Raw genomic sequence first — 62136 nt, 5'->3', positions numbered from 1 at the left:
CGATAGGGCAGAATGAAAACCCTCGGTGAAACTAGTTGCCCGGCAAAAACTAGACGCTATTCAAAGGCCGTTTGTACGAAGGTGGATGGCGATGCGTTGAGAGCCGGCGGACGGCGGTTTTGTGCCGGGAGAAATAGGAGCAAAATAAGAAGAAAGTGCGAGGAAGCGCCTCCTGCAAAAGGGAAGACCAAATGGGTGGTGGGGAGGAGGGATTGGAGGGAGGGGGGAGAAAAAAAAGGAAGGGAAAGAATGAACCAAGACGAACGGAACGAGATGATTTCGTTAGCGGGATGCGCCGCTACTTAAGAGGATTTTTACGACGGGGTTGCCCCCGTTTAAAATTACCCTGTTCGCGCGTTTTAAAAATATTACTCGCGATATTACCGGGGGTATATAGGACTGTCGCTGTGATAATATCGCGCCCCGGTGCGTCCGAAACGATAAAGGGATTCCAAGGCCTTCTGCATCATTTTCGATCGTGTTTATAACCTCGCCGGTAAACGTGATAATTAACGTCGCGAATAATATTCATTGATAAATTTATCGTCGACGGGGATGAATAAAATTTTAACGAGAACCACCTTTTAATACGACGAATCGATTTATTTGCGTGCAAGATGGTCGACGATTCAACAATTTTAGATTGCCGTTTGATTATGTTGGTTACCGTCGGGGCAGAAGCTAGTCGGAATAACGGATAATTTCGATTTATTCGTAACTCACGAAAAATCAAGGTTTATTCGCAACTCACGTGTAGCGAATGTACTCGATTCATTCGTAATTCACGAATAACAAATAAAGGTCCGTTGAGGTTAGGTTATCTAGTCGGAATAACGGATAATTTCGATTTATTCGTAATCCACGAACAATCAAGGTTTATTCGTAACTCACGTGTAGCGAATGTACTCGATTCATTCGTAATTCGCGAATAACAAACAAAGGTCCGTTGAGGTTAGGTTATCTAGTCGGAATAACGGATAATTTCGATTTATTCGTAACTCACGAAAAATCAAGGTTCATTCGCAACTCACGTGTAGCGAATGTACTCGATTCATTCGTAATTCGCGAATAACAAATAAAGGTCCGTTGAGGTTAGGTTATCTAGTCGGAATAACGGATAATTTTGATTTATTCGTAACTCACGAAAAATCAAGGTTTATTCGCAACTCACGCGTAGCGAATGTACTCGATTCATTCGTAATTCGTGAATAACAAACAAAGGCCCGTTGAGGTTAGGTTATCTAGTCGGAATAACGGATAATTTCGATTTATTCGTTATTCACGAAAAATCAAGGTTTATTCGCAACTCACGCGTAGCGAATGTACTCGATTCATTCGTAATTCGCGAATAACAAATACAGGTCTGTTGAGGTTGGGTTATCTCGTACAAGTTCGTGTCGGGTTACGAACAAGAATTTGAAGCAATATTTCAGTATGTAGTTCCACGATACTTGCATCGATTGATAAATGATTAAAAAATTGCGCACCAATAGGGGAACGTTGAACGATTAGGCCTGAAAGTAATATTCTTCCTCGCGGAGTATGTAACATATGGCGTTGTAATTATCAATTCTTATATCCCGCGCAGATGGTTACCGCAAGCACATACGCGCAGTATTAACATTCTGTTTGAATTAGGGTATCGCGCAATGGCCTTTTGACACACATTAATCGTTGTAATATACATCGCCCAAAGATCTACCGTTACGTCCCACAGAAGCTCCGATCATTTATTACACCTGGAAGACCATCAGATCCGCTCTAGGAATAATTGATATCGACTCTAAATAGAGCACACAGAGTGCAGCAGCAGCATAGTATAGTTCTCTTACAGTGCATGAGTTCTTAAGTTGTTATTATATTCCTATTATCTTTAAGCATAGTTTCAAAATGATAGTTTTATTCAGAATTGTAGTGCAATAGAGCATAACAGTGGCATAGTATAGTTTTCTTTCAGTACAACAATTGTTAAATTATCATTATAGTTCTATTATCCTTACGCATACTATCAAAATGGGATTTTTATTCAAAATAATGGTGTAATACAGCACATAGTAGCATAGTATACTTTTCTTTTAGTAAATGAGCTTCTAAGTTATTATTACATTCCTATTGTCTTCAAGCATAGTATCAAACTAGTATTTTTATTCAAAATAGTAGTGTAATAGAGCACAGTAATACCATAGTATAGCTTTCTTCCAGTACATCAGTTGTTAAATTATTATTACATTCCCACTATCTCTAAGAATACTATCAAAGTGGTATTTTTATTTAAAACAGAGATGTAATAGGGCACAGTAATACCATAGTTCAATTTTCTTTCAGTTGTTATTATTCCTATTCTCCTTACACATACTACCAAAATGGCATTTTTATTCAAAATAGTAGTCTAATAGAACACAGTACCATAGTATACCTTTCTTTTACTAAATAAATTTCTAAGTTATCATTGCATTCCTATTATCTTCAAGCATAGTATCAAACTGATATTTTTAATCAAAATAGAAGTGCAATAGAGCACAGTAATACCACAGTACTGTTTTCCTTCAGTGAAATAGTTTTTAAATTATTACTGCATTCCTATTATGGTTAAGTATACCATCAGAATGGTATTTTTAATCAAAATAGAAGTGCAATAGAGCACAGTAATACCACAGTACAGTTTTCCTTCAGTGAAATAGAATTTAAATTATTACATTCCTATTATGCTTAAGTATACCATCAGAATGGTATTTTTAATCAAAACAGAAGTGCAATAGAGCACAGTAATACCACAGTACAGTTTTCCTTCAGTGCAATAGTTTTTAAATTATTACATTCCTATTATGCTTAAGTATACCATCAGAATGGTATTTTTAATCAAAACAGTAGTGCAATAGAGCACAGTAATACCACAGTACAGTTTTCCTTCAGTGAAATAGTTTTTAAATTATTACATTCCTATTATGCTTAAGTATATCATCAGAATGGTATTTTTATTCAAAATAGAGGTTTGATAGGGTTCAGTAGTACCATAGTGAACTGTTCTGTCAGTGCACTACCTTTTAGGTTATGGAAACGCATAGTATGAAAATTGTCGGGATTTTTATTCAAAACAGTGGCATTCGTACAAAAGCTACCTGCAATGTTAAACATTACTTATTCCATAAGGACACCCCGGTTCACGCTCGACAGTGGGAATCGCTAAACGCCATATTGGTATCAAAACGACACTGTTTGTTGTCTTCGCGTGGGGGGAACCCGCCTCCTTTAGACATTTTTCCCAAGCCGATGCTGGCGAACAGAAATTACTGTGGGACTCGAAGCTGCAAAACGAGCTCATCTTGCGTTCGCGCGTGGTTTTTTGCCCCCCGTTTCCAATTCCTCGTCCTTAAATTTCCGACGCGAGTCGTTCGGGCTCGAATCGTTTCGGACCGTTTCTTACGGTCGCGTCTCGCGGTAAACAATTTTATCAAACAGAACGCGACCACGTTGTTTCTCGATCGAACAAAAAGGTTCGATTAAAAGTGAATCGACTCGATCGTGAATCGTTTTTCTCGGGAACGCGCCGAGTGGTAAATTTGCTACCAACTTAGCAAATACAAAAAGGACTATGATGACCGGTCTCATCGAGCTCGTTTTCTTCTGCACGTGTTGCGCAGCGCTCTTCTTCGCTCGCCGGAAGTTCATCAGGGGCAAGAATGTTTAGAAAAGCGAAAGTTAAGAAATTTAGCGAGACGAAAGGAAGCGATAAATAACGACAATGACCGAGCGGCCAGCTATTTCTAGTCGCTGTTCGTCTCTAGAAATGCCCCCGTGGGCCTCCATCTTAAATATTACGTCGCGTAACTCGTACCAAACCACCGCTACGAGCGTGTTGGAATATCGAGAAAATCTCGCAATTCCTGGATTAGGTAGAGTACACAAAATTGTTTATTATGCAGGCTGAGTCACCAGCGTTGTTCGTTATGCAAGCTGAGTCACTTGCACTTCTCAGGTGCGTCATTGCACCTGCGTGAAAAGTACTTTCGAAGGTCAACCTTGTTCCAATTGCGTGTCTTATCCCGTCGAAAGGGAGAAATGCTTTGTTTATTTTTTAACTTATTCTATGTGACTTGTATTATCTAAAAGGGGGGAAAATTGGTTGGTTAGAATACTCGTGTATAAAATTCTGTTAATGAATGATCGACATAAGCGCACTCTATGAATCAATACAAACACTTCAGCTAAATTAGAGGTTAGACGATACCGGAAAGTATAAGCGTCGTGTTGTTAGTAACATATAGTTATTTCTCCACCAATTGTTCAAACACTCAATTTATGAATCTTTACATGTTCGATAAACTAATATTCTAAAGTTAGATACTGTGTATTGCTGTCAAAGTAAATATTTTCCACCATAATAGAAGCAAGAACTTTTTGGTTAGGTCGACGCAGTAACGACTGTATTCAAACACACGTATTATCTAGAAGTTGGACTACGAAATAAGAGTATGAAATATTTTCCATCATGGAAGAAGCAAAAATTCGTTGATCGAGCCAATACAATAATAAATATACTGAAAGAACACCCAGATTGCAGTTCACTGTTTCTTGTGGCCTCGAAGCATCGCGTAACAAAAAAGAAGATTGCTCCCGACACTGATGTTGCTTGGATTTCGTTCGAGTCATCAATGATTTTCTAGCTTTCTTTTCTCGGTCTGTTGTTTTTTGGTCGAGTTTATCCGCTTGGTGGCGCGCTCGAGGTTCGTTCCGTGGCTGGTGTTCAGCTCACCTGTAACGCTCGCGAATATGGGGAAGCACGCATGGTTGAGCCGCTTAAGTGTTCTCCTCGTCCTCGAGTCTAGTCTTTGGTTGTTTTCGACCCACCTACCGAGCTCCTAGAACTCTTTCCACCGTGCTTCTTCCTCAACGTATTTTCTCACGGGGACTTCGCGTAGTACACACGCACGTCAACCTGTGTGAACGACACCCTCTTTGTTGGAATTCACGGCCTGGTTTCCTTCAACGTAACAGGAAGAATACATGCCTGCAAATTTAGGCATTCGAATACCGAAGTTTTAGAAACTCTTCTTGAGAAGTACTTTCCAGTCAACTGTTCACGGTTGTAACGATCGCTTAAAGGGGCTAAGAACCTATCGACTCGAACTGTTGATAATTACTGCTTTCTAGAAAATTTTAGAAGCTGCAATATTGGTGTTTTTTCAAGGTGGGAAAATTTGAGTTTTCATTCAGTCTTGAATGAAGCAAACTTTTTAGAAATTAAATTCATTAGTTAAACTTTGCTTTAACTTTGAATTTTAATATTTGAACGAGTCTCCAAAATGAACGTCGTGGCTGACCCAAACGACTCGTGAATAAAATCGATAGCTTGCAACACACGTATCGCATGTCCCCGTTTTGTTAAATTTACGTTTTTACTATGCTACGAACAGCTCTCTGATTCTATACAGGGTGTTCGGCCAACCCTGGGAAAAATTTTAACGGAGAATTCTAGAGGCCAAAATAAGACGAAAATCAAGAATACCAATTTGTTGATGGAGGCTTCGTTAAAAAGTTATTAACAATTAAATTAAAAAATTTCAAATCGTTCTGGAAAAATTATTTTCGGTTTCAGGAGTCGATTACAATCATTTTTCGTCATTACATGTACCCCCGAAATCCTACGCATTTTCGAGAAAAAAATTCGAGTAGTTACTGAAACTTTTAGACGAAATTAAAAAATTTCAAATCATTCTAAAAAAATTATATTTAGTTACAGGGGTCAATTACAAGCATTTTTGGTGAAAAGACATACCCTCGAAATCCTACCCACTTTCGAGAAAAAAATTCAAGAAAGTGGACAAATTTTTCGTCAAAATTGAAAAGTTTCAAATCGTCCTAAAAAAATTATTTTCAGTTACGGGGATCATTTAGAATCATTTTTGGTGAATAGACATACCCCCGAAATCCTACGCATTTTCGAGAAAAAAATTCAAGAAGGTGGACAAATTTTTCGTCAAAATTAAAAAGTTTCAAATCGTTCTGGAAAAATTATTTTTAGTTCCAAGGGTCAATTACAATCATTTTTGGTGAAGAGACATACCCCCAAAATCCTACGCATTTTCGAGAAAAAAATTCAAGAAGGTGGACAAATTTTTCGTCAAAATTAAAAAGTTTCAAATCGTTCTGAAAAATTATTTTTAGTTCCAAGGGTCAATTACAATCATTTTTGGTGAAGAGACATACCCCCAAAATCCTACGCATTTTCGAGAAAAAAATTCAAGAAGATGGACAAATTTTTCGTCAAAATTAAAAAGTTTCAAATCGTTCTGGAAAAATTATTTCTAGTTCCAAGGGTCAATTACAATCATTTTTGGTGAAGAGACATACCCCCAAAATCCTACGCATTTTCGAGAAAAAAATTCAAGAAGATGGACAAATTTTTCGTCGAAATTAAAAAACTTCAAATCGTCCTAAAAAAATTATTTTCTGTTGCGGGGGTCAATTACAATCATTTTTGGTCATTACATGTACCCTCGAAATCCTACTCACTTTCGAGAAAAAAATTCAAGTAGTTACCGAAATTTTTAGACGAAATTAAAAAATTTCAAATCGTTCTGGAAAAATTATTTTCGGTTGCGGGGGTCAATTACAAGCATTTTTGGTCATTACATGTACCCTCGAAATCCTACTCACTTTCGAGAAAAAAATTCAAGTAGTTACCGAAATTTTTAGACGAAATTAAAAAATTTCAAATCGTTCTGGAAAAATTATTTTCGGTTGCGGGGGTCAATTACAAGCATTTTTGGTGAAAAGACATACCCTTGAAATCCTACCCACTTTCGAGAAAAAAATTCAAGTAGTTATTGAAACTTTTAGACGAAATTAAAAAATTTCAAATCATTCTAAAAAAATTATATTTAGTTACATGGGTCAATTACAAGCATTTTTGGTGAAAAGACATACCCTCGAAATCCTACTCACTTTCGAGAAAAAAATTCAAGTAGTTACTAAAACTTTTAGACGAAATTAAAAAATTTCAAATCATTCTGGAAAAATTATTTTCGGTTGCCGGGGTCAATTACAATAATTTTTGGTGAATAGACTTACCCCCAAAATCCTACCCAGTTTCTAGAAAAAAATTCAGCACAGTCGGGCCTTTAAACGTTAATAACTTTGTAACAAAGCCTCCATCAATAAATTAGTATTTTTGATTTTCGCCTTATTTTGGCCTCTAGAATCTCCCATTAAAATTTTCCCTAGGGGTAGCAGCACACCCTGTATATTCGAAATTTTTTATTCATAATATTCCACACTTTACGTCTAATCTTAGTCAACGAAGTATATTTTAATATTATTTTCGTTCAATCGTGATAATTCGTCGACATAAAAAAGATGGCGCGTACTGTGTACGAAAGGTGAACAACTCAATGGGCTCGCGAGAGGTTAGGTTTCAATCGAATATTTAAATACCGTGGAACTCTTGAACGTCAAACGTACGGTTAGCGTTACGAAATTTCGCAATTTCAATAATTTTATTTATCGAACGTGTTTTTGTTGCGCAAACAGCAAGCGTAGACGAGGATGTGTAAAATAAAACAAACGAAAGGATGAGCGTACGAGTGAAAGTTGAACCGTAAAATGATATAAAATTTTATTCAAATCTGCAAAGAGTTGTATTTACGATTTCCTTTACGAGGCTAGAAACGTACTTGGAATTAGAAATATTGTCAGCGAGGATGGGACTTGATATTCGCGGTATTTCAGTTTCAGCGAAATCGAGTCCAAAACACGAAAAAATTTAAATTACACGAAATGAAAATAAATAAAGTTCACGAGTATAATTAAGTTGTTCGTATACCTTTTTTTTTTCTCAATATTCTATTATACGAACCCCTCCCCGATTTATCCGCGTACGCCACTGAATGGATACCAGAACGAATTATAAAAACTGGTCCAAGCATGTTGCACAGCTAAATAACCCAGCATCGGTGGTCGATGCAAGATTAAGATCAAAGCAATGCTATATTAATATCATTTGTATACCGGATGGATATCCAACTAAATTAACTGCCGGCTATAACGACGAAAAGAAACAATCGATCTTGGAACAAATACCTTACAATCATCTTTTAACGTCCAGAAACCAGTCCTCCCGTATAAGGCCGAAAATACAAGGTGACCGGAATAAGAAATGGAAAATCTATAACCTACACGTCTACCGTTAATTAAACAGGAATTTTATAAAAAGAATTCTCTAAATAATCTCTCAAGACAGCATCAAGTTCCAATTTCCACGATCAGATACGCGACAGTCCATAATTACCATCAAACATTTTATTCGATTCAAAGAAACTTTATTCATAAAACATACCGATTCGTTCGCGATTTGTCGTATCGTGTCGACCTAACCAAAAAGTTCTTGCTTCTTTTGTAGTGAAATATATTTACTATTTGACAGCAATACGCACTATTTAACTTCAGAATATCAGTTTATCGAACATGTAAAGATTCACAAATTAAGTGTTTGAACAATAGGTGGAAAAATAACCGTATGTTACTAACAACACGACGCTTATACATTCCGAGATCGTCGTTCGGATCCAACTAACCTATAAAACTGAAGTTTTGACATCGACTCATAGAGTGCGTTTACGTCGATCATTCATTAACAAACTTATACAGTGTTCGGCCACCTCATAAAATCCCATAAAAATGGTCCAATTTTCAAACAGCCATAATTCCTACAATTGTGAATATATTTCAATGAAACTTTTTCCTGATGTAGAGCTCATGGGTACCTACAAGAAAGTATTAGACAACTTTTCTGCAGGGCGTCAAACAGAATTACTAAAAATGAAAAATGAATTTTTAAGAAAAATCGACAGGGGGTAGGTGCCTACATTTTTCGACGAAAAAAAAATTTTTAATTAATTCTGAAAAAATTATTTTCGGTTGCGGGAGTCGATTACAATCATTTTTGGTCAACAGACATACCCCCGAAATCCTATGCATTTTCGAGAAAAAAATTCAGTACGGTCGGAACTTTAAACGTTAATAACTTTTTAACGAAGCCTCCATCAAGAAATTGATATTCTTGATTTTCGTCTTATTTTGGCCTCTAGAATCTGCCATTAAAATTTTTCCCACGGTGATCGAACACCCTGTATACAAATTCCGGTATCTAAATTTTCTTAGGGTAGATTGCAGGGGATGATAACGGGTGTAAAAGTTTTTTTCCCTTCCCCAAGTCGACGAAGAGTTCTTTGTGGAGGTTCGATGGACGCGATTTGGGGAGGAGGGCGATAATAATAATTAAATCGTCGCGAAGAATGACGCGTAAGGCAATATTTCTTACGATAGAACGTCGAGTGAGTTTATCGGGAATCCGTAAGGAGCGATTCTGTCTCGAGCACGCCTCCGGTGGAAAGAATCTTCTTACGCGGTGGACGTCGCAGACGCGGAGGAACGCGGCATTGGAAGTCAACGAGGGCCTCAATAACGTCGCGTGACACTCGGCGTTAGGGTGAAGTCACACCACACGCACTGTCATGAAAGGTCAAGCGTTTTCGAGAAACATATTTTTACGTGACAATCGTCGCGACTAATCGGCGATTCACGGTGCGTGCTTGTACACTTGTTACAACGACGAGCGAACACGACGACGGTACCCTACGTGTAATGTGAATCGACCTTTATCTCGCTCCTAGAGAAGCGTCAAATGCCATTTCGATGCGACGTGTTCGTTCGTTCCCACGTGAGGCAACCGCCGACATAATGGTATGGATAAAGGTAAACGCCATAATCAAAAGAGGAGAAGAAAAGAAGGAGACGCCATTTTGGAAATTAATTAAAACACGCTTCGCCTACAGGATTTCACGTGTATTTAAATTTATATTTAAAATGGCGGTTACGGTCTTCCGTTCTTGTCGTTAGAAAGTTCGTAGCCATTTTGGAAACGAAAAAGGCGGTATTAAAAGATGTTTAAATTTATATTTATATTTTGGGAATTGATTAAATCTGTAGTTCCAACTGTGGGATTTCACGGAGATTTTTCGGATGTGTCGTTTCCAAAATGATGAATAATGAATAATAAATTTAAAACATTTTAGAAACGTTCGAAGCCATTTTGGAAACGAAAAAGGCGGTATTAAAAGATGTTTAAATTTATATTTATATTTTGGGAATTGATTAAAACTCGCGTAGTTTCAACTGTGGGATTTTACGGAGATTCTTTGGAATTTTCGTTTCCAAAATGGCGTCGAGTCAAATTCCACGACCTAGCCTCTCGAATAGCATATTCTTGTTTATTATTATTGAATAATAAATTTTAAAAACAGAAAATGATAAAACAATTTTTAAACAGAATATAAAATGTTAAAATAAAAATATTAAAAACAAAAATACCGAAATATTCGCAATTTGTTATACAAACTTATTTTTACGTTTAATATTTAGGACTCGTGTCTAGATTTATTTTCTTTTACGTCTACTATTGAGAATTGTTTTAGCTTCTCAGCGAAAAATTATGTCAATCATGTCTGATCTGCCCCTCGATGCGAAGTTCTTTAAGCAGAAACCGATTTCAAGATTCCCAACCTCGCGAAGGATACTTTTACCTCGTGTCTTCGTTCGAAGCGCGGCGCGGAATAAGAAAAATCCACGATCTCGAGAAATTCGCGACAGGTTCGCCCTCTTGGAACGTTCGGAGAACGAGAACGACATTTTTAAGCAGCTTGGAGGCGTCGAATCGATTGGAAAATAAAACAAAAATTGGGAAGAAAATTCGAGAATTTAAAAAAAAAAAATTACGAGCTAAAATAAAAAAAAGAATCGATGATCGATGTTCGTCGAGGAACGAAGAATTTAATCGCCGGATCTCGTTGTTTTTACTATCGCGTGTCGAGAACGCTGCGAACGATCGCTAAAAGTTGAAAGGTCGCGTTCAGGAAAGAAGTAATAAGTGTATAAACTGGCCAGAAGCGGTCTCAAAGATTCGTGATTGGATATGCTAATGTCTCGAGACGCGTACAATTTGCAAAGTTTGATAGCGCTATGCTAACTACCCTCAGCGTGGAACAGAAATATGGCGGGAAATTTAAATACATCCATCGTGTTCGTCAATTTCCTTAATTCTTAATTCGAGCAGTTTAAATGCTAATATAGATCAGGCATGTTTCTGGTTCTGCACGACAATGACACACGATTGAAGAAAATAAAGTAGGATTGCGTCGTGTTTGGTCGATCCAGCTAGAAAGCACAGAGGAACGCGAAAGTGCTTTCAGAATCGCCTATAACCAGTTTCTAGCCAGCATTCTGACGAGTTTCTGACAATTATAGCGTGTAAAAATTATCCACTCCGTTACTTACAGACTGTAATTTGTATTTTTTATGTTTATAAATAACTAGCATTGATTAAGTATTTTATGCTCTGCATAATTCATCGAACCACAACTTATCTTGTATAAGTACATGGGCTTCCTAATTATCAAGCATAGTAAGAGACCATACAAAACTGTCTCATAAACCAGTATAGATCCCCTAACTCGAAAGTGACAAAAGTTTTTTGAGTCAGCCAATACATTGTAATAGTGTCATAGTGGTAGTTGATGCCCCCATTATTACAAAATAGACCCTTACCAACATAGAGTTGCGATTAATCCCCTAACTCGAAAGTGACAGAAGTTCTCTGAGTCAGCCAATACATTGTAATAGTGTCATAGTGGTAGTTGACGCCCCCATTATTACAAAATAGACTCTTACCAACATAGAGTTGCGATTAATCCCCTAACTCGAAAGTGACAGAAGTTCTCTGAGTCAGCCAATACATTGTAATAGTGTCATAGTAATAGTTGATACGTCCCTATTACTTAAGAGTAGATTCTTACCAACATAGAGTTGCGATTAATCCCCTAACTCGAAAGTGACAGAAGTTCTCTGAGTCAGCCAATACATTGTAATAGTGTCATAGTGGTAGTTGACGCCCCCATTATTACAAAATAGACTCTTACCAACATAGAGTTGCGATTAATCCCCTAATTCGAAAGTGACAGAAGTTCTCTGAGTCAGCCAATACATTGTAATAGTGTCATAGTAGTAGTTGATACGTCTCTAGTACTTAAGAGTAGATTTTGACCAACATAGAGTTGCGGTTAATCCTCTAACTCGAAAGTGACAAAAGCTTTCCGAGTCAGTCAATACATTGTCGTAACGTTTAGAAAGATTAGACGTTTAGAAAGTCCTTGAATTAACCAGGTTGCAGCCCTGCGTCGTATTAATAATTCGTACCGTGCGTGGATGCGTCGAGTGGGCGTGTCTCTATTCCCAAAGGGTATAGAACTACCTTGCGTCTCAATTATGCATGCGTTGATGTCAAGTTATGAAACGCAAGCGTCAGTTAACCGGTGCAAGGACTGAGAGGATAATTCGACTGCAAGCGCTTCTCAAAGGTGTCGTGTGGAGGACTATGTCTTAAACAGTTCCCGTCTAAGGAACGAAGAAGATTGCTCCCCATAATCTCGTGGTTGCTGTTTAGTCTTCGAAACTCTGGAATCCATCACTAATTTCCGGGGTTTGTATTAGTTGCGATTAGTTAATTACGCTAATGCCCATTCGGGAGAGATCAGGAGGTTTAGGAAGCCCCTGGATCGATCAATTTGAGACTTGGAGGATTGCTCTGGCACTCCCTACAATACGACGCCGTAGATTGGGCTATCCAGATTCTCAAAGGGCATAATAATGCCTTTGCGAGCAACACGGCTATCTTATATCTCAATTATGTATTGAGACATGTGTATTCTCACGAAGTATATTCGTACAATAGAACTGGGTGGTTCTACAAACGCTATGTTTCTTTATATAATAGAAAGTAGAGGTGTATATACGTATAGGAATAGGTAGTCGGTGGAGCATTTGTGAGAAAGAAAAGTTGAGCGTGGCCCCCTGCCGGCGAAGCGAAGAAGTTAATTACTCCTCTATTGCTCCCACAAGCCCCATGGTTTCCAAGGTGTTTAGCCTTCGAGTCTCCCGAGTCTGGCAACGAGGTTAGATCATCTTACTGGCGTCGTATCGCAGGGTAGAGTTTCGTGCTAGTTGCAATTAATTAATTGTGTTACTGTCCATACACAGGGAGAGCAGAGGTTTAGAAAGGCCTTGCATCGATCAGTGTAGACGCACGTACGGTCTGCAACTCAGTACTAGCAACTCTACGCGCGGATGCGCTGATTGGGCGTATCCCGGTTCACAAAGGGGCATATTTCCTGGTACAAATAATACATTTTCGAGTGAAACACATCATTGAACCGGTTCAAACATTTCTGGCGCATTTCAGGAGGCAGAATATAATTTTTTCAACAGAAACTTTTTCATGAACTTCAGTGCAAAAATATTTTTTGTATTTTGAATTTTTTTATTAAGAATTACCCCTCCCTCCCCTCTCTGTTTGTGATGTCTGGTTAATAAAATCTCGTGTTAGAACGGTTTTCTATAGTTGATAATCCAAGATTAAATCGTTATTCAGAATATTTGAATTCAGATTTTTAATACTGTTGGAAATTATTTTCTTAACGATACCGTGCCATACTCGATCACATCGTTGGCATAGCAATGTTGATAACAGACGTAAATGCGATATGAGGAATTAGAAAAAGGCTATTAGTTTTGTAGTAGTGTTCTCAGTAATCGTCAGTAGTTGCAGATCCAGTTTCGCGAGATTTAAAGCTGCGGGAGGGAAAAGAAAATGGTGGCAGACCAGTTTCAGCGAGACGCTACTCCATGTCGTTCAATAATTGATGTTTTGCGAATAAATTATACTCCAATATCATAAATAATCGAACAGAATAAAAATCGGACCAATTATTTGTTTTTTATTATTAAGTAATGTCACCACCCGAGTAAGTGTAATTTAAACATTTTTTTCAACTGCAATATGAAAATTATTTGCTTGTAATTCATTTAGTTGAATGTCACCGTTTGCAATGGCCTACTATTCTACAAAATGACTGTATCTCATTTTTATTAAATTTGTAGTATATGTCGATAAATAAATTTAATCAATGAAGTTTTAACGATGAAAACGTTTAGTTGTTATAAGCCAAAGAGCACTTTATTCGAAGAAATTAATTTATCAGACGGCAGTGTCGATCTTGGAATTGCAAATTCTAAATTGTATCGCAATGAATCGATCATTTTCAACCGTTCGTGAGAAAGCTTCTGGCCTCGCGGACGTTGCACGTTGCATTCATTATTAATTGCATCAATCTTGCGTAATCGCTAATGATTTTATAAAAACGTCAATTAATCACTTTCACAAGATATGAATTTCATATTAATGGCTGGTTCGTATTTCGCGGGGGCAAAGTAGGAAATTAACAAGGACATTTCGCGCGTAAATCATGTTTAAAATGGATAGCCACGACATTAAACAACGCACTGAATGTCTCTTACATCTGTTTTACGACGATATGTAATTATGTATTATTATATATGATTTCTCGTGCAACTCGAGTACCTTACATATTTCTGTTGTTTTAGAAAATCCCCTAAATCATTATTACTGTCCATTAACGTCGATATATTTTTGCAGTTTGTAAACTAATCCTTCTAATATCGTTAAAAATTGTTAAAAAAAAGCTAAATTTCCTGGAGAATTCCCGGGACCTGGAAATTTATTTATTTATTACGCGTATTTGTTTTTCTGAGAAATAAAATTTCATGCTTTTACTTAACTTTTATTGTGGTTAGAGTACATAGTTGGCACTTTTACAAATTACAGAATCGTAAAATAATGAAATATTTCGAAAGTGTTTCGAGTAAAAATTTAAATCTATGCAAAGTGAAGGAAAGTTATTAAATTTACGAGAAGTGAATTTGAATCGATGGCCAAGGAGCATTTCGCGTGGCCTCTTATTCCAACAGTACCGGAAGCTGAAACACGCGCGCAGACGTATGAACACGATCGTAAAGAAAGCAGTAAAATTTTACTGTTTCTCGAAAAGCAAAATAGAAGGTGTCGATATTGTTGCACAAGATGAAGCAACTAACCGTGTTTATGGCAGAAAATTCTCGGAGCATTTACAATTGTATTATTATGTAATTGCACTACCCACCTAAAATATCTCCTTTCTTATTAATAAAAACACATTCTATAAGAATATACAATTCATTTGCTTGGGTTGTGAACATCCCCTATATGCAGATAGGTGATTCTGATAATGTATAGGCACTACCATCTAAAATATCCCCTCTTGTATTGACTCGATCAAAAAACAATTTATATGAAATAGATTTAATTTTTTGTACTTTATATTTTCAAAAATTACTGTTATCATCAAATAGGTTACTCTTTTGGATCCTCAAGATTCAACTTCTTATATTGTTTTTAAGTGGTGCTTCAGTTTGAAATCATCTCTTATACTCAGATAGATGGTTCTGATAATGTATAGACACTATCATCTAAAATATCCCTTTTTGTATTGACTGAATAAAAAAACATTGTACACGAAATATCGTCAAACGGGGGTCTTCTGGTTACACACAATTAAATGAAACATCCAAAAATGAAGACATCAATTTCTGCCATTAATCAATGTGTTTCAAACGAAATAAAAAAACTTCTAAAAATACTTATGGTCTCTATACCCTCGAGTACAAAAACTATACAAGGTGTTCGGCCACCCCTGGGAAAAATTTTAATGAGAGATTCTAGAGACCAAAACAAGACGAAAATCAAGAATAGCAATTTGTTAATGGAGGCTTCGTTAAAAAGTTATTAACGTTTAAAGTTTCGCCTGTAGAACGGCGCGTGATAGTGGTTCTCACAGTCTTACTTTAAACGTTAATAACTTTTTAACGAAGCCTCGATCAACAAATTGCTATTCTTGATTTTCGTCTTATTTTGGGCTCTAGAATCTCCCATTAAAATTTTTTCCAGGAATGGTCGAACACCCTGTATAGCATCTAGCCCTCCAGAAAAAGGTAGTTCCAGCCCTGTGTAATATTCCGAACCGCCCCCAGGGGCCGGATCCAAATCGAAAAGCGTGAATATTCGAAGGAATATTAGATTCCCTCCGGTTGGATCCCGCAGGAAAATCTTAGCGTCGCGACAATCGCCAACAACTATCGAAGATCGAGAGATCGTCCTGACAGTGGCTACGAGCAGCTTGATATTCGTCCGACGCGCGCCACGGAGCCCGTCTGCGTATGGACGCGGAATAAATTATCCCCGATGTCCGTCCCTCTTCTTTCCCTCTGTGTCGATTCCTTTCTCTCCTTCTCTCCCTCTCTCTCTCTCTCTCTCTCTCGTCCCTGTCCTCCTCCTCTTCTTCTTCTTTCTCTTACGATCTTTCTCCCACCGGTGTTTATAATGATTTCTCCTTCGTAGTGGTGGGACGATACCGGAAGTGAAGTCAGTACGGCGGAACCAGACGTTCACTCAATGGAAAGTTTGAGTTCTTTCAGTACGTTCAAGAAGGCTCGAGCGTAGATCGGGAGTTCCGCTCGCGTGGAAAATCCGCTTCTTTCGCTAGCCTGGCACCCGGGCATTCTTGCTCGCGACTCGCGCGTGCACGGAAGAAACTCGAAGAACCGGAGAAACGTCTCGTCGATCGACTTGTTTCTTCGGTACGTGTCGCGAGGAGTACCGCGCGAATCGGAAGACAACCCGAAAACCTAACCCTGTTCCTCGATCGTGGGCTGCGTTCGAATCTGCGCGATTCGCGCAACGTTTCTGCGCGTCGAGGCGTCTCCTGACCGATCGTCGGGAAATGGAATCGTAGAGGAGAAAAGGTCGAAAGCCCCGGGGGATTCGGGTCGGAATTAGAGTCGAAGGCGTTTCGAATGGACGCTGGAAAATGAACGCGGCGGAGCGTGACGCTTATCTCTGCGGGACGGTGTCGTGTTACGCCGGGGACCGGCGATATGGAAACGCGGAGGATTCGGCGTCGAGTGTTTGGAACTTCGCTCTGGATGATGATAATCGCCACGTGGAGACGTCTTCGTTCGTCGATCGAGGGAGAAAAATGTCGCGACGTTTCAGCGACGCGAACGACAAATAATAACGAAGCTCTTTGGTGTTTGGTGTTTGTGACGATCGGACGAGGATGAAGCGCGAAGAGAGGGGGAACGTTCAGTTTGTAATTATGGTGGAAAAAGGTGCGAAACGACGTACGTGTATTCAGCGAAGCAACGGAGACGAGACTTTCGCTTCGTTTGGCGATTAAAACGCGAGGGAAAAGCGGTTCGACGATGAGTCTGTGACGGGAAGTTTGGTCGGGACAGAACTCGCCGAAATAAGTGTTCTCCGGGGGCGTGGGGGGACGGGGTCAGGTTTGGTTTCGGTGTGTTTGGCGGAGAATCGTACAGAGATGGTCAGCCAACACGCGATGGCCACCACCGTTCGCAAAGTCAAGCAGGAGAATCGTCTGAGACGACAGAATCAGAGCCAAGGTACAGAACTAGATAAAACGCGAGTATGCAAACCCAGACCCAACGACGATCGTAAATTCTAGACCCGAGGGAGCTGTTATTCGTTGGTCGGCACGATTAGATAACTTTCTTATTAAATTAGAGCTAATTGCGGTGTTCATTAGCCGATTATAACGATTAACCAATTAACCGGGAAAGGATGAAATTTGTTGGCTTTTAATTCTCGAGAATGTATCGGGTTTATCTTATCGCGATGCTCGTTCGATGGTGTTTCACAGGTTATTCCTAGTGAATTTCTATTTACAGGAATGCCAACCCCGGGGCTTTTAGAATTTCGAAAGCTCTTTCATCGAGTTAATTTTAATATATTCTTCGCATTTTGATGCTTTGGAAATTTTGAATCTTGTTACAATTTGTTTATAACATCTGGTAAAATTAGAAGATGGAGAGAAAAGAAAAAATATCCCTGAAAGATCAACGTCGCTTTTATTTATAATGAATTGAAATCGTTTGACGAAATGGTGCGTCAAATTTATAAACCTTTATATTGTAAAATGAAGGTGCAGCATAATTTATGTTCATTTTTCACAATTACGATTACGCAATATTCCTATAACGGGCAACTGTTTGAGGAAATCGTTGGAAAGCGTCGACTACACGGAATTTGATTGCACATCGTACTTTTCTACCAAAGAATTTATTAAATATCGTACGATGAGTCAAGAGGAAATATCATTTGACCAAATTGCAACATGCAATAGTAACACCCTAGCAACTTTTCTACTGCAAAGAATTTATTCTTAAAAAATGTCAATAATAAATTTGACATTGAAATTCTAATCTTTTTAGACTTCATATAAAATGTATAAAAAACTCGAATTTTCGAGTTACGTTAGAATGAAAAATATAGAGTGCTTGATCTCGTAACGCGTTAACCATTTATTTAAAAACGATGTACATATCTATTATTGTTCAAAATAAAAACATAATCAGAAAATTAACACAATTTTTTTACTGTAATGTTCTCCTATTATTCCGAGTATTTATCGATGTCATATGTAATGATGATTGCCAAATTCAGGGGTGAAACAAAATTCCCTAGAGTTTAGTAACCAGAACACAGATTATCCCCAGATTGTACGTCCATCGCATTCTTGGACCGTGACGTTTGGCGTAACAAAATGCACAGGAAACATAAGGAAATTTCAATTTACAAATATTCATTAAGCGCGTTACGGTAACGTTAATTATTTTTCCTGGGGTAAAAGACACTAGAACTAATTCTCTACAGTGTGTAGGTGGAAATACACTGGAACTAAATGTGGCTTTACGCGCAGACGAGCATAGCCTTAATAACGACTAAGCGTATACGATTAATTCGCGTGGCAATTACTCTTTCATTAAGAAACTAATGCTGCCCGTTTCTTGCATCTTTGCGAATATTTTACACGAACGAATTAAAACGCGTTTCTTATTCAAATCACGACACGCCTGGGAAAAATTTTAATGGGAGATTCTAGAGGCCAAAATAAGACGAAAATCAAGAATACCAATTTCTTGATTGAAGCTTCGTTAAAAAGTTATTAACAATTAAATTCAAAAATTTCAAATCGTTCTGAAAAAATTATTTTCGGTTGGGGGGTTAATAACAATCATTTTTGGTCATTAGACATACCCCCGAAATCCTACGCATTTTCGAGAAAAAAATTCAAGAAGGTGGACAAATTTTTCGTCGAAATTGAAAAGTTTCAAATCGTTCTGGAAAAATTATTTTCGATTGCAGGGATCAATTGCAATCATTTTTGGTCATTAGACATACCCCCGAAATCTTACCCACTTTCGAGAAAAAAATTCGAGGTGTAAAATTTTTCGATGGAAAAAAAAAATTTCAAATCGTTTTGGAAAAATTATTTTCGGTTGCGAGGGTCAATTGCAATCATTTTTGGTGAATAGACATACCCCCGAAATCCTGCGCATTTTCGAGAAAAAAATTCAAAACGGGCGGAAATTTAAACGTTAATAACTTTTTAACGAAGCCTCCATTAAGAAATTGGTATTCTTGATTTTCGTCTTATTTTGGCCTCTAGAATCCCGCATTAAAATTTTTTAAGTTATCCGTGCATTTTTTGGGTCATTGATAACTCTTTAAATAAACATTTTACACAATTTTTTATTAACTTATGTCTTCCTGGTATATCAGAAATCATTTTGAGGGGAAACTTTTGGAATTTCATCCCTCAAAAATGGGTTACAAAAACTGGTAATATTCTTGGCTGTTCTTAATAGAAAGAGAGTATTACTTCTCGCCGTTGTCACGGGACCGTGACGCAAACAGCGCAAGAAAATGAAACCGCTATCAATAGTCTTTCTTCTATTAGTTAGAGCACTTTGTTACAATAGTATTTTAATGGAGAATGAATCGTAAAACTTGGACGTATCCTTCTCCCATTCTTGTACTGAATATGACCAATGATTTTGCTATACCTTACAATTAGCCTAACAAGGAAACAGGAAACCTTGCAGAGAGACGTCGAACAATACACGTGATTATCGATCAAAATCTCTGTATCTCTTTATTCATGGCTCAATTTTTTACGTGGTCAAATAGGGTAGGCTACTTTCAAGAAACAACCGTTGCAAACTCACACTATTCAGAGCCTAGAAAAACTTACAACAAACTTGCACAGTTCTAACATTTTGAAAATATAAGAGAAACTCAAAACATTAACAAACGACACATTGAATTTTTCGTATTTGAATTTCATAATTTTACAATATATCAATACATGAACTATTCCGTTTTTTATTTTTTTAAATAATTAAATGAATTTGTTATTCTGACTATACTGGAAAATTGTCTATAGCATAGTTAAATATATTCGAATATTTTACGTCGAGTTATTTCCAAATAAATCATCCCTAAATTGAGCAAAGTAAATTAACAAATGGAAAATAAATTTACGGTTACACGTAGAGTGAAAATTAATTGTAGTATTCGAAGAAAGGGGGTTCCTTAAAGGGTGAGAATTCAAGCTACAACCTTTGGGGGGGGGGGGGGGGGTTAGTTCTTAATGCGTGTCCAAAGTTATGCGTAAACGATTTGGGGACTAATTGCCACCGAAACACGTGTTCCAGATGAGGAGGGGCTCTATAAACCAGTACCGCCACCGAAACCGGTGCCGAACAATCAGAAGAACCAGAACGACCAGCAGGAGAGCAGGGTGCAGTCGGTAGCCGAGCTGTCGTCGCGGACGACTTCCGGCATAGAAAGAAACGCCACGCTGGACGACAGTCAGCTTCGAAGTTCCGGGCAGAACCTTGCACCGGACTACAGGATGCCACCGCTCTACGGGGACGAACAGAGCTCAAGTCAGACTCAACAGGCAGCCAACCTACAGACGCACAGCAGCAAGTTTCCGGTACGTTTTATTTTAAAATCTGTATTTTATCGGTAGAGGTCGAGAAATCAACGTTCTATTGGTTATTTTATTCTATTTTCTAAAAGAATTGTTCGACAACCAAAAACCATATTGTATTTCTTTCGGGACAAAACCGATAAATTTAGATTCTCAGTGTAAAGAGGAACCGAAAAGTCCTTTACCGTTTCGCGATCCGAGGCTTCGTTCCCGAGATACGAGCAGTTAAAGTTTCCCCGAGGCGGGTGCGCAAGCGCGGAAAAATGGGGCGCTGCGCGATCAGCTGATCGGGACCAAACTTTAACCGCTCGTATCTCCTGAACTAGAGCTCGGATCGCAAAACGGTAAAGGACTTTTCGGTTTCTTTTCGCGCGAGGAACCTCTCTGCTCCGATTGGAAATTTCCTCGTGTCGTACCGAGAGTCTCGACGGTTCCATTACTTAGAAACGATAGAATTTTTTATTTCACCTTCCAAGCTAGATTTTTTCGTTAAAAGTAGTATAACATTTGGGTAGGTTTCCTGGGACAAAATCGATAAATTTAGATTCTCAGTGTAAAGAGGAACCGAAAAGTCCTTTACCGTTTCGCGATCCGAGGCTTCGTTCCCGAGATACGAGCAGTTAAAGTTTCCCCGAGGCGGGTGCGCAAGCGCGGAAAAATGGGGCGCTGCGCGATCAGCTGATCGGGACCAAACTTTAACCGCTCGTATCTCCTGAACTAAAGCTCGGATCGCAAAACGGTAAAGGACTTTTCGGTTTCTTTTCGCGCGAGGAACCTCTCTGCTCCGATTGGAAATTTCCTCGTGTCGTACCGAGAGTCTCGACGGTTCCATTACTTAGAAACGATAGAATTTTTTATTTCACCTTCCAAGCTAGATTTTTTCGTTAAAAGTAGTATAACATTTGGGTAGGTTTCCTGGTAATCTTGTTCCAAGCACAGCCGCTAAAAAAGGTTAAGAACCACTGCATCGACGGAACGACGACGGTGGGGGGTATAACAGGATTATAGAAAGAATTACATAGGCGGTTCTACGCGATGCAACCGCGTCACGGGCAGTGGCAGTGTGTTAATTAACGATACGCCGTGTGCATTAATTCCATGCGCGCGGAAATCGTGTGCGCGTATCCGAGCACGGTAGCTTCGCCATATACGAACAGCCACACGCTTGGAAACTTTTGTTACAGACGCCACATAGGCGTGCCGTTGAATTTTATTGCCGCCCGATAACGTGACGGGTTCTCCAAGGTGTAACAGGCTGAATATGGCGATTCCAGTCGCGGACGTTTGATGCACCTTCGTACGCCGGACTGGACTCGCCTCGGCTCGACGAAACCGTCGGAAAAAAGTAAAAAGAAACATCACGGTTAGAAGTCAAGGCGTAACGCTTTATTCGGTATGGCCTGCCGCGACTTTCTAGGCTTCTTCTGGCTCCTTTGCCCCGCGTAATTCCTTTTAATTGCGCGTTTCTACCGGCCAAGTGCCTAATAGTAGATCTCGTTCGCGATTTCTATGGCGCAAAGCGAGCGTTCGTGTAATTCGTTCGCGTGCGCCGCGCACGACGCTTGGAAATCTCCTTCGACCGCTCGCGACTAATGGCGATTCCAGACCACCCTATTTACGAAATTCAATCGGTGAACAAATATTCAAATTCGAAGTAGAATGCACCCTATTATCGATGATTGTTAAAACTCACAAGGTTATTGTGAAAATTTGATTGGAATTTTTATCATCGGTTAGAGAGCACTTGTTATATGCAGATAGGTGGTTCTATCGATGTATAGGCACTACCATACAAAATATCCCCCTTTCTATTGACTGAATCAACAAATATTTTCTGTGAAATAAATTTAATTTTGTGAACTTGATATTTAAAAAAATTGCTGTTATCATCAAACAGGTTACTTTTTTGGATCCTCAAGATTCAACTTCTTATATCGTTTTTAAGTGGTCCTTCAGTTTGAAAACATCCCTTATACTCAGATAGGTGGTTCTGATAATGTATAGGATCTACCATCTAAAATATCCCCTTTTCTATTGACTTGATCAAAAAATATTTTCTGTGAATTGTACTCAATTTTCTGGACTTTTTGTTTTCAAAAATTGCTCTTATTATCAAAAGACTCAACCTCTTATATTCTTTTTAAGTAGCTCTTTAGTTTGAAAGCAATCCCTTAGATAGATGTTTCTATTGATGTATAGGCTCTACCATCTAAAATATCCCCCGTTCTATTGACTGAATCACAGAAATAGATTCCACGTGTCACGGGACACCCTGTACATAAAAGATACGTTGTCAGGGGTATCGACATTTCCCATTCGATAGGAATGCGAGTTCGTTCCACTAGCATCTCGTAGCAGTTGATTTTTCTTCGGATACAAGATCCTTTTTCTCCGAAGATAAGCAACGGCCTAGCCAATCGCAGAATCCTTTTACGGCGAGCATAATACGTGTGAGAGAACGTAGAACCGTTCGGGAACAAAATGGACATGAGAACACATGAAATGACTCGCTCGGAAAGAAATTGTTCATCCTTTGTGCGCAAGGTTAATGAAAATCAGGTCGACGCATCCATTAATTCGAAACTGCGGTTCGAGTTTAGAACAGCAATGGCGTCGGGTATACGACTTCATCTTTGCGGATTAGCTCGCGTTTTATGCCATCGCAAAACTGTTATTTACTTTCGAGGGACAAAGATGGCGTAACAAAATAATACGTTCTAGATGCACCACGATTATTTACTCGAAATTTCGAAACACTTTTAATTTTATATTTTGGTAACCTGATCATTTTTATCGTTCTTTCGTTAGTTATACCAATTTTCCATTCATCCACTGTGCAATTTTCACTTTCCCGATACTATAAACGTCAAACGACTGTGCAATCGAGCTTCGTACCGGGTGTCGCAGTTTTTAACGACCCAACAAGAAAAGTGTCGCGCAAATGGTCATTTTAAGCTTCCAGTTAGCGCTAGAAATACCAAAACGCTTCGAAAGGCTCGAAGTTGTTTCTTTCGCTATTTACGCCTTTTGCCCACAGTCCAAGATGGCCGTCCTCCGAGATTCGCAGAGTCGAATGGCGCGTGGGATTTAATCGTTTGGGAGACGACAGTTCGCGTGCTCGATCAGTCGATTGCATCCCGTTTAACCGATTAGTTTGGATAATCGAGCCAATATGGCCGCTACGCAAATGCCGCGTGTTCCACATCTAGTTGCGGAGAAGTTGGCGTTTGGTGAAATCTTCTGTAACAGTTCATTGTACGTTCGTTACGTTCTTGGGAAAATTCTCAGAGATTCTCCGACGAGACAAAGGAGGCATCATACCCGCGTACCGTTTGCCGGAAGTCTGGAAGGGGGTTGCGATAGCCGTTTAGATACATTACTTTTCCTAGTGGATCGGTCTCCGGGAGGCGAGAACAAATCGGAACGCTTGTCGGTGACGACATTCCGCTACTGTGCAACTCCGTTTCTGTTGTTCCGTCGACAATGACGCCGCGAATTAGGAATCTTTCGCGAGATCTTGGAAATTGCCGATGGGTTTCTCTGCCAGCTGCACGAGATAATAAAACGCTATCGTCGCTTCAACCGCTCGAACCGTTACGGTTTACTCAAGCTCTTATCAATTTTTTTTTTTTAATATATATTTCTACATATATTTGTAATATTCTGAGATTTTTTTTATGTTCAAAAGATTGTTATAAATGGGATGTAAAAGTGTTACATCATCACTGGCGTTACGTGGTAGAGATACAGTAGTGTCTCGATACATGACAACGAGTTTGTTCGCTTATTTGATCACGATCTATCGCCTACCGGTTAAAATCTTTGGACGGAGCTAAAAATTGGCAGAAATCAGCAGGGAAGTATAATTTTCCGGAAATTTAAGAAGTCGATGCTGCCTTTTTTTGCATTTTAATAATGTTATTTCTTAAATATATCGTAATGAAAGTTATCCGTGAATTTTTTGAGTCTTCCATGACTCTTTAAATAAACATTTTACACAATTTCCTACCAACTTACGCCATCCTAGTATATGTATAAAAAGGCATGAAATTTTTGTTGAAAAATCATTTTTCAAGAATAATTTTCGGTTTTATGGTCATGTAATCCTATAACACGATTAATTTTACTTTTTAGCGATCGAATATTAAAATTGAAATAAATGAAAATTTAGGGTTTAAATGAAATTGAAAATTTCTTGTTTACTTCGACCAAAAATTCACAGGGTGTTGTAAAAATATCATGGTTTTTCGAATACACCTGTCACGTACAAGAGTGAATTTTAATTTTAAGAGGAATCAAAAATTTATGGTTCCATCGACTCGGGAATCTCGGTTGGAGGATTTCGAGCGGAATATTCGAACAACGGGGATTTGCTTCTCGAGTTTGCGTCTTTTCTCATAAACAAAAGACGCGCGAGCAACACGCGCCAAAGTCTACGATATAATCTTAATTAAAACGTAGAACAGGTTGGGCGGGTTTTCTATTTCCATAAACTTATTAGCAGGCATTTAATCAGCAGATGTTTATTATCGCTGAAATTTCTTTACCGTTATATAAATTTTTCTTCCATAACGCTCTATAAAATTTCATTCCAATATACAGGGTGTCCGGACAACCCAGGGAAAAACTTTAATGGGGAATTCTGGAGGCTAAAATAAGACGAAAATCAAGAATACCAATTTGTCGATGGAGGCTTCGTTAAAAAGTTATTAATGTTTAAAGTTCCGCCCGTTTTGAATTTTTTTTTCGAAAATGCGCAGGATTTCGGGGGTATGTCTATTCACCAAAAATGATTGCAATTGACCCCCGCAACCGAAAATAATTTTTCCAAAACAATTTGAAATTTTTTTTTTTCGTCGTAAAATTTCACACCTTCTCGAATTTTTTTCTCGAAAATGCGTAGGATTTTGGGAGTATGTCTATCCACCAAAAATGATTGTAATTGACCCCCCCAATCGAAAATAATTTTTCCAGAACGATTTGAAATCTTTTTTTTTTCGTCGAAAAATTTAGGTACCCAATTAGATTTTCGGTAAGGAATTCTTTTCTCGAAAGTGCGTAGGATTTCGGGGGTATGTGTAATGACCAAAAATGATTGTAATTAACCCCCACAACCGAAAATAATTTTTTTAGAACGATTTGAAAAATTTTCTTTTCAACGAAAAACTTCAGCACCTACTCGATTTTTTTTCTCGAAAGTGAGTAGGATTTCGGGGGTATGTGTATTCACCAAAAATGATTGTAATTGACCCCCGCAACTGAAAACAATTTTTCCAGAACGATTTGAAATTTTTGAATTTAATTGTTAATAACTTTTTAAGGAAGCCTCCATCAATAAATTGGTACTCTTGATTTTCGTCTTATTTTTGCCTCTAGAATCTCCCATTAAAATGTTTCCCAGGGATGGTAAAAATCTGAAATTATATTTTCGTTTGAAAATTCGAATCCGTACTAGTTTATTTATTTAGAAAACTGAAAAACGAGATACGTTTCACGGTTACGTTACGTTCGAGCTCGTTTGCACGAGCAACGAACTTAACCGACGAGAGCACCGATATTTTTTCTCTTCTTCTCTCTTTTTCGTTGGAAAAAGAAAAATATGATAATGCAGAAAATCACGGCGAAGCGTAGACAGAATAATTCATAAACGTTGCACGGGCGTAGCGACGATTAGGCGTGCTCGTTTTCCGCCTCTGAGCCGGCGTTTTATCACGCTTGCTTTCTTCCGAAACGCGATGCGATCTCAAGGCGAGTTTAGTTCAGTGACACCTCTTTTTAGATGCATTATTATATGCACGCAAAGTGCACGGCGGAGTCGCTCGTTCCGCGAGCCCTGCTAGCGCACTTCCAGATCCTGTTCTCGATGTTGTTTGGAAAAAATCGAATGGAATATCGCGAGCAAAGCAAAACCGACGGGCGACGTTTACGGCGAGAAATCCACGTCTCGAAGCGTCGGCTTAACGCCTCGCCTCAACAATTCATCGCCCGATCTCTGTATTTATGTCGTCGTTATCCAGTTCGTGTCGTCTGTTACACGAGGATAATCGTTCACCTTTGTTCTATCGTACTATGTGACTCGATTCTACTACCAGGCGCTTCGGTGTTCCTTGAACAGGGAAGGTGGTCTTTACGTACCATTTATGGAAATTGGTTCTAGCTTCAAGTATACAGGGTGTACGGTCTTCCCTGGGAAATTTTTTAATGGGAGACTCTAGACCACAAAATAAGACGAAAATCAAGAATACCAATTTGTTGATTGAGGCTTCGTTAAAAAGTTATTAACGTTTCAAGTTACGCCTGTAGACATACATTCAATTTCAGGCCAATATTTCTAACCTCACATTATACTTTCGGAAAAGAATTTTTTTCTCGAAAGTACGTAGGATTTCGGGGGTATGTCTCTTCACCAAAAATGATTGTAATTGACCCTTGGAACTAAAAATAATTTTTCCAGAACGATTTGAAACTTTTCAATTTCGACGAAAAATTTGTCTACCTTCTTGAATTTTTTTCTCGAAAATGCGTAGGATTTCGGGGGTATGTCTATTCACCAAAAATGTTTCTAAATGATCCCCGCAACTGAAAATAATTTTTTTAGGACGATTTGAAACTTTTTAATTTCGACGAAAAATTTGTCCACCTTCTTGAATTTTTTTCTCGAAAATGCGTAGGATTTTGGGGGTATGTCTATTCACCAAAAATGATTGTAATTGACCCCTTCAACTAAAAATAATTTTTTTAGGACGATTTGAAACTTTTCAATTTCGACGAAAAATTTGTCCACCTTCTTGAATTTTTTTCTCGAAAATGCGTAGGAATTTGGGGGTATGTCTATTCACCAAAAATGATTGTAATTGACCCCTTCAACTAAAAATAATTTTTTTAGGACGATTTGAAACTTTTCAATTTCGACGAAAAATTTGTCCACCTTCTTGAATTTTTTTCTCGAAAATGCGTAGGAATTTGGGGGTATGTCTATTCACCAAAAATGATTGTAATTGACCCCTTCAACTAAAAATAATTTTTTTAGGACGATTTGAAACTTTTCAATTTCGACGAAAAATTTGTCCACCTTCTTGAATTTTTTTCTCGAAAATGCGTAGGATTTCGGGGGTATGTCTATTCACCAAAAATGATTCTAAATGATCCCCGCAACTGAAAATAATTTTTTTAGTACGACTTGAAGTTTTTCAATTTCGACAAAAAATTTGTCCACCTTCGTGAATTTTTTTCTCGAAAATGCGTAGGAATTTGGGGGTATGTCTATTCACCAAAAATGATTCTAAATGATCCCCGCAACTGAAAATAATTTTTTTAGGACGACTTGAAGTTTTTCAATTTCGACAAAAAATTTGTCCACCTTCGTGAATTTTTTTCTCGAAAATGCGTAGGAATTTGGGGGTATGTCTATTCACCAAAAATGATTGTAATTGACCCCTTCAACTAAAAATAATTTTTTTAGGACGATTTGAAACTTTTCAATTTCGACGAAAAATTTGTCCACCTTCTTGAATTTTTTACTTGAAAATGCGTAGGATTTTGGGGGTTTGTCTATTCACCAAAAATGATTCTAAATGATCCCCGCTACTGACAATAATTTTTTTAGGACGATTTGAAACTTTTCAATTTCGACGAAAAATTTGTCCACCTTCTTGAATTTTTTTCTCGAAAATGCGTAGGAATTTGGGGGTATGTCTATTCACCAAAAATGATTGCAATTGACCCCTTCAACTAAAAATAATTTTTCCAGAACGATTTGAAACTTTTCAATTTCGACGAAAAATTTGTCCACCTTCTTGAATTTTTTACTCGAAAATGCGTAGGATTTTGGGGGTATGTCTATTGACCAAAAATGATTGCAATTGACCCCTCCAACCGAATATAATTTTTTCAGAATGATTTGAAGTTTTTCACTTTCGACAAAAAATTTGTCCACCTTCTTGAATTTTTTTCTTGAAAATGCGTAGGATTTTGGGGGTATGTCTCTTCACCAAAAATGATTGCAATTGACCCCTCCAACCGAATATAATTTTTTCAGAATGATTTGAAGTTTTTCAATTTCGACAAAAAATTTGTCCACCTTCTTGAATTTTTTTCTCGAAAATTCGTAGGATTTTGGGGGTATGTCTCTTCACCAAAAATGATTGTAATTGACCCTTGGAACTAAAAATAATTTTTCCAGAACGATTTGAAACTTTTCAATTTCGACGAAAAATTTATCCACATACTCGAATTTTTTTCTCGAAAATGCGTAGGATTTCGGGGGTATGTCTCTTCACCAAAAATGATTGTAATTGACCCTTGGAACTAAAAATAATTTTTCCAGAACGATTTGAAACTTTTCAATTTCGACGAAAAATTTATCCACATACTCGAATTTTTTTCTCGAAAATGCGTAGGATTTCGGGGGTATGTCTATTCACCAAAAATGATTGCAATTGACCCCTCCAACCGAATATAATTTTTTCAGAATGATTTGAAACTTTTCAATTTCGACGAAAAATTTGTCCACCTTCTTGAATTTTTTTCTCGAAAATGCGTAGGATTTTGGGGGTATGTCTCTTCACCAAAAATAATTGAAATTGACCCTTGGAACTAAAAATAATTTTTCCAGAACGATTTGAAACTTTTCAATTTCGACGAAAAATTTGTCCACCTTCTTGGATTTTTTTCTCGATGTGTACCCCCTGTGTATTTGACGAATACTAGAAAAATAAGTGTTCACCTTCGTTCTACTAATTGTAAGTGTCTCGAAAACGAAATAGTGATAATTGTTTTGTTTTGCAGATAGAACGGGAGGTAGTTTTGTCGTCGGGGGACAAGAATTCGAAGATCCCTATTCTTCATGAGTACAAACAAAGAACTGCCGGAAGAGTCGCTATTGCGCCGGATGCACCCATCAAGCAACAGGCCTGGGTTCAAGAGGTGAGTTAATTGTTTCACCAATTTACATAATCTATTGTGATTACCAGAAATAATAAGCCTCCCTCTCTCTAATTGACTGTTAGAAACCAGTTCATCATCTGTTTCGTTTTTTAAAATGTTAATTAGTGGCCACGTGAGTTTGCAGTCGCGCATTATGAATCTAAATAAAATTATAGGATGAAAACGGTATTCGAATTTAACTAAATCGATCGAAACTTGAGGAAATAATGCAAGAAATGTTATAAAAAAAAAAATTACTTTCAACAATTCTGTATAATGGTACAAAAAAATATTTTTACATATACTTTCGCGTTTTTAATATTGTTTACATATCTTCATAGTATATAAATAGAGAGAAATATTAATCTTGATAGTAATTTTTTGGAAAGCTATGACAAGGTTGTCCATTAAAATTAGGGTTATTCTGATCAATCCAAGTTGTTTTACAGAACGGCGACATTAATGTATAGGCACTACCATCTAAAATATCCCCCATTCTATTGACTGAACAAAAAAACATTCTACACGAAATGCATTCAATTTTTTGTACTTTGCATTTAAAAAAATCGCTCTTATCGTCGAACGGGGATATTCAGGTTATAGGCACTGTCATCTAAAATATCGTAGATGGGTCACGAAAGACCCACGCGCATTCTCGAATCGTACGAAGACGCGTTTCGACGTGTCTCGACGGTTTGACCATGCGAAAAACCAGTTAAGGGGTTAATGGGAAGCTATTCATCGTTACACGGTATTACGAAATCCTTCATTCACTTGTGGTTCACGCGAGTGCAAGCTTATGGCTCGTACGACGCCCACGCAAATTGCTCGAGGTGCGAGTAGGTGTCGGTAATGCACGTGCCGCAGGACACTGTCCCACAATCGTAGGTTACAGACGGATACGAGGCACCAAAGGGCGTACGAGGAACGTCGAAAATTATAGTTGATCTCTGTTCGCTGTATTTTCTTTGTCCGTCGAATTCTCATGCCAGCCATGTTTAAATTATTTCGTTTATTATGGTTCTTAATCTCCGCGAAAATGTTTCACGAATTTAAGTATTTATTTACGAGCCTAAGAAAAATGAAACAAAAAACGACGGTTAATTAACGTAGATATAATAGTCTTTTAACCATTGTTCTTCGATGATTAATGGGTTTGTAGAAACTCGTTAGACACCGAGAGGGCGCATCGTTAATTTTAATCTCCTCGTTTACCATAAATTTCTAAAGAGAACGAAGGAAAGACGGGGTACGCAACTGCGATGCAAAAATAAAGTACAGTGCATGCGATTAGGCGTGTATAGTTTCGGCTGACCTAACCTATTTACGAAATCACCTTGCGTGACTTTAAACAATTGTAAATCTTCTTTCGAACCGTAAAATTACTTCCTGAGAAATAATTAAACTTAAAAGTATCGAAGAATATTTGTAACCTCAAAGTATGAAGTTCACCGCCAATTTGTATACGACGCGAGACGCTATTACAGCGCTCAAAGCCACGCACTCGCTAACGGCGTGCACGTTAAAATTATTAAATCAGCAATTTGCATAACGAAAGAAACGTTTCGAAACCTCTTTTCATTCGAAGCCAGGGAAAATGAAATTATTCGCTGAAATTTTTCATTATAGAACAGGGCTATTGTTACGTGGACAATGTGGGCGTTGCGTAAATCTGCTGGCTGTTTCCCTTTCACTTGTTTAGCGCGCGCATAAATCGTTTCTTCAGTCGTCTCCGTAAAGAGAGAATTCTGCGTAAACAGATCGACAGTCGTCGACAGTTGCAAGCAAGTTTCCAATCTTTCAATAATAAATATATACAAATAGTAAGAATATTTGAGCAGGTTCAAGTCGTATTTAAACGAATTTTAACTAATAGAGCTTCCAAACGATGAACAAATATAACCAACGAGCTTTGTTTCATCGAAGTGGAGCCTGGGGACTGTCGATCAGTCGCCATCTTGATTTTATGTAAACTTCTACTCGAACAAACTCACACAGTTATGATTTCAATAAGATACAACTACACATTTACAATTTTAACGAAACAGATTATTCCTACGCAAAACTGTTACTTCTACAAAAGTTATTAATACTTACAAGGGGCCATCTTGAGGTGTAAATCTCCAATTTTGATGAAACTTTGCAATTATGTAGTTCTCAAAAATCTATTAGACACGTATTTTTTTGTAGCTGCTAATATTCACTTTAAGGGGTTGAAATCAGCCCTCAAAGTTGGGGGTTCAAAACATACTTTGTTGAATATCTCGGAAACTATTAGAGATAGGGGTGTGCTTCAAATGGATGAAATTTATGTTTTTAAACGGCGAATTTTATGGTGTAAAGAGATTTGCAAAACTTTTATTTGTTTAAACAATATATTAAAAAATAGAACATTTTTTTATTTTTCTCGTTGGATATTAATGATTTTCTTTTCTCCATTTGTACAGAGAAACTACACATCCATGTACAAAATACGGATAAATTGGAATTTTGATTTTGTCACAATAAAGAAAAATCTTTTACTTGTAATTTTTTACGTATTTCGTGTTGTACGAAGTACCAGATCGCATACAGGGTGTTCGGCCACCCCTGGGAAAAATCTTAATGGGAGATTCTAGAGGCCAAAATAAGACGAAAATCAAGAATACCAATTTGTTGATGGGGGCTTCGTTAAGAAGTTATTAACTTTTAAAGTTCCGCCAATACTGAATTTTTTTCTCGAAAATGGTTAAGATTTCGAGGGTATGTCTATTGACCAAAAATTATTATAATTGGTCCCTGCAATCAAAAATAATTTTTTTAGAACGATTTAAAATTTTTTAATTTTGTTGAAAAATTTCACACCTTGAATTTTTTTCTCCAAATTGGGTAGGATTTCCAGGGTATATTTATTCATCAAAAATGATTATAATCGACCCTTGCAAATGGAGAAAATAAAGTCATTAATATCCAACGAGAAAAATAAAAAAATGTGCTATTTTGTAATATATCTTTAAACAAATAAAAGTTTTGCAAATCTCTTTAGACCATCAAATTCGCCATTTAAAAACATAAATTTCATCCATTTGAAGCACACCCCTATCTCTAATAGTTTCCGAGATATTCAACAAAGTATGTTTTGAACCCCCAACTTTGAGGGCTGATTTCAACCCCTTAAAGTGAATATTGGCAGCTACAAAAAAATACGTGTCTAATAGATTTATGAGAACTACATAATTGCGAAGTTTCTTCTAAATGGGAGATTTACACCTCGGGATGGTCCCTTGTTGATAACAAAATTTAATTTATTCTTTCGTTCGTTAAAATTGGATGAATAAAATGCTGTAAACGATTCATTAACCTTTCGATTGTAGTTTCCGTCGGGGTGTCCAAGTCAGTGGGATCCTTATGTTAAGTCCTTCTGTTAAATTTAGCGCGATGTAATCCCCGGAGGGTACTCGTACGGGGCACCAGAAGTCAGAAAATCCTTTCTCGTATGCGCAAAGCGTATCGCGGAGCCCTACGGGCACAACTTCTCTTGCTGTTTCCCTCTCGGTCTTACTCTCCGTCCGTCCCTCTCCCTCCCTTCCTCTTCTCGTTTGACAATGTCGGTTGTTATTCCAACCGCATCCCTTCCAAAGAATCAGAGGATTCAGTCTGACAACTTTGAAATTCCCACTGCGGTCTAAGCGAACACGCTGCCATTAGCCCGTCCGTCCTCCTCGTCCACGAAATCGTTTTCGTTTTCGGCGGTTCCCAGCAAATTACGAGACATTTCACCTTTCGTCATTTTCGAAATTGTTTCGCTCCGGGGGAACACTTCTCGACGTCGATAAACTGGTATCAGAATTATCCCACGGTTGGGAAGTCCCCAAAATCCGAAACGGTATTGAAATTGCAAACTTTTAGAAGCAAAAGTTATTTATTCTTTGGTATTCTTATCGAACGAGATCGATCATCGTTCTCCGACACTAACAACCACGTCACTCGCACATAACCTAAAATAATTAATCTTCAACTTGACTGGATTAATTTTTCGTCATTTTCGAAATTGTTTCGCTCCGGGGGAACACTTCTCGACGTCGATAAACTGGTATCAGAACTATCCCACGGTTGGGAAGCCCCAAAATCAGAAACGGTATTGAAATTGCAAACTTTTAGAAGCAAAAGTTATTTATTCTTTGGTATTTTTATCGAACGAGATCGATCATCGTTCTCCGACACTAACAACCACGTCACTCGCGCATAACCTAAAATAATCAATCTTCAACTTGATTGGATTAATTTTTCGTCATTTTCGAAATTGTTTCGCTCCGGGGGAACACTTCTCCACGTCGATATACTGGTATCAGAATTATCCCACGGTTGGGAAGCCCCCGAAATCCGAAACGGTATTGAAATTGCAAACATTTAGAAGCAAAAGTTATTTATTCTTTGGTATTCTTATCGAACGAGATCGATCTTCGTTCTCCGACACGAACAACCACGTCACTCGCACATAACCTAAAATAATCAATTTTCAACTTGACTGGATTAATTTTTCGTCATTTTCGAAATTGTTTCGCTCCGGGAGAACACTTCTCCACGTCGATAAACTGGTATCAGAACTATCCCACGGTTGGGAAGCCCCCAAAATCCGAAACGGTATTGAAATTGCAAACTTTTAGAAGCAAAAGTTATTTATTCTTTGGTATTCTTATCGAACGAGATCGATCATCGTTCTCCGACACTAACAACCACGTCACTCGCACATAACCTAAAATAATCAATCTTCAATTTGACTGGATTAATTTTTCGTCATTTTCGAAATTGTTTTGCTCCGGGGGAACACTTCTCCACGTCGATAAACTGGTATCAGAATTATCCCACGGTTGGGAAGCTCCAAAATCCGAAACGGTATTGAAATTGCAAACTTTTAGAAGCAAAAGTTATTTATTCTTTGGTATTCTTATCGAACGAGATCGATCATCGTTCTCCGACACTAACAACCACGTCACTCGCACATAACCTAAAATAATCAATCTTCAATTTGACTGGATTAATTTTTCGTCATTTTCGAAATTGTTTCGCTCCGGGGGAACACTTCTCCACGTCGATAAACTGGTATCAGAACTATCCCACGGTTGGGAAGCCCCAAAATCCGAATCGGTATTGAAATTGCAAACTTTTAGAAGCAAAAGTTATTTATTCTTTGGTATTTTTATCGAACGAGATCGATCATCGTTCTCCGACACTAACAACCACGTCACTCGCACATAACCTAAAATAATCAATCTTCAACTTGACTGGATTAATTTTTCGTCATTTTCGAAATTGTTTCGCTCTGGGGGAACACTTCTCGACGTCGATAAACTGGTATCAGAACTATCCCACGGTTGGGAAGCCCCCAAAATCCGAAACGGTATTGAAATTGCAAACTTTTGTAAGCAAAAGTTATTTATTCTTTGGTATTCTTATCGAACGAGATCGATCATCGTTCTCCGACACTAACAACCACGTCACTCGCACATAACCTAAAATAATCAATCTTCAACTTGACTGGATTAATTTTTCGTCATTTTCGAAATTGTTTCGCTCCGGGGGAACACTTCTCGACGTCGATAAACTGGTATCAGAACTATCCCACGGTTGGGAAGCCCCCAAAATCCGAAACGGTATTGAAATTGCAAACTTTTGTAAGCATAAGTTATTTATTCTTTGGTATTCTTATCGAACGAGATCGATCATCGTTCTCCGACACTAACAACCACGTCACTCGCGCATAACCTAAAATAATCAATCTTCAACTTGACTGGATTAATTTTTCGTCATTTTCGAAATTGTTTCGCTCCGGGGGAACACTTCTCCACGTCGATAAACTGGTATCAGAACTATCCCACGGTTGGGAAGCCCCAAAATCCGAAACGGTATTGAAATTGCAAACTTTTAGAAGCAAAAGTTATTTATTCTTTGGTATTCTTATCGAACGAGATCGATCATCGTTCTCCGACACTAACAACCACGTCACTCGCGCATAACCTAAAATGATCAATCTTCAACTTGACTGGATTAATTTTTCGTCATTTTCGAAATTGTTTCGCTCCGGGGGAACACTTCTCGTCGTCGATAAACTGGTATCAGAACTATCCCACGGTTGGGAAGCCCCAAAATCCGAAACGGTATTGAAATTGCAAACTTTTAGAAGCAAAAGTTACTTATTCTTTGGTATTTTTATCGAACGAGATCGATCATCGTTCTCCGACACTAACAACCACGTCACTCGCACATAACCTAAAATAATCAATCTTCAACTTGACTGGATTAATTTTTCGTCATTTTCGAAATTGTTTCGCTCCGGGGGAACACTTCTCCACGTCGATAAACTGGTATCAGAACTATCCCACGGTTGGGAAGCCCCCAAAATCCGAAACGGTATTGAAATTGCAAACTTTTGTAAGCAAAAGTTATTTATTCTTTGGTATTCTTATCGAACGAGATCGATCATCGTTCTCCGACACGAACAACCACGTCACTCGCGCATAACCTAAAATAATCAATCTTCAACTTGACTGGATTAATTTTTCGTCATTTTCGAAATTGTTTTGCTCCGGGGGAACACTTCTCCACGTCGATAAACTGGTATCAGAATTATCCCACGGTTGGGAAGCCCCAAAATCCGAAACGGTATTGAAATTGCAAACTTTTAGAAGCAAAAGTTATTTATTCTTTGGTATTCTTATCGAACGAGATCGATCATCGTTCTCCGACACTAACAACCACGTCACTCGCACATAACCTACAATAATCAATCTTCAACTTGACTGGATTAATTTTTCGTCATTTTCGAAATTGTTTCGCTCCGGGGGAACACTTCTCCACGTCGATAACCTGGTATCAGAACTATCCCACGGTTGGGAAGCCCCCAAAATCCGAAACGGTATTGAAATTGCAAACTTTTAGAAGCAAAAGTTATTTATTCTTTGGTATTCTTATCGAACGAGATCGATCATCGTTCTCCGACACTAACAACCACGTCACTCGCACATAACCTAAAATAATCAATCTTCAACTTGACTGGATTAATTTTTCGTCATTTTCGAAATTGTTTCGCTCCGGGGGAACACTTCTCCACGTCGATAAACTGGTATCAGAATTATCCCACGGTTGGGAAGCCCCCAAAATCCGAAACGGTATTGAAATTGCAAACTTTTAGAAGCAAAAGTTATTTATTCTTTGGTATTCTTATCGAACGAGATCGATCATCGTTCTCCGACACGAACAACCACGTCACTCGCGCATAACCTAAAATGATCAATCTTCAACTTGATTGGATTAATTTGAGAATCGAGTTTATGTTGTTTCGTTAAAAGTACAGAAATTATATCGAATCCCACGATTTCACCGCCATTGTGATATGCTCGAGATGCTAATTGCTCGCCCGGTGCTCGTTCACGGGAGCTACGAGTGCTCGGGACGATTCTGCCCGAGCGCAACTTTTCCGCGACACTAATTGCTCGGAAGTTCGAAACGCAACACTATTGGCCAATAAATACGCGTCCCCCCGCCGTCGAATAATTTAATTTGTTTGCTCGTTAGCGTCGAACGTCACTGCGAGCATTACTTAATTAGATATAACTTCGCGCCGGAGAGGATACTTTAATGGAATAAGATATCTGGCGTGCGTAACGAATCCGGCCGAAGTTGCGATGCAGCTGGAAAATAACGGGGAAGTTTACCGAAACTGGGCGTCGTTAAGTCTTGAAAATTTAATTTGCCCGGTGAACCGTTCTTTAATTCGCGCCTGTCTCTTCGGAAAATTATAGAAATTCCCTCAACGACGCGATAAATTAAAACGATCTTGGTACGAGGTTGTCGAACGATAGAAACAATGAACTCTGAAAGAGAAAATTTTATTTGAGAAACGCCACCGTACCGGTTTCTTAATTGTGAATATCTCGAATGGATTAGTAAATTTAAAATGGCGAATTGAGGCAAATAAATAGCTCGTTATTTCGGACAATATAAGTAAATTGTAGCTGTGTGTAATTAATATAGGTTTGATAAAGGTTGAAGATGTACTGAGGTGGATATTGGTGAAATAACAAATTGATTAACGTGTAAAGATGTATATTTTCCGATACATTCGATGGTGAAAAATAAACGTTAATAATTCCCTCAATGACACACTCTCTATGCTCTAACGCGCTTATTTCTGATTTATACCCTGATGATAACCTCACTTTTTGCACGTGTTCACTAATACCCACTTTAATCTTTATAACCACGTAGTTCTACCAATTTATGATGGATATTGGAAATAATTAATAATATATTTTCCGATACATTCGATGGTGAAAAATAAACGTTAATAATTCTCTCAATGATACACTCTCTATGCTCTAACGCGCTTATTTCTGATTTATACCATGATGATAACCTCACTTTTTGCACGTGTTCACAAATACCCACTTTAATCTTCTCTACAGGGTGTTCTGCTACTCCTGGGAACAATTTTAATGGAAGATTCTAGGGGCCAAAATAAGACGAAAATCAAGAATACTAATTTGTTGATGGAGGCTTCGTTAAAAAGTTATTAACGTTTAAAGGTTCGACTGTACTGAATTTTTTTTCTAGAAACTGATTAGGATTTCGGGGGTAAGTCTATTCACCAAAAGTGATTGTAATTGACCCCCACAGCTAACAATATTTTTTCCAAAACGATTTGAAATTTTTTAATTTCGTCTAAAAATTTCAGTACCTACTCGAATTTTTTTCTCGAAAATGCGTAGAATTTCGGGGGTATATGTAATGACCAAAAATGATTGTAATCGACTCCTACAACCGAAAATAATTTTTTTAGAATGATTTGAAGAATTTTTTTTTTTGCCAAAAAATTTCAGCGCCTACCTGAATTTTTTTCTCGAAAATGGGTAGGATTTCGGGGGTATGTCTATTCACCAAAAATTATTGTAATTGACCCCCACAGCTAACATTATTTTTTTCAGAACGATTTGGAAATTTTTATTTTAATTGTTAATAACTTTTTAACGAAGCCTCAGTCAAGAAATTGATATTCTTGATTTTCGTCTTATTTTGGCCTTTAGGATCCCCCATTAACATTTTTCTCAGGGGTGGCCGAACACCCTATATAACCACGTTGTTTTACCAATTTGTAGTGGATATTGGAAATAATTAGTTACTACGTAAAGATGTATATTTTCCGATACATTCAATGGTGAAAAATACACGTTAATAATTCTCTTAATGACACACTCTCTATGCTCTAACGCGCTTATTTCTGATTTATACCATGATGATAACCTCACTTCTTGCACGTGTTCACAAATACCCACTTTAATCTACTCTGTAACCACGTAGTTCTACCAATTTATGATGGATATTGGAAATAATTAATAATATATTTTCCGATACATTCGATGGTGAAAAATAAACGTTAATAATTCTCTCAATGATACACTCTCTATTCTCTAACGCGCGTATTTCTGATTTATACCATGATGATAACCTCACTTCTTGCTCGTGTTCACAAATACCCACTTTAATCTACTCTGTAACCACGTAGTTCTACCAATTTATGGTGGATATTGGAAATAATTAATGATATATTTTCCGATACATTCGATGGTAAAAAATAAACGTTAATAATTCTCTCAATGACACTCTCTCTATGCTCTAACACGCTTATTTCTGATTTATACCGTGATGATAACCTCACTCTTTGCACGTGTTCACTAATACCCAATTTAATCTACTCTGTAACCACGTAGTTCTACCAATTTGTGGTGGATATTGGAAATAATTAATGATATATTTTCCGATACATTCGGTGGTAAAAAATAAACGTTAATAATTCTCTCAATGACACTCTCTCTATGCTCTAACACGCTTATTTCTGATTTATACCGTGATGATAACCTCACTCTTTGCACGTGTTCACTAATACCCAATTTAATCTACTCTGTAACCACGTTGTTCTACCAATTTATGGTGGATATTAGAAATAATTAATAATACATTTTCCGACATATTCGGTGGAATTATAAAATAAACGTTAATAACTTTCACGCACTTAAATTCTATCCCGTCATATCGCCATACTGCCAACCTCACGTATCTCCATCGTTGCCAACCTCTTTTTTTCACAATATTCACACCATAGTATATACACTTTATAGATAATTAACTATACGCAAAAAAAAACCAACTATCACAGTTACGTAGCAAAATGTATCATTGCAAGTAGTCACGTGTGAAATAGTTAATCGACAGGGTACAATTTTGAATCTTTTCCAGGGAAGTCAGATGCAGGAAGCGAGACAGGAGGGTCAAGCGCGGAGTTACCATCCCCCGGAATCTTACGCGTGAATATCTCTTCTTTTTATTCCACGTAACGACCGCGAATCGATCTCCACCCGATAAAATTGCAATTTCTCCGAAGGTCGACGTCGTCTGCACCGTCGTCGAGGACCACGAAGATCGACGAAGAAAAGAGCAAGTCCCTCTCGAGGACTTATCACACGATTAAGGACATGATATCGAGCCGTTTCGGGCAGAGTCGCAAGGACGCTGAACCGGAACCGGAGGCCAGCTTGAACAACGTCACGGAGGAATTGCGGAAGTCCAGCAGGAGCATCGACGAGGAGGAGGCGAAGAAGAAGGAGGGAATTTATGGGAAACCACGGGCGCAGGAACCTTCCGTAAATATACAGCAGTATCCGAAGAATGCTTGCGGTAAAGATCCTTCGATCTGTCCTCCATTTTCTTTTTTTTCCAACTTTTCTCTTACTCGAATATTCCAACGCTTTATTTTCATTGGCTTGAAAGCTGCTTTCTCAGTGTTTTACAAAGCGTCTAACTCTAGTAATTTTATATTCGTACTCTCTTTTAATATCACGCTGTTTGTTACGCTGCAAATCATTTGTCTTTTGCTTCTGCTTTTCGCTGTTGATAATGAGAACTACACGAAAATATTTCAAAGCCAGATACTTCGTGATGTCACATACAGTTCGACTACTCCTGGGAAAAATTTTAGTGGGGGATTCTAGAGACCAAAATAAGACGAAAATCAAGAATAACAATTTGTCGACGGAGGCTTCGTTAAAAAGTTATTAACGTTTAAAGTTCCGCCTGTAGACATATATCCAATTTCAGGTCAATATTTCTAACCTCACATTATATTTTTCGGAAAAGAATTTTTTTCTCGAAAGTGAGTAGGATTTCGGGGTTATGTCAATTGACCAAAAATGATTGCAATTGATCCCTACAATCGAAAATAATTTTTCCAGAACGATTTGAAACTTTACGATTTCGACGAAAAATTTGACCACCTTCGTGAATTTTTTTCTCGAAAATGCGTAGGATTTCGGGGTTATGTCTATTCACCAAAAATGATTGCAATTGATCCCCGCAACTGAAAATAATTTTTTTAGTACGATTCGAAACTTTTCAATTTCGACGAAAAATTTGTCCACCTTCGTGAATTTTTTTCTCGAAAATGCGTAGGATTTCGGGGTTATGTCTATCGACCAAAAATGATTGCAATTGATCCCTGCAATCGAAAATAATTTTTCCAGAACGATTTGAAACTTTTCAATTTCGACGAAAAATTTGTCCACCTTCGTGAATTTTTTTCTCGAAAATGCGTAGGATTTCGGTGGTATGTCTATTCACCAAAAATGATTATAATCGACTCCCGCAGTCGAAAATAATTTTTCCAGAACGATTTGAAATTTTTTAATTTAATTGTTAATAACTTTTTAACGAAGCCTCAGTCGAGAAATTGATATTCTTGATTTTCGTCTTATTTTGGCCTCTGGAATCTCCCATTAAAATTTTTCCCTGAGGTGGCCGAACACCCTGTATTCGAGCACATCGATATACAGGGTGTCCCACGCGACCGGGTCAGAAAGTCAAGACAGTGAAAGATAGTAAAAAAAATGTATTTTTCGAAGTTTGAAAAATCAATCCCTTCCGGGAAATCAATTTTTACTGATGTCATTTGGCTTTTAAAATTTATTTATAAAAATGGCTTGCTACTTTTTAAAGAATATAAACTTGCAAAGAGTCAAGGTTGACTGATAATGACCAGATAATTATCTTATTATTATTGTGCAATTACTCGAACGAGAGTTGGAAGAAAAGTGTTAGATGCCAAGACGATAAATGAGAATTACGTGCTTTGGGTGTATCCTATCAACGTTTTTGCTTCCTATATAATTAACATTTCCCTTGGTTGATGTATTACAGTTTACCACTGTTCACTGTTATTTTCCTGCGGTCCGTAGACCGTGTCGAGCAACGAACTTTTAATTGAGCAATGCTTTTTCATCAAAAATCTCTTTCGTTTTCATATAAATAGATACCAATATTTATTTATCGTTCAGATTTGTTTACAATCAAAATACAAACTGCCTAAAATTCGGTTATCAACATTGAAACTACCAGAGTGGTAAAAATGACTCGTAATTTCTAATAAAAAATTGTAAAAAAATTCGACTAGATTTTTCAAAAATGGTTCTTGGAAAAAATTGCAGAATTCTCGGCAGTTTCAGTGTTTTTAACTAACCTCCATCAATTGCTTCGGTTATCCTATCGATTGAGCGGGAAATTCGAATTTAATAAACCGTGCAAACGTGCGGGAGTTGCAGTTGGTCCGCCATTGCTCCCTAATGGCGTAGGTTGGAGGGAAGTCGGTGGTATTTACACGAGAATTTGATGGTGTAGGTCAATATGGACACTCGTATAGTTACTTGAGCAATCAGCAGAATGTACCGCTTCCTGGACAACTTCAGCCAACGTCACAGGTCCAGCCTAATTTGCCAGGGCAAAGTGCTCAGCTACACGTGACGCATCACACTCCACCTGGAGGGGTTCAAACGGTCCATCAAACTCAAGTTCCCAGTTTCGGGCAATCAGCGACAGGTGGCCAACAGGTGCAAAATGTTACGAGGGAATACGTTGTTCAGGGACCATCTGGATTGCCGAGTCAGCAATTGCATCAAGGACTGCATCAGAATTCTCAGAGTCAGGTAATCATCGATTTCCTTCGATGCGTTCTGAACTACTTTTCGACTGGTAACGTTACTTTGATTTCGCCTAACTGCCGTACGGTTTCGATAAATCGAACTGCGGTCAGGATGTGGCTGCGAGAAAAATTCTTCCAATGGTGATAGTTTTCGTAGTCGATGATTTTTCAAATTTCATAATGGCGAACAGCTTTGGTCCAGTAGCGACCTCGAACGTCGATAGTCGATATTTATGGAAAATTCTGGGGTAAAAGAAACAAGTTGAATATTATTTCTTTAAAAATATTCACCTGTAAACCTGTGAAAATTGAATATTTTTTTAATAAAAATCTATGGAACATTTTTTTTTTGAAACTAGATATATTTCAATTTTTTTGAAAATTTTAACACTTGAAGTTACAAACGAAAAGAGATAATTGGAAAAAGTGGCAACACTTTGAAATTTAATTACAAGTTTTTTTAAACGATTTTTAATATTTTCGTGGACTCAAACAAACATGGAGGACGCAAGTGTGGACGTAGGATTTTGATCGTGAGTAAAGTCTGTGAAGTTTGATCAACACTTTGCAACTTTCTCTAGTCGTTCGACGATACAATATAATGCACTCCTTTTCAATCAAAATGCGTTTCTCGGTCTGACGCGTTAAAGCGTGCGACAGGGGCACGACATAGTTGAGCGCATCATTTTATCGTCTATTGGATGACGAAGCTACTAGTGGAAACATCCATTCCAGATACGATTAACCTACATAGTTTGCATCGCTATGAAATCTGTCAACAATTTACGAGTATAAAAATCGTCGAATAAAAAAAAAATTTACTATACTCATAATTAATTAAATTCGAAATTTGAAACTGGGAAAATTTTTAATGGGCAATTCTAGAGGCCAAAATAAGACGAAAATCAAGAATACCAAATTGTCGATGGAGGCTTCGTTAAAAAGTTATTAACGTTTAAAGTTTCGCCTGTGAGAACCACTATCACGCGCCGTTCCACAGGCGGAACTTTAAACGTTAATAACTTTTTAACGAAGCCTCCATCGACAAATTGGTATTCTTGATTTTCGTCTTATTTTGGTCTCTAGAATCTCCCATTAAAATTTTTCCAGGTGTAGCCGAACACCCTGTATGTCTCTCAGAAGTCATTTTAAGTCATAAGATCGAGAAGCCTGTCGTAAATGAAAAGGGTTATCGCGAGCTGAACATCGAAACGGATTCGTATCACCGAGCGTACTTACTCATACGTTTCAAACATGCGACGAACGTTTTCTTTCCGTGACACTGCAGTCCAGTTTGCTTGTACTTCATGAATATTTATTTCCGTCACTTCGTCTATTTCTCCACAGAAATAATTCGCGCGGAAATACCACATACAATAGTAATCGAAAACGCCATAGGCGAGTATCGGATATTAAACCCCTGGACAGCCATCTTTTATATTTATGCACATCTGTTTATACATAAACAATGTTATATTCGAGACATTATACTGTTCTATTTGATGTTCAATTTTATAAGCGATCAAAAATAGAAATATTCGTTGGAAATTATTTTTAGGTTATGCGTTGACTTTTTCTGTTTGTTAGGGTTGGTGATGGCTTAGCAACTAATTTCCTTTTTTATATTGTTTAATAAAACAGGACTAGTTTTGTTAATACTTTGTTAATTGGAATAATAATATAAAATTTTGGTAGAGAAATGACTTCGTAAGTATGATACACGGGCAGCGTGGGTCAGAAATGACCCATGGTCGTCGAAGGGTCCAATAGATATTTCCTAGGTTATGGCTGAAAAGGTTATTCTCACGTAAAGAGGGTGGTGTACTTATCTTCATATAAATTCAGAAGGTGCAATAACGCGACACATACATCCTATTCAAACACACGGTGCACGTGATACGTGTTCCATATTTATGCCTTCTAAAGCCAACCACACGCAACACAATGCATCGCACTACGTACAGTTCTCGAAATTTATTGGCTGCTTGCGTCCACGCGCGGTTTAATAAAGAAACGTGTCCAACTTTTTTCGAGGTTAGTTTTATGAAATTCCAGAGCCCCTCAAAAATACAATTTTAGTATAACGAACGAACAATTGCTTCCAGGCTCAATAAAAAATGTTCCCTTTTGTAAATAGTTATTTAACATTTCATAATCATCTCAAAGCATTAATCGTATTATTGACGATGTACACAAAAACACAATCACGATGAACATTTAAATATTTTTATATTTTATCTTTCAAACATACCCACCGTCCCAAACCTAGGTCTCAAGCTACTCCACACTTGTCTCAGCTTTCAATTGAGACAAACCCTTTGAAACTTGCTTCCAAACCTTCTCAAACTTACTTTAAAATCCTCTCGAACTCACACACTATTCATCCCTCTGACAGGGTCAAGGGACGCAGGTGCAGAAGCCTCTGGGTCTGCCCATGCAGCAGCACCAAGTGACAAACGCGATGCAACCGACGAGCCAAACCTTCCAAAGTCCCCAGCAGCTGCTGCACCAGAACCAGAACCACCATCAGAGTCCCAGGTTCGCCCAACAGCACGCGCAGAACATGCACCAGCGGCAGCTGATCCAACAACTGCACCAGCAGCAACTGGCCGGTCAGCAGGGCAGCCAAACAGGCGTCAGGAACGTGCAACAGAGCTATTTCTCGAACAACGTGTCCTACCAACAGTACCAGCAAGCTAGACAAGCCATGTCCAGGTCTCAGATAGACCTGCCAAGCACATCGAGGCAGACGCAGGAACTCAGGCTCTCGGGGCAAGAGGTCTACTATCACTATGCTCAGGGTCGACCGAAGTACGGCGTTCCCCAGGTGTACATGAAGACCGACTGCAACCAGGAGATCGAGTTCCAGCAACGGAACTCGACGAAGGGGATCGAGAAGGCCGCGTCCCAGCCGCAGCTCTGCTACGAGGACGAACGGTTGAACGATCCACCGAGGAACCCCGTCGATCCCATGAAGGCGCTCACGGTGGATCCGTTGGACAAGGAAAGGTACGAGATCATGGTTGAGAACCACGGACTAGGCGAGTTCGGGAGAACCGATTCACAGAGGAAGGAGGAGTACAGGTTGGAGAGCTTCGCCATCCGCAGAGACGAGACCGTCAGGTGCTCCAAGAGGGACCAAGAGCCTGCGGGTGTTGGCCAAGAGAATCAGGAATTAGAAGGATCCTCCGTTCAGAAAAGGATCGAAGAATTGCAGAAAAGAGTCGAGGAGAATCATTACGGGTCCAAGGCGTCCAAAGAGGCTCCGGAAGCGGACGCGACGACGAGAAGTACATCCGGTTTGAAGATCGGGAACGCAGAGGGATCGAAACGGGCCGAGAATCAATATGCAAAGGATTCGGTTGTGAAATCGGAGATTAAGAAAGACGAGCTGGAACACGGCATCGGACGACTGAAGATACAGAATCAGGGATCCGGCTCGGATTACGACAAAGCTGGCCAGAGTTCCTCCAACGTTGACTCGGGGAGGGGATCCGCTGTTTATTCTAGCGGACGGCGCCCCCCGCCGGAGGATCAAACGCATCCGCCAGGTTCGTTGCTTGAACGTCACTTTAAACACATCTGTGGCGTTTTATTAGGAATTCTTGACGACAGAAATATTTTTACCGATAACAATTCTGGACCAAATCTTGGTTGCTCTCTCTGTATTTGGACCTATGATTCTCACAGATATCGTCGAGTACAGTCACTTTCCCCAAAATAAAAATAACCATACCAAGCGTCCTTATACCGGAGCATCGTAACGAACCTTCTAACGATATTTACTGATATTTTTTCCTGACAGTGCAAGACTCCGAGTGGGTGGATATCGTGGAATCGGAGCTGAGGAGCATTCTGGAACCGAGGGACGTCCCTGCAATGGCGCATTCGACGTTGTCCGAAAGCGTATCGTCGGTAACGCCACCTCTGCCGCCGCTTTCGCCCCACGAAAGTCCCAGAACATCGAGAAATCGATACTCGGCGAGGTAACGTTACATCAAACAGACCTCTTCGTCTCGTAACCGATGTCACTTCCGGTCACTGGTTCGCGCTACTTCCGACTCTTTCTGCTCGTCGCGTAGATCGAAACGCCGATATCGGTGTATCGAAGCGACCAACCGATGAAACTGTCGAAAGTGAACAGCCCGTGGCACGTTCTCTGGTGCTTTTTCGGTATATGGAGACTGGATGGGAACGAATTTATTCCATGAGCTTCCATTTTCTTTCCATTTTCCACCGCGATGGAATAAAACACTCCCGATGGTACTAATAATAACTTTCACGCTAACAAAAATGTGGCTCGTACAATACAGTTTCTATGTCGACAGTGGTTCTCAATCGTAAGAAATATTCATTGTATTCGTTTTATTTTTATCATTCGATACAGATTAATGTGGATATAATTAGATAGTATAATAATAAAAAATATTTAATAAACTGACGCTTAGAATTAAATAAGTCTTGTCGATTATCTCTCATTGTAAGCCCACTTGAGATTATAGAAAAAGTATTATACAGGGTGGTTAAAAAATCAGTCCTCCAAACTTTGACAGAATTTTCTACTTTTCTCGCGAAAATTTGCCAGTGGATCAACAACGAAAATAATCTGGGTAATAAAGCGACGGGATCGAGCTTGCTAGAGTACTATTACGCATAAAATAATCCCAGAGTCCGGTTTCGCTAGTGGCCTATTGCGTGCTAACAGAAGATAAACACTGGTCATTCGACACTGTTCTGTACTCCCGCGATAATTAACCGTCTTCCCCGGCCTTCTTAGCGAACTTAACAATTGCATGTTTGTGGACCTTTTAGCTTACCATACGGGTCGAAACCTAATTACAGCGATTACAGCAAGGCCATGGAGAAAAGGGGGTTCTCCGGCAGCACGAAGCATCGCGGTGCCTCGACTTCGAAGAAGGAAGCTGCAAAAAAGTTTTCTCATCGTGAGTGGTCTTCTTCCTTCTTAATTCGCGGTTGCTTGTTCAGCCGGGTCACAGAGATGTTGTTTGTCCAGTTTTCGGCGTGGAGGCCGCCGATCTGACCTCGACGACCACCGGACTCGATCTGGACTCCATGCTGGACAGAAGCGACTCAGACTTGAGCACCAACGACGCTAGGACGATTAGGAAGCAACTCGAGGGCTTGGAAAATATGTACAGCGAGGTGAATGTTATTTCTTTAAAAATATTCACCTGTGGCGGGATTTACAGAAGGAGGAGGAGGACCAAAAAAAAATTTTTTTTGAATCTCTTGTCTATCGGGGTTAAGTGTCGTGGAGTTAACAGCAGGGGGAGGAGGATCAAACAAACATTTTTTTTTAATGCTTTGCGTAATGGGGTGAAGTGTCGTGGGGTTAAGAGGAGGGGAGGGAGGACCAAAAATAAATTTTTTTTTCGAAACCTTTGTGTTATGAGGCTTTGTGTAATTTCTATTAAAATTTGTATCAATTAAAATGTGTTTAAATATTTATTTTAGGTATTGAAATTGTTGGGCGGAAGCGTGAAGAAGAGACGAAAGGCCAGGGGCCTGATCAGTTATGGGTCCGTTTCTTCGCTGCCAACGTCGTCCGTCTCGTCCAGGCCCGTCACGAGGCATCACGATAAACGTAGATCGCACGCGATCGACGACAGGATGAAGAAAGCCAAAGACATCAAGGTCAGTTAGCCGATATTTTTCAGGGCATTACTTTACCGAGCTTGTTTAAAATTTTAGGAATCGTGGAATCACCATTCGTTTCGGTTTTTTTTTTATTGTTGTTAATTTCGTATTTTGATTCGTCGATTAAATGCTGAAAAATTACCGTTACGTTTGCAGAGCATTAACAAACGTTTTCAACGATTAGAATCTCACGTAGTTACGCTCGCCAGGTCCGTGGCGCACCTGAGCTCGGAGATGAGGACGCAGCACTTGATGATACAGGTGAGAAAATCTCGTTAGCGTTTGAAAACGACCACCCCATAGAATGTTAGCAATTTCGATGAAAGTGTCACAGATCTTTTGTAATTTAATAATGTTAGTAAATCAATTTTTGACCGTAAATAAATAAAGTATCGTCCCGTTCAATTATTCCATCGAGGATAAAATAATTAGTTGAGAATGTTAGTTTCGAACGATTTACGAGAGGAGACGTTAGGGGGTCCCAATTGGGCAAACAGTGGGCGGTTGTTGTTAAACGATAAAGCAGTCAGAATTTCTGAAACTCACTACTACCAGGTTTTCGCAGGAAATGGAAAACATAAGGGGCGAGATTGCTGCTCTGAGGACGCAAACGAGCATGGCAATGGTGAGGTCGCAATCCCAGCCGCTGATCAAAGATTCCGAGCTGCCAGCCCTGTCCAACCCTTCGAGGGTGAAGAAGCTCACCAAGTTCTTCGGTACAGAACCACCGCTCATCAGATTGTTCCTGAGGGAACTTGGGTATGAGGTGTGTGTGTACGTGTGTGCAAGCCACATTATCAATTTTAGTCTCGAGTTGCCCTCTGGAGGCAAATAAAAATACCTAACAAAGCTATCTTCCTCCATCCTTCCTTCTCACTTCTGCTAAATATTCCTAAAATGTCCCAGAAATATCAAAGACTAGGCAACTAACAATCCTAGGATGGGTAGTCATTACCACAAAGAATCATTTTGTTTAATTTCACTCCAGAATCTTCATTTAATTTTTTTATATCTTAACAATATTACTAGCATTTATTTCAAACAATTGAAATTATAAATCATGCATTGCAGACGATTTAAATCTTGCGGCAAGAGTTCCCTCGCTCGCCACCAGAGGGCCACGCTCTTGTCTTTCTCGCAAGTGCTCGACCGCCCTGTTTATATACAGGGTGTTCGGCCACTCCCAGGAAAAACTTTAATGGGGGATTCTAGAGGCCAAGATAGGACGAAAATCAAGAATACCAATTTCTTGATGGCGGCTTCGTTAAAAAGTTATTAACAATTAAATTCAAAAATTTCAAATCGTTATGAAAAAATTATTTTCGGTTGCGGGGGTTAATTACAATTATTTTTGGTCATTACACATACCTCCGAAATCCTACCCACTTTCGAGAAAAAAATTCGAGAAGTTACTAAAATTTTTAGACGAAATTAAAAAATTTCGAATCGTTCTGAAAAAATTATTTTCGGTTGCGGGGGTCAATTACAATCATTCTTGGTGAATATACATACCCCCGAAATCCTGCGCATTTTCTAGAAAAAAATTAAATACTGGCGGAACTTTAAACGTTAATAACTTTTTAACGAAGCCTCCATCAACAAATTGGTATTCTTGATTTTCGTCTTGTTTTGGCCTCTAGAATCTCCCATTAAAATTTTTCCCAGGTTCGAACACCCTGTATACTTATTTTCGTAACCTCGTTAAAATTCACAAATTCTATCCAAATTTATTTCCCTCAATGTCTTAAATTGAGAATTAATTTTTCTAGTATCATAATGGTAAATCCTGTCACCTATATATGGATGTCGTGGTAGTCAAAATGTTAAACGTCGAAAGTTTAAGTTTCCTTGTTACGAGATTCTGAAATATTTGCATTACGACCGCTTAAAAAATGGCGATAAGATAAGATTGGATGCAAAATTTGTTATCTCGTCACTGTTATAAGCATTATCGAAGCAAAATAATGTTTTTGTTGCTTGCAATATGAATTCGCGTAATTCTCGAAATATAAGAAAATTGAATAAATTTATAATTTCAGCTTTTTAGTACTTGTTAATCGGATTTCTCGATTTTAACGAGTTCGATTTTTAATGAATTTTTTCTAATTTAAAAAGTATTATCGGTTTTAATTCAATATGGTGGAATGGACAGAATATAGTGGACGTTTTGCATTATCGAACAAAGTCCTTGACGGATTTTTCCCACGGATGGCCGTACATTCTGCATATAAACAGGACGGTTGAGCACTTGCGAGAGAGACAAGAGCGTGGCCCTCTGGTGTCGAGCGAGGGAACTCTTGCCACAAGATTTAAATCGTCTGCAATGGCCTCATTTATATTTTCAGTTGTTTGAAATAAATGCTAGTAATATTGTTAAGATATAAAAAAAATTAGACTCCTCGACTGTCCATTCAATGTCTCAACGTCCCTCCTCTCCTTTTATCTCGTCTATTCGCTTCCTTCCACACAGCAAAGACAATCTTCTCAGTTCCCAACAAATTATAAACACCATTTAATACTCTTCTAGAAATACGCGACTGCATTCGAGAAGGAAAAGGTCGGAATGGTGGAGCTTCCCTACTTAAGCGAAGAGAGGCTGCAAAAGATGGGGGTTCCCTTGGGACCGAGGCTGAGAATCCTCCAGGAGGCAAGGATATCGGTGTGCAAGGATCCAATTTACGTCGTATGAGTCTCGAAGAAATAAAAATAAGAGGAGAAAAGGGGGATGTCTCTCGAATCCTACGGAAAGGGAACAACAAAAGACGCAAAAGTAATTTAGGAATTTGTGTTTGTTGTTTTACCAAAAGGAGATGTAAAATATTAAATATTGTGCTCGGTTGGGTTGGAGTTCGTTCCCGCGAGTAAACGTTGTTAAATGCAAGAAGAAAAAAGCAACCTTCCAAATAAATATGATTTACTTAGGAGCAATTAAGAAGAAGACAAAGAAGTTTTAAGGTTAGGATTTTAAGAGGCACGCGAATGAAAGAGACTTGGAAAATATGTTCGAGTCGTGGACAACCCCGGGGTCTCGAATTACATAATAAATAGCAAATTGTTTAAGTTTGACGCGTGTATGTGTGTGTAGAAGTCCCAAAAATGTTCGAAAGACGAGATAATAGAAATTATGTAGGGAAAATTTTTCGAAATGTTTCTTTGAGGATATCGTTATTTACAGTCCGAAGTGTACGTTTTTTTTTGTTCAGTTTCGTATCTATAATTTATTATAAATTATTAACAAGCTCTGAACATCGTTATGTTGTACCAACGCAAAGGTAAACCAGACGTTTAATTATAAATCTGACGTACGTATTTCTGAAGCGAAAACAGAGAAATAAACCAGAGAATATCGCGAAGAAAGAAAAAAAGCAAACAACGAAACGTCAACGTTAACCTAACCTCCAATGGTATTACTGTCGTTTCTACTCGTAAGAATTATTTACGTATTTATGCGGGGGAAGTAACCGTTTTCTTAATGATAGCGAAATTCCGACTGTTTGTATTAATAATTGAATGGAACATGCAATTATAACGGATAGCAGCGTAAGTTTTTATTCTGTACATTTACAGTTAATTAATCAGAACGATTAGAGAGCGTTTCTCGTTACGCAGACTGTGTCGTAGACTTCCCGATCGATGAATTCGAGTCGATGACATAATCGAGGCGTCAATTATAGTTAAACGAGCGGACTCGACCAACGTGATCACATATTGAGAACGAAAAGCAAAAGTGAAGTTGCCAAAGAGACGTGATAGCGTCATCCATTGAAGTGGCGTGCCCGAGATTCTCATTAGAAGGAGCAGATCAAATTTTTCCCCCCAAAAAAACTCGAATTTGCTTAGAAAATTCATTAATCGTACGCGTAATACTCACGTTCGGTTTTCAATGTTGTTTTCGAGTCGAATGCAAAGTTACGTTGTTCACGATGGGAGAAACAGTCCAAAACAGGTTATCTGTCTTTCCACTAGCGCCAACAGCGTGAAAACCACGAAATATTTCGCTTGTTTGCCCATTCTCAGAATTGGGAAATGTGGAATTTAATTACATTTCTTTATTACATTCAGACAAATCTTTAAACTGTATAATGAGTCGAAAACTGGTTATTTGTCTTTCCACTAGCGCCACCAGCGTGAAAACAATGGAATATTTTGCTTGTTTGCCCATTCTCAGAATTGGTAAATGTGGAATTTAATTACATTTCTTTATTACATTCAGACAAATCTTTAAATTGTATGAGTCGAAAACTGGTTATTTGTCTTTCCACTAGCGCCACCAGCGTGAAAACCACGAAATATTTCGCTTGTTTGCTCATTCTCAGAATTGGTAAATGTGGAATTTAATTACGTTTCTTTATTACATTCAGACAAATCTTTAAACTGTATAATGAGTCGAAAACTGGTTATTTGTCTTTCCACTAGCGCCACTAGCGGGAAAACAATGGAATATTTTGCTTGTTTGCCCATTGTCCTCAGAATTGAGGAATTTAATTACATTTCTTTATTACATTCAGACAAATCTTTAAACTGTATGACATTCGACTGCAATTATAATTGATCAACGTCCAGCTTCATGTTGTCTACTTCGGTACAATGGTTTCTGATCGATGGACTAATGCATATTAAAGTAAAATTGGATACGAGAATATTTTCCAAAAACGTGGGAGAATAAATCGCTGAAAAATTCAGGAACTTTATTCGAACGTTCGTCTACGTTTCTAAAGAATAAGTTTTGTTACGATTATAATGAATTTGAAATTCTACGAAAGTCTCGACAAGCGTGCCCGGAATTTTGAGGTTAAATTGCTTGGGGGGAGGAGCGAAGTCGAAGCGGTCCACTTTTTGCGACGCGAATGTCACTGGCCTACTTCAAATATCGATTCGCCGAATATAAAGCGGCGTTTGTCGAAAAAGCGGCTCCTCTCTGTACACTTTTCTTCACCGACTCGGCAAACGACGTAGTTTTTCAGGACATCAGGGAATACCGTTTTACTTAAGCGCGTAGCTTGTTTCGATCATCGATGCGAGAATGTTATCGAATTGTCATCGATTTAGTTGTTCAATCGGAATTACTTTCCGCGATTAGATTACCTCGGTTAATAAAATTACACAGAAAATTGCAATCCGTGCAGCGAAGCAGAGGCAGTAATAATCGACGAAAATTGAATCTTGCCCTCTGGATTGCAAAACTCGTTGCTCGGATTAATTACATTTTTTTGATTCTTTTCGTGAAAGTCTTTGCAACTTTGCAAATTGCTTTCATGGGATATTAAAAAGAACCAGTGACTTTCGACTATTAATATTAAGAATATAAAGTTTATCAATACCTATGGTTCGTGTCACAAAGAAATATTTTTAATAGTGATCGATTCGAATGAGCAAAAGTTTTGGTAGTTTCGATGATCGAATGAAAATTATACAAGGTGTTCGATCAACCTTGGGAAAAATTTTAACGAGGGATTTTAGAGGCCAAAATAAGACAAAAATTAAGAATATCAATTTCTTGATAGAGGCTTCGTTAAAAAATTATTAACGTTTAAAGTTTCGTCTGTGAGAACCACTATCACGCGCCGTTCTACAGACGAAACTTTGAACGTTAATAACTTTTTAACGAAGCCTTCATCGACAAATTGGTATCCTTGATTTTCGTCTTATTTTGGCCTCTGGAATCCCCTGTTAAAATTTTTCCCACGTGTGGCCGAACACCCTGTATATGCACTGTAAGAATTAAACGATTCGGTGATATTTTCGTCCAGTCTCGAGCGCTGAATAATTCCAATTTCGGTCGCACGACCACACGCGTAATGTTGATACCAAAGAATCGATACCTGCTCCTGTGCAATGACGATCACAACGGAAAGAGTCACTGCCAGTGATCGGAATTATACAAAATGGAAGACATGCCACTTCAGTTCTCAATTGATATCAGTTCTTATTATCGAATTCACGCGAGACGTGATCTACTATTAATTGTAAATTAGACATTAATCCAATGAGAAGCGTTTATCAATAATTAAACACGTTACTCGGTCTCGTCACGCGTGGCGGATTTTTCTTTAAATAGCTATTTCCATTTTTAGTGATATCTTTCCCATATCTTCGTACGTTCTCGAAACGGTGCTCTGAAACCACTGCCTGGATTCGCTGCTGTCGTTCCTCCGTCGACAGTCAGTTCTTGTACAGTTAATAATTAACTGTTAATTGTTTGTAAGAATACTTCCATTACGTAACGATTAATAATATTATTAATATTTGTATTATTATAATTATATTATTATATTGTTAAATCTTGTATTTAATAAACGATTCGAGAAAATCAGAAGCGAACGCGTCTCGAGTTTTCGTTCAGCGCGATTCGGACGATTATTTTTAATTACTCATTAACCCAATTATGGCCGTCGTTCTTCGGAAGGATTTAGCTGATACATTGTTCCGTTTTTTTGAATAGGGTATATTGCGTATCTTTCTAGGAGAAAGATTTCTATCCAAATATATCTAAACTATTTTTGGCAAAATATCTTTTTTTTTTATTTTCTGTTTATCACAAAATTTGGACAAAATTATTTCTTTCCGGGAAGGGGAATCTTTTGACAGTGTGGCCCAACTATTTAATCCCGATTAATTCGGATTAAATCGGGGCGAATATTTTGCCAAAGTCTCGAGATGAGGCTCAGGCTGAAAAGTGGGGGATTTTTCGGAATTTTTTTACAGGGGGAAATCATTAAATTTTTTAAATACTTACAATGTTTTAATATATATTTAAGACACAATGTTATACTTGTAAAATTGTAAATAACGCTACTTTAATTTGAAATATTGTAAAATGACAAATTCGCCATTGAATTATCGAATATTTTTATGTTCATAATTTGACCAAATGTTGAGGACATCTTTGGACATGGAAAATTCGACGTCCACAATTTTTATTCGAGAGAAACAAGCAGAAAGCGATCGTGTAAACGTGTCGATGGCTTTCAGCTTTGGCAAGACCTTGTCCATTTGCATTCTGCGTCTAAAAACTCGCGGTGTCTATGAAAATCGTTTCTAAACTATCCGTTGGCTAGCTCCTCCGTGAATCAACCGTTTTCAATTGGATAATCGCGTGTTAACCGGCGTAACGCTGGGTGTACAGGCCACCAAGCGATCCGCTGTTACGGATCCAGACCTCGGTACTGCCTGTAATCGACGCCACGGACGATAATTAGTTCGCTTGCGACGAATCGCGTTTGATCTCGACGATACCGTTTCCTTTACAATTAGAGAAAATTGCACCCCAACGCTGATGGGCGCCTTTCTCGACGAACTAATCCAACGTTACGTTCATTTCTGCTATTAATCTTTGAGGTTATGATACTTTCATCTAGCGGACGAAATTTTATTTATTAACGATCGTGATTGGGGACAGAAATAATAAAAACAAAAATATATTTTATTCGAATTCGGTGGAATTCTTCAAAGAATTCTCCCTGGTTGGAGGGAGGGGGTACAAAATTTTTTTCCACGGAATTTTTTTTTCCTGAAAGTATATTTAGTGTTTAGTATTTTGTATTGTGTTTATGTTGTGGTTATGTTGTGTTTATGATCATGACAACAACGACTACAACAATTATGATGACGACGATGACGAGAACAACAACGACAACGACGACGACAAAATGACGACACAAAGACGACGACAACAACAGTGACGACAAAATGACGACGCAAAGACGACGACAACAACAACGACGACAAAATGACGACACAAAGACGACGACAACAACAACGACAACAAAATGACGACACAAAGACGACGACAACAATGACGACAAAATGATGACACAAAGACGACGACAACAACAACGATGACGATGACAATAACAACAACAAAGATGACGACAAAATGACGACAACAAAAACGATGACAATAACAACAACGATGACGACCACAACAACGACAACGACGTCGACAATAACAAGAACAATGACGACAACAACAACAATGACAACGACGTCGACAATAACAATAACGACCATGAGGACAGCAACTACAACAATGATGACAATAACAACAACAACAATAATATCAACGATCACTACAACGACAACGATGATAATAATACGTTTATGCTTGAAATTGGCAAGATATCGCCTCGAGTGGGCCAGAAAATATGAGGAACGTCGAAACCTCAGATTCGATTGGGAAGAATTCAATTGCGATGACGATTGGATCGTTTGCACAGGGAAACGCGATAACCGTGAATCCGGAATCGATCATTTCTGTCCGCCATCTTTGCAGGATGCGCGTCAACGATGGCGGAATCGCGTTTGCGGACGTTCTCAGGTATTTCCTGCTTGAAATTTCGGCAGAATCGACGACGAGACCGTGTGATTCACGAGGGCCAAAGTTTTATCAGGAAATGCACAATTTAACAATTGCGTCCAATTATTTTTCCAGGGGCCCCCGTCTTTGATTGGCCATCCGAGACGCGCCATCCGTGGCCCTGTGTCGGCCTCCATGTTTAATCTGACCGACACTCGAACGATCGTCGAACTCTTTATTTCTGGCACCGGACGATTCAAAGTCTCTTTTATACGTGTTATGCGTGCATGCTCGTACGAGACGTAACCTTCGCGACTAATCCCTCACGCTCGACGTCCAAGGCGCGGTGTAATTGACTCGATATGTAATTGAGTGGAAGTTGGAAAGGGGTCAAGCACCACGAAACTTCTAATTCACGAACGGAACCTTTCGTCTTCTGATTTACCACAGGTCGGGTCGATCGACGAAATTTTCTTGGCAACTATTCGTTATTTGGTACCGAGCTTTCAGAAAAATTAATTTATGTAAAAAAAAATAAATGCATATTCGAAAAAAATAATACATGAAACTTCCTAATATTTGTATAGATTGCAATTTGGAATGAAAATTAATGTGCTACCAGAGTACTCTTTTGGAGAAGTTTGAGAATCAAATGCTCCAAAATGGCGGCCACCAAATAACTTTTGAGATGTTAAATATTGCATCTCTTATTCTTTAGTGACTTGTTTAGTTTTGTTTGTCCGAGTTACAGTATTTCGTAAAACGAATATTTATGTTAAATTTTTTTTTAAATATAATATACTGACAAAATTGTTTAATTTTGCAGGTAGAATTGGAGAAGAAGAGAATTAAAACTTTCCATCCCCCAAAGAGAAGAGGAAATTTATTGTTTGAGATTTCTTTGTTTGTTAACAAACTTTATGTTAGCAATTATTATATACAGGGTGTTTGGTCACCCCTTGAAAAAATTTTAATGGAAGATTCTAGAGGCCAAAATAAGACGAAAATGAAGAATACCAATTTGTTGATGGAGGCTTTGTTAAAAAGTTATTAACGTTCAAAGTTTCGTCTGTAGAACGGCGCGTGATAGTGGTTCTCACAGGCGAAACTTTAAACGTTAATAACTTTTTAACGAAGCCTCCATCAACAAATTGGTATTCTTCAGTTTCGTCTTATTTTGGCCTCTAGAATCCCATGGGTGGCCGAACACTGTATATAAGTTTCTGTATTTCGCGGTATTTTTCTTTCTTTTAATAATTATACTTTGATAAGTGAGTTCAACTGTCGTTTAGTGTGGGTTAAGACAAATTTACACTTCGGAACTGTTCGTTATGGGCGAACTGAATGTTGCACCACTAACTGAATTAAGTTCAATAAACCTTATTGACTCGGGTTACCGGGTTCGTCGACGCTCGTTACCAATCAATGACTCTCGAAAATAAAAATAATTATCTGAAAATTTTCTACGGAAAAGAAATCGGTAATATTTTTTATTTAAGTTGAGGATAATAATCTGAATTCAGTTCTCACGTAAATTGTGAAAAACTATTTATTTTTACAATTTAAATAAAAAATGAATTTCGCTTATTTTAATTTTATACTAATCGTAACATTTAAATTTCTCTGCTTTCATTCGAGATTTTACAACTTTCAGTAAATTTACTTTTTTAAAGTTATTATTGTTTATTATAATTTTTTTTAAATTGTTTTTATGATCATCCCTGTACGCAACCCTGAATGAAACTGGAAACTACTTCCTCGAGTTATCTTTGTAACTTGTTTACTGGATAAAAGCCACGCAATAATGTTATCAGTTGCATCATTTTAACCCTCTTTGATTAAAATGCATAGAAACTATAAATAGTGTTATACCGTATACAACAAAATACGTAAGTATCGTGAATAAATGATATGTATCAAATTATTAAACATATTCTCTCTATAACAATATTAATGTATATTATAATCGAATGAAATATTAATAGAATCAACGTGAATAAATTTCATTATATAGATAGGTGAATGAACAAATAAATATTAAATGTCTGTATGTTATTATGGTAATAGGAAAGTAATCGAACACGTTTGAATTATGTATGTCGAAAAGTTCGACGAGGTTATCAGCATCATTATGGTTTTGCGTTATTTAATGTTAAAACAGCTGTTATAATTTTATTATTACGATTCGAGTCATCGATTATTTAGTTTCAATAAATAATATTTTCCAATAGTAATAACAAAAGTTTCACTTCGGGGGGGGGGGGGGGGCAATAATTATATACGATCCTGTGAAATAATTTAAAACTATCAGAAATCATCTGTCAAATAAAAGCATCGCAGATATCTAATCAGCGACAGAGTCCAATGACTCATTTCGCTCAATATTAGGAAAAGCTTCAACTCCTAATGCTAAAAGCGTGTATAATGATAAGGAAACGATTAGGAGCAAATAACAAAACGTACGAAACGTGAAACTTCAAGTGGACTTTTATTATTGAAAGTCTCGAAGAATTTTAAAGCAAAATTACCTAATACAATCTATGTTTCTAATATGGCCGCTCGTAATGTCTCGAGAAGCACTAAAATTTAACGCTCGTCGACCGAATTAGTCCTTAAACGAGCGTAGGTGGGCATACTGCAATTGCAGCGTTATCAACAATTAACGAAGTTAAAGTATTTTAGCGATTCTAACTAGTCAAATCTTTTGTAGTCGACGATCCGATCGGTGGCCATCTGGTGGCGAGTACACGAAGCAGGAAACGTTTCCTCGATCTTTCACCCGGAAAATAGAAAGTAATAAATAAACAAACATTGTATCTACTCGATGATTCACTGTCTCCTAAAAATAATCCGACGTAAAAATGATCCGACTAATGATCGAATAAAAAATTTTTAAAATCTTTATTTAACATGTTCAATTTTTCAATAAAAATGTCTCGAAGAACTATTGACTCCTGAATAAGTCTGAATCTTTCCTAAAATACGATTAAAATGTAACAAACTCTTTCAGACGATCTCATCAGTGGCCATCTGGTGGGGAGTGCATGAAACACAAGATTTTCCCCATTCTTTCAGTCACACCGAGTAAACAAATATTAAAAATCATTCAACGTCACAGACCCAATTTTCGAATAATAAATAAAATAATACAACAATTGAACAGTTCGAAACATTCAAAGTTCCACTGACGGTTGTTCCAATTACAGAGAACCGACGCGAACAATTACGAGGAAGCGTATGTACGTCTGATGCTATTCTGGAAACTGCAATCGTTGATTACGAAACGATCCGGGCAATTTAGGGTGATAACAAGATGGAGTTCAACGCAGTTCTTTGAAGGAGTCGTACGAGATGCAATACAAGTTTTGCTCATGACTAAGAAGTAATCTCAATTGACCTATGGCCCCACTCTGTTACGTCCCCTCGGCCCATCGTCTGCCTTCTGGTCACTCGTAGGAGCTGACTTTCCTCCACACCGTAACGAACATCCGTCGAGGATGAACCGAAACAGTGAATTGCTCTTGGTCCTCCTGTTCCTAGCCCTGTCCGCTGTCCGCGCGGAACTCGTCCCCTCGCGGCCCTGTCCTTACCCTGATCGTGAGTATAGTTCGTTTATTCGGCGCGTAAATATGACCGTGACACAGAAAACGACGAAGCTCGTTGGCGGATCGGGCGGTCGGCGAGAGAAAGTTCAGTGCTTCTGCCGTGCATCTTGGCCAGTGACGAATCTGGGACAGCTCGAGAGGGTGGCGGGTGGAATGTTGCGACAATATTAGAGGTTTCGGGAATTCGAGGCTCCTAACCTCGGAAACGACGATACGGGGGTTGAAAATTTTCGGATGATTACATATACGTTTGTCGAAACATTTCTCGTGTTTTTTTTTTTATTTATTCCCCGTTTCGAGACGAGGTGAACGACGTGCACTAATTGCTTCCTGTTTCCTTAAAAATTTACGACGATTTTCACCGTTCTCGTATAATACGAAGAGAAACATTTCGATAGTTTAAATTAAATTAGCGCGTTTTCTTTTCAGCCAATACTCCGTCGAATTGCACCGTTCACGAAGTATACGTGGACCCTTGTAAAGAGGCCATAGAGGGTAAACCATGCAAAATAAAGAGAGGAATTATTGGGAACATGACCTTCCATTACACGCCTAGTAAGTAGACGTTTTGGTATTTAAATGTTAAGAAACTCGAGGAAATGAAAATGTTATTTTCCAGGCTTCGCGGCGGAGAATCTGCAGACTAGAATCTATTGGGCTAGTCAAATGATGGACATCCCATTTTTGGGGATGAATCCCGATGCTTGTTTGTCGACCGCGTGTCCAGTCGTGGCGGGACAAAGGGGCGTTTATCACGCGGAAATAAACATTTTGAAAAAGTATCCTATCGTAAGTAACATCAGTGTCCGTCGAGTTGTCGCTCAACTGGTCCCTCCCACTCTAAATGTGTCTCTCAAGTTGTCACTGTTTCTTAATCTCGCAACCAATGAACAATTTTGTTCTTTTGGGCGGTCTTCGATGAAATTCTGAAAATTTATAATTTTCTTCAAAATGGAGAACAAATTGTCAAAATTATAAAAAATGATTTGATTTTATATTAACTAAAAAGAAGCGTGATGCAATTTTTTTCATTTTCAGTGATGTCATATTACATCAACAATTACGAAAATATTGCGTTTGAAAACTTGTTTTTAAGATCAGGGGGTGAATCTTGAATGGTAATTTCATCCCTTAAACTTCTTTCGCTAAAAATGAATGGATCCCTTACTTTTTGTTGCTTTGTAAAAAAAAAGGGAAGTTAAAATTACATTTCTTGACATTTTGTAACTTTGGAAAATAGGAAACGATAAAAAAAAAAGTTTGATTCAATTTTACGAAAATCGAATGATCAACCATATTCGAAAACGACGTTAAATATTCCAATCTGTTGTTTATAATATTTTATGTGGTTCCTTTTTTAATTTTAGGTCAATAGAAAAATAATATAAAGAGGCACTAATAATGTTCATACAACGACCACTAATACACTTATGAATCTACCTAAATTTCTGTCGTCTATAATGATTAATAAAACCAATAGCCATGTTAAACCTAATTCTGTTTCAGAGAATGTACGACATTAAATGGAAAATCTGGAACGAGCAGGAACAAGAGTGCTGTTTCATGTTCCAAATTAAAATAACAAAATGATGGCGGCCATATGTGATTCATCGTGCTCAATTAATTATAATTCCCAATTCGATAAGTTTAATCGAATAAACGGACCATTTTATCGCTACGAGCATTTCTAATTTCATTCGAATTTATTTTTATCTATAAAACCATACAGAATTGTATCAGCGTGTTAAAAGTCGCACGCGTTGATACAGTTTTACTTTCATAAACGAATAAAGAGAATCGACGAAATGTGTATTTATTTAGCAGCTATACAACGAACAGAAATAATAC

General features: G+C 38.2%; 2 protein-coding genes across 5 annotated transcripts in view; both read left to right on the top strand.

The window, feature by feature from the left end:
* The first annotated feature begins 17276 nt into the window (after positions 1-17276).
* Positions 17277-51494, top strand: LOC143347699 (uncharacterized). 4 transcript variants are annotated; one of them, XM_076777121.1, is made up of 14 exons: positions 17277-17406; positions 20521-20804; positions 29589-29726; positions 39999-40066; positions 40144-40436; positions 42429-42733; positions 45125-46280; positions 46535-46715; positions 47581-47672; positions 47744-47892; positions 48205-48384; positions 48544-48648; positions 48953-49153; positions 50915-51494. In XM_076777121.1, exons 1-14 carry the CDS (start codon positions 17325-17327, stop codon positions 51074-51076), a joined length of 3396 nt encoding a protein of 1131 aa, XP_076633236.1. In that variant the 5' UTR covers positions 17277-17324; the 3' UTR covers positions 51077-51494. The 4 variants fall into 4 exon arrangements, 3 of the variants coding, with proteins under 3 accessions (XP_076633236.1, XP_076633235.1, XP_076633234.1); XM_076777120.1 differs by having other exon boundaries at positions 47572-47672; XM_076777119.1 differs by having other exon boundaries at positions 47542-47672.
* An 8628-nt stretch (positions 51495-60122) lies between these two features.
* LOC143347508 (MD-2-related lipid-recognition protein) overlaps positions 60123-62136 on the top strand; it is a 2043-nt gene continuing 29 nt past the window's right edge. Inside the window, exons 1-4 of the mRNA XM_076776707.1 lie at positions 60123-60280; positions 60718-60843; positions 60908-61077; positions 61795-62136. The exon at positions 61795-62136 is cut by the window's right edge and continues 29 nt beyond it. Coding sequence (XP_076632822.1) covers positions 60181-60280; positions 60718-60843; positions 60908-61077; positions 61795-61878 — 480 coding nt within the window. The 5' untranslated portion in view covers positions 60123-60180 and the 3' untranslated portion in view covers positions 61879-62136. The remainder of the gene's footprint in view (positions 60281-60717; positions 60844-60907; positions 61078-61794) is intronic.

This window comes from Colletes latitarsis, chromosome 11 (genome assembly GCF_051014445.1).
Source record: "Colletes latitarsis isolate SP2378_abdomen chromosome 11, iyColLati1, whole genome shotgun sequence".
Classification (NCBI taxonomy): domain Eukaryota; kingdom Metazoa; phylum Arthropoda; class Insecta; order Hymenoptera; family Colletidae; genus Colletes; species Colletes latitarsis.
The sequence above is the reverse complement of the archived record's forward strand: the minus strand, read 5'-3'. Positions and strand labels throughout refer to the sequence as shown.

Coding starts and splice junctions, on each gene's coding strand:
- LOC143347699 (XM_076777119.1), top strand. CDS start 17,325: ATGGTCAGCCAACACGCGATGGCCACCACCGTTCGCAAAGTCAAGCAG. Junction 46,281..46,534: donor GGATCAAACGCATCCGCCAG/GTTCGTTGCTTG, acceptor TTTTCCTGACAG/TGCAAGACTCCGAGTGGGTG. Junction 48,649..48,952: donor CGCAGCACTTGATGATACAG/GTGAGAAAATCT, acceptor AGGTTTTCGCAG/GAAATGGAAAACATAAGGGG.